General features: G+C 35.3%; 1 pseudogene; it reads left to right on the plus strand.

Annotated features, from left to right (window-relative positions):
• The first annotated feature begins 20538 nt into the window (after positions 1-20538).
• Positions 20539-35660, plus strand: LOC149167364 (kinesin-like protein KIN-14R; annotated as a pseudogene).
• The last annotated feature ends 36429 nt before the right edge of the window (positions 35661-72089 follow it).

The raw sequence follows: 72089 nt of genomic DNA on the forward strand, positions 1-72089 counted from the left end.
TCTGGTTGCCTTAATGATATATGTTGTTTAATTTACGTATTTGTGTATGAACTGATTCACATGTAATTATATGAATGTTGTTGCAAATGTGTTGTATATTCTGTAATGGTGTCCCGTTTGTGTTGACTGCTCTTCCGGACAATAGACAAACCTTTCACATGAACCTTGCTGTAACAACAGTTGCAATCGTTCGGACTGATCCGTGAGAGCTGTACGTGTTATATTACCTTGTATGTTGTGACTACCGCATCCAAGTGGACTGTTCCGCCAGAAGCTGCGTATGTCATTTTATGTTGTGTGTTTCTAGCCAAGTTGGTACTGATCCTTTTCAACTTGGAACTAACCTTCACCCTTTTCTCCCCCTTTTGTGTTAGAACCTCTCATACACCTTCCTTGACTCACTACAGGGGTCACACATTTGCTACTAATAGAGTTATCTTACATGCCTCTGTGGGACATCATGTCAAGGCATTACCTTATGACCCATTGCTGGGACTCCTACACCAAATGGTCTAAGGTCTAATTGGGACTTCTTACCGGGGATATCCACTTGACATGTTGGTGAGTCCTGCACCATCAACATGATATTATTCAAAGCTCCCCCAAAAGAAAATCTTGCTGAAATCATTAGAGTAGTTGTTCTTTTCCCCAGATATGTGGACCAAGATACAGGTGAAGAACTACTTACTCCAGTATCCATGGGTGAAATAGAGGCTACTATAAAGTGGTTTAAGAAGGATAAGAGCCCTGGACCAGATGGATGGACGATTTAATTTTACATTGCATTTTTTGACATGATTGGATATGAGTTTATTCAAATCATTCAAGAATGTCGAACTAGTGGGCATATTTATGATTCTTTCAACTCTACATTCATTGCTCTCATTCCCAAGTCAAATGACCCATAGAGCTTTGAATAATATAGACCCATATCCCTTTGCAACTGAATATACAAGATAATTACCAAGATCATTGAAAATCACCTCAAGCACATATTATCTAAGCATATATCTTCTGATCAATTTGCATTCCTTGGCCATCGACAAATTCACGAAGTAGTGGGCATAGCTCAAGAAGCCCTTCACTTTATCAAATCAGATAACCTCAAAGGTATGATAGTTAAGATTGATTTGGCAAAAGAATTTGATCACACTTGCTGGTTATACATTCGAATGCCATTAAACCGTCTTGAATTTCCTGTACCATTCATCCAATGGATAATTTGTTGCATATCCAATGTATCATATAGTTTTTTAATCAATGGATCAACATCCTCCTTCTTCCATGCAAAACAAGGATTGAGACAAGGATGCCCACTATCCCCTCTACTTCTTCTATTGGTCATGGAAGCTATGAGTAGACTCATCTTAGTGGATTGAATAGAGGGCAGACAAAGGGGTATCGAGATCACAAATAATTGCATCCTCACACATCTCCTATTTGTGGATGACATTCTCATATTTATGAATGGATCACTAGGGAATACCCCTCTATTTGTAGTCACATTCTGTTTATTCTGCCACACTACAGGTATGAAATGCAACAATCATAAATCCACCCTATCAACCTTTGGGTGCAACCAAAATGAGATCCATTCAGCACTTCATCATTTCCCATTCATCACTCTACAGATTGAGGAGGGACTCAAATACTTGGGCTTCAGGTTAAAACCATCAAATTATCAGATTTCTGATTGGGTATGGTTGGTTGCTGATTAAATATCTGCCATCATAGTTGGCTGTCTAGAGTGAGCACACTGGCTCTCATCAAATCTATCCTGGAGGCCACCCTGGTCTACTAGATGTCCTTAGCATGGATACCAAAGGGCATCATTAAAAGAATACAACAATTATGCTGTAGATTTCTCTGGAGGGGTAAAAGGGCAGGACTTAGCTTCTTATGGGTTTGGTGGGAGAAAATCACACTACCAAAGAGATGGGAGGATGGGGTCTAAAGAATTTAGATTACTTTTCTAGCGCTTTGGTAGCAAAAAAGGGTTGGAATGTCCTATCATCCAAGAACCTTTGGACAAAGGTTATCTATCAGAAGTACATCTCCCCATTACATCTGCATGATTGGATCAGGCTACCTACATGGGACAGGAACAACATATCTACAGTCTGGCGGGTGGTACTCAACACTTTGAATCATGTACGGGATGGATTGACTTGGAGAATTGGAAATGGTGTCTCTGTTAGGCTTGGTATGGACCCCTGGATTGGTTGTGGGAATGCTCATTTACTCCCACCTGGGTTGATACAACATCTATTGGACATAGGACACACCAATTTGGCACAAATTGCAGATCTAGAGCACACTAATATGTTCCGGTAGGCATGGAAAAACACCATCACACTGAATATCCCACCATGCTGGTTGGTTAATTGGAAAAACTATATAACAACATTGATGGAATCACATGTCCGGATTACAGAGTGGGAGGATGAACTAAATTGGTCTCACTCACCAAATGGGAAATACTCCCCCAAATATGGATACCTGCTTATTAATGTTGAACACAGACCCATTACATCAGAGTGGTGGTGGGTTGTTCTTTGGAAGCTGAAGGCGACCCCCAGGGAAAAATTGTTCATGTGGTGCATTCTTCGGAATAAGGTCCCTACAGTAGACATCCTACTTAAACGCACATTTCATGGCCCGAACTGGTGCGTACTATGCAAGAAGGAAATGGAAACATGTGATCATTTATTCCTAAGTTGCACAACCACTACATCCATCTGGTCCGAGGTTACTGCACAATTACAGATTCAAAACAATTGGACTGATTTGGACACTCGGGAGGCATGGCACCATTGGTGGACATCTTCTCATACACACAAGTGTCGAAACCTACCTGTGTTGGTATGTTGGTATATCTGGCTACAATGGAACAAGATAATATTCATTGATACTGAACCATGCTGGGCCAATATCATAGCTTCACTCACCACTGATTATCTAAGTTTACCAGAGGAAACCCGTGACCCTCCTGCATGCAACATCATAGCTGAAAACATTGATTATGATATGCCATGGGCTTATTTTGATGGATCGGCACAACAACATGGATGTGGGGGAGGCATACTCCTTCATATCAATCATACACACTCCTATAGGATTCAAATGGGATTGGGGGGGGGGGTACAATTTTTTTGAACTTATATCTCTCTGGCATTTACTATATTTTTCACTTGTCAAAGGATGTCAAAATTTGTAGATTTTTGGTGACTCACAGATCATTATTAAATGGTTTAATCAACAAACTGTTTGTCACACACACACACTTCGACACATATTGGATGATACTTTGAGACTGAGAACACATTTTGACATATCTTCTTGTCATCATATTTACAGGGAATGCAACAATATTTCCGATCTCCTATCCAAGGAAGCCACACACCTCCCAAGGGGCATCTATTTGATTCAAGAGAAACAGGACATGGAATCATATCAACCATTCATGGATGGGAAGTTTTGATGGAACCAAGGGCCCTTTGTTTTAATATTTTATGACACAATTTTGATGTATATATTTGAGTTATAGCATATTTGTGTCTATATTACTGAACTTTCATATGTAATTATTCATAACAATCTCCCATCAAGGGGATCGAAATATTTTTTGAGATAACAGTACTGATAGTGGCCAAACCACTGATAACTCATATTCTACCTAGCATCTTCAACATGCAATTTTCCTTATTTGATAATGAAAAATATGATTTTTCCATGGGAAAAAAAATTGACTAAAATAATCACTCCATTGATTGATGTATTATCTTTGGATTTCGTAGAGTCTTTGTCATTTGGATGGAAAGACGTTTACTATTTTGTAGCCTAAGGGGATTTTCTTGCATATATAGTGTGGTCAAGATGGTGAAGACATTAAGGAATGTTGCTCTCTAGTTTTATGCGTAATATTGTACTCCTCGTTCCACCTTTAACAACATTCAAGTACCTTAGGGTTCCCATCGAATGTTTCTTTTCGCTGTTAATAATGTTGGCTTGGACTTTGATGTTTCTCATTCATTTTTGAGCGTCCCCTATTTGTCTGGTTGGGAACTAGTGAGTCAAAAGTTTAAACATACTTGTAGCTTAATGATAGAGCGCCTAATTGAGAATGTATAATTATGAGTTGAATACAAATCAATAGGGCTATTCAGAGTAACACTCTGCTTTTGTCCTTCATCATTCTTGTAACACCACTGTAATCTATTCTTTCAAGTGTATATTATATATTTAGGTGGTTAAGAAAGAATAGATGTATAGTGTATAAACGAACTACTTCATTATCTTGATACCCTACATGTTATTAGAATTTGGAGTACCGTGCTTGGTAGTATATTTCAATTTTCTTGTAAGTTTTATGTTGGACATAATGATATGTAGCTAGGGGTTCATGGGGGTCAAAATATTGTAGTGTATTGAGAGCGTTCATAGCCAATATTTTAGGCGTGTAGATCCTCTGATACTAGCTAACCAAAGTTAGGTTAATTGTACTGCAAAATAAGATCCAAACTGAGTAACAAATATGGGTTAGGGATCTTTGTCCATGCCCTGTAAAAGTTGATTGTGTGTGAGAAATATGAATGAAAGGTTGTGGTTGAAGAAGTTTTTCTTCTCTTTAGTTTGTTTGGGAATAACTTTGTTCCATATATAAGAGGCACTCCTCAACTAGTCGGAGAAATTGTTGAAATTGATCATCCGCTAACTACATTTAAACCCTTAAAACATCACATAAGTTTCTAGTTTTATTAATAATAGATTTGTTAAATGAGGTGGCATGCTTTAGTTTTCTAATCACAAACTTGACATTCTATACAATCTTTTTTTCAAACCAAGAAGTATGACATGCCTTGCTAAATAATGAATTCATAGTGACATACTCTACTGTGGCATTTTGGATGTATACATTTCTAAGTAAAAGTATATGGGATTTAAAAGTGTCAAAATATTTTACAATCTTTCACACCAACATCGTTTCCTCATTTCATTGAAAACATTATTTTCCTCGACCATCTCATATTTACACCGAAGGTGTTTTTTCTATGAAGTTGGCTGGGAAAAAATAGTTCATCCCAACCAATCCCAAGCCATCGTTTTCGTCGTCGTCCTCCCTGTTAAAATTTGACATGTGGAAAATTTGTTACCATGCTCACATGTCATGTGGATTTTTCCATATTGGTACCAACGAGCGAGGGAAAATTTCCAGAACTTGTTGTTGCTTCTTCGACTAGTTTTCATCTTCCTCTTGCTATCGAATTGTTGTAAGGGACTATGTAGGGTTCCCAATGACTCTTGGAAAAGCCCGTTCCCACTGCCTCTTGGAAAAGTCGGCCAAGGTCAAGGGTTCAAACCATCTATTCACACTCTCCACCGTCGAATTCCAATGAGAGTGGTTAATGAAAGTGCTCATCCTTTGCTCATGCTCTTCACCATGGAATCCCAGTGGAAATGGCTCCACCATGGAATTCCAGCGGCAATGGCTGAAGAAAGAGACCGTGGAAGGACGAGACAAGATGAGCAGCTGCGGTGCCCATCCTCTCATCACCATACTTCAGTCGTAATTGTCGCATTCAAATCCTTCTAGGAGCATAAACTATGAGGAGCTCCTCTCATTGTCAGCCTCTGGCGGAGTATCCAAGACACAAATGAAGGATTTCCCGCTACCTTGGACCCCGAATGTGAGTTCTTGAATTTGGGCAGCGGACAAAAATTTCCTGCTCCCGAATGAAACACAAGGTACTCTGGAACATAAAATCAATAAGATATTTTCAACCTGCCAGGAATTTCGTTCGGCAACAAGAATTTTCAATAAGATATTTCTGCTCTGGTATCATTGTCAGGGTGTCATTTTATGCGTCGTGTTTGCTTTCTGTAACAGTTACCATTAGAAGGTTTCCACCAGGGTATTCATTTTCCAAGTGTTGCGGAATGGAAAAATGTACATCACATATTTATCAGCTGAATGATTTCAAGTCTAGCTGTTTCTGTGGAAAAACGCATTAAGTACTAATTACCTGTCAGAAATTGTAATAACCCCTTTTTTTCATGACTGTAAATGAAGAACTCAGTGCCAGAGCCCATGGGCCAGAACTTTGATGGAAATTTCATCAATATTTTGCACTAAATAAGTATATCAAATTTATATATCACCAGTAGCTTCCATAGCTGCAGGATTTTATGGAGTATAGTTATAATTTCACCAAATAAAGCAGAAAGTAGATCAAGTGACTCCATGTGAACAAGTAAAATATACAGAGGAATTTTCTAATCATCTTACTGTCCAAATGCCAAAATCGAAATATCTTCTTTGCCACTGTTGTGAAACAATTTAGGGAGACTTGAGCTGAAGTCCGATGATGTTGTTTCCAATCCATATGGTTGTGCTACCACTGAGTGTGGAAGAATACCTCCCTGTAAAACAAAAATATCTTACAGAAACAAAGTAAATGGCAGTTCTTGGCATAAGAAGATGTTGATTATCGTTAGACGCTTCTTACTCTTGATGATAGATATTGTAACCAAGTTTTCTCCAGTCATAATAGAAAGTCTGACATTTGTATTTTTGATTTATAGACCACATGGGGTTCGTGTGTTTCCCTCCAACGCCCTCTACCCATTTGGCTCCCACCTCTACTGCATAGCTTCCTAAGGTTTCCTTGTTCAATCGTTAAAAAAATTAAGATTCAAAGAAATGTCAATTTGTAAGTGATTATGACGTTGGGGATTGTTCACAGTTGAGGGATTATATGTAGTGTTTTCCCATGTCAATGAAAAACGGTTGAGATTCCATGCCATCTGTAATAGTTGAAGAGGACAGGGATGTCTTGTTACAAAAGTGTCGAGATCATAAGACTCGTCATTCACTTTTGGTGGTTCCAGAATGTCATGTGTCATATGGAACTGTTCACTTTTCTTTACAGATCTTATTTTAGACAACCATTTATATCATAAAATATCACTTTACAACTTGAGAGACTTTTTTCTAAAATGTAGATAATGTCCAGAATCATTCAAATATAAGCCTAACAGAAAACAAAAGAAATTACATCGATCACTAGATATATAAAATACAGTGATTATGAGCCTTATTAAAAATTCATATCTCATAGATAGATACGTAAGGATCAAATTGACGGCTTGAACATTGAACATTTAATCCTATAACTCTACCACTTCAGTAGAACTCTATCCAAGCAGACACTAAACATTGACAATCTGAAAACAAGCCAAGATATAGTCTAAATTTAGAAATATAATCTATATTTACATAGGTGTATAGAGTGCCTAACAACTACCAACAAATTGTATGGCATCAATGAACTCAAGAACCTGCATGGCACTACGAAGTTGAGGACCTGCATTGCACCTCAACAATTAACAATCCTAAATTTCTTTCCAAATGTCCAACTTTCCCGGTGACTAAAATCCTCTGTAAAAGAACCAAATAAAAACCAATTCATCGAGGGTGATGCCATGTAATCCAACACCTTCACCACAACATCTGCTTTATATTTTTAGTGGAATCTCTTGGGCAATGAACACCATTTCCCTTGGTGGTTTTTTTTAACTTGTGGTGATGACCTATAAGTATGTGGAGACCTAGTATGTTGATTCCCATTAGAAGTTGGAAAGATTTTCTTCTCCATCTTCTTTGGCTTTTTAGTGGAATCCCTTGGGGAATCAACACCATTCCCCTTGGTGATTCGTGATGACCTATGAGTATGAGGAGACCCAATATGTTGATTCCCATTACAAGTTGGAAAAGAGTTTCTTCTCCTTGCAGAACTGAACTCTTGGACATCTAGACTTGAATCTGGATAATTAATAGCACGAGATTTGTCTTTAGCTGACAGAGTGGAAGCCATGTAACTTGGAAGAGATGTGCTTCCTTATGAATAATTTTCTAAATGATCAGCTTTCCTAGAGCTATATGAACTTCGTCTTCTAAAAATGACTGGATTTTCAAGACTACTTTTCATTGTTGACTCAAGCCTATTATGCTTGGTATGAATAGCATCACCAAAAGAAATGACAACTTGTTGTGATGACACATTTTACGGCTTATTCCTTTCAAGTGAACTGCTTGTTGGCTCGTCTTATTGGTTTCAGGTGAACTACTTATTGACTAATGAATTGGGGATGTTCCCTGAATAGAAGGAATGGAATCAAATTTTGTATTTGATAGCTTATCCAAACTACAATCATGCTTCTTAGCTTCAACTCAAGCCTGAAGTTGAACTGAAGGGGAGCCCAAGTTTGATCTCGATACAATGACTGGCTAAATTTGAAAAAAATCCATAAATGAGCTCAATGTACCTTTATTACTCACAAGATTCAACTTTAGGCTGATTTCAGACATAATCCATATCCAAAGTTAAAGTCCTTCTAAAGCTATCAGTGGATTTCTCAGCTTCAATCTGAAGTGATGTAGAATCAAATGCCGCATTCGAAGCCTTTTCTAGCTTATGATTATGATCCTCCAAACTATAATTACCATTCTCAGCTACAACATGAGGCTGAAGTTGATCTGAAAAAGAATCCAAGTTTGTATTTGATGAATTTCTAGGCTGAACTAAAACGAAATCTACAACTAAGTTCAATGTACATTTTGAATTCTCAGCTTCAACTTTAGGGTGATTCAAGACACAATCCATATCTGAAGTTAACATCTCTCCGAAGCTATGTGTGGGTTTCTCAACTTCAATAGGAACTGATATAGAACCAACTACCACATTCAAAGGCTTCTTTAGCTGACAATTGGGACTTTCAACATTGACCTCATTCTGATCCAGTACATAAATTGTTTTGGATTTGAAACAATACTCGAGTTCTGAATCATGTGCATATGTGTTTAAATAATTTATTAGTTTAATTTTTTGTTTAAATAATTTATTAGTCAATTTTTTTATTAAAGGAATGGGTAAGTGGGTTGAGTTTATAATTCTTGTCACATAAGTTCAAATCGCAATAGGTTAATCGAGATTAAAAAGACATGCTACACCATAGGAAAAATAAAAATTAAGCCTCATCAAATCTGTGAATATATTGCAAATTTCTTTAAATGCACCTAAATCCTGCATTTAAATTTTCATACCTTGATACAAGTTTATAGTCTTCACCATATAGATTCATCTTTTTTATTTTAAAAACATATTGCATGTTCTTAACTTATTCTTTCTAACTTGTCGATGAGATTTTTGAGAAGTGACTCTTTTTTTCTTGCAACTTGTCACCTAGAAGAATATTTGAAGGCTTCAAGTCCCTGTCAATGAAAATTTAGTATGCTAGGTTGTGTAAGTACTACATCCAAAGTAATAAGCATCCGACTATACAAACTGAGAGGTTTTCTCCCATTCTGCTCCCAATGGAAAAGGTGTTGGCTTAGCATGTTCTGAAGCATGAATTCACATATGAGAAGCCTTTTACTTTTCTGAGTGTAATACCTAAAGAGTGCAATAATATTTCGATAGAAGAACTTGTGTGAACTTTCCCAACATGTTGATATATTCCTGGAGCTCTCACTGATGTTGATGCCCTAGTTCCATTAGTGTTCCTTTACACCTTTTAGGGACAATTGCTAATAATATATCACTACCATACACACAAGGTGGTTTGAAAATATCATTTCCTCTTAAAATTAAAATTTACTCTCTAACTTATTTATTTTTTAATTATAATAAATTAAAAATGTCTTTCCGCTACCAATTTTTCCTGTCTTCACATGAGGGTTATAGAATTTCTATTTTTTAGCATGGCTCGCTTCTTAGGATTTATCCTCTCTTTGTATGAGGTTATAGAATTTCTCCTTTCCCATTAGAGTTATCACAACCTGGATTGGTGTGACGGTTATATGATTTTTTTCGCATGAGGTTATAGAATTTCTTCTTTCCCATTAGAGTTATCGCAACCTGGATTGGTATGAGGGTTATATAGTTTCTTTCTTTCTCATGAGAGTTATTAGGGCATGGATTGGTAGGAGGAAAAGAACAAGTTTGCCCATGGGCAGGGTTAGAAAACGGTTGCTGGTGCGCTTCTTAGATAACTCAATTGGTAGGTAATAGAGAAATAAGTGAGGAAGGGTTGTGAGATGTATTGTCAAGAGGAACTGATGGCCCATATAAGAGGCACTGCTCTGCGGCCCACTCTATGGAAATCGGTAAGTGTATATATGGATTTGTTTGGATTGATTTTGATTTTGATTCTTATTAATTCAAGCCACCTCCTTTTTCATGCAGAAGGTACTTCCTTCCATTAACGATGCTCCTTTCAACCATGGCCCTCATGGGGGCCACCGCCAAGGAACAACCTTCAGGAAAAGGGATGTTAGGAGGAGGAAGCTTCGCCATTGCACAATCTCTATTGAGTTGACGTGTCCAGCGAGGACAGAGAGTTTATACTCATCGAAAAGTTTCTTAAGTTTGGGGATATCGACAATATTGCGTGTACCACAACAAAAATATGCATTTTTGTACCCTATTTTTCTTACCAGGATTATTTTGTTGCCAAATTCAAAAAATATGCTAGAAGATTTAATATTCAGCCATAGTTCTTCCAGCTCGTCGATTTTGCGAGCTTCAGTCAAGAGACAGGAAGATGACATGTCATTGCAAGGTGTTCTTTAGATAATTTTGAGAGGGAGTACCACGAAAGCTTTCTAGTTATGGCGACATGCGCATTTAATGAAAAGTTAATGCCAGATGTTACCGAGCTGGACAACTTTCGAGGATCTGTTATCCATTCATTCATTACAAAATTGAAAAAGATTTCAAAGGAAAGAGAGTTATTGTCGTGGGATGTGGAAATTATGGCATGAAAATAGCTCTGGAGCTTGTAAAGAACAATGTAGGGCCAAGACTGTATATCATAGTTTGTAGTTTGGTAATCATATGTCAAAACCCCTAAATCTTACTTCTCAACGGTCATTTTAATTTTTTCACTAGGTTTTAAATATTTTGCATCTTCACCAGAAATTTAAAGTCAAAATGCAATATTTCAACATTATATCGGTTGTAGAAGTGAATGATTACTCTTACATGTAGCTATTTATGGATATTTATGCATGAATCACTAAAAATTCTTTCGAAATAAAAATTAAGGTTGTGAATATCCACGAAAAAGCTATTTACTAATTTTTTTTTTTGTCTGAAATTTGGATTTTCCGCAAAGTCATGGTGAAATTTTTCGTTTTTCAAGTTTCCTACCAGTGATGGAAGCTGGAGGCTGAAAGATATTTTAAGTAGTGGTCTGTTCTCTCCCAATTTACTTTCTTAATGTCTTTTTTTCCTTTCCTAGAAAAAAAAACATACTTTTAATTATCAAAAAGTATAATCTCATGACATAAGCAGGGTCCAAAAAGCTTAAAATGTTATTCAAACCCTTGATTATCAAAATATATTTAATCTAAATACTCTATTTCTTGAGGTATTTTGTCAAATTTCCCTTAAACCTTTGTCTATTTAAAGTATATGGGTTAAGGTCTTTCAATTGCTTGTTTGGCTAAGAAATTTTTCTAGTTTTCGGGCTTCGTTGTCAGGTTTTAGGTGTTTGCTGTAGATATTGGGTTAGACGTGCATGATAGTCTAATAAATAACCTCCTTTCGTTTTCCTAACTAAGTGTTGATAATATATCGTTGCCCTTGATTGTTGTTCAGATTTGACCTCTTATTTTATCCCGAACTCAGAAGAGAAAAATTGTTTTGGGGAAGAAGATCGCGCTACCAGAATGTGAAATCATGGTTATAGGACTACCTGAATTGCCAAAAGAAGTGGTTTCCTGAGCTAGGATGATTTCTCAAACCAAAATCTTGAGCTATGCCACAATTAAGGAAAAACACTTATCAAAGTCAATTACGCTGAGATTGATTTAACCTATATTCAACATCATCACTAACAAAGACCATAAATATAGGTAGCCAACAATTCTTAGCACAAGGACAAGACCAAAAATAGTGATTAGCAAGATGATTAGAGAAGATAGGATAAATATTAGGGCCCAGTTGACTCCATCTATTTTCGGTTGAACTGAATGCTAGCTACTTTCCTATTAGCAAAGTGTAGCTTTAGCAAAGCATATTTTCTCTCAATACAACTCAAATTGATCCCTAGAATAACAGATGAATCTGTTGATTCCAATAAAGTAGTTTCGAGTCGACCCTGTGCAACATCCACACTACTTTTCATATCAATTATCCTCTTCTCAAGCAGTGAGCTACTATATGATACTATATCATTCATCTACCAATCTCTATGCATATCATAATGCATATATTCTAAAACTAGGCTTCAACTTTAACATGAAGAACCCTATCATGGCCATAATCTCTTACTTTTTGTTGGTCGTAGCTAGACTTAGGCCTAAAGTAAATTCCACAGTGACTAAACAATGCTTCTCCAAATTGAAACTTAGGCTACAGCCAGACCTAGAGTATAATAGGTTGCATAGTGACCAAATTACGCTTCACCAAATCCAAGCATAGTCCTAAGGTAGTCGCATGTAAATGAAGACAACATAGATGGTTGTTAGTGGATTTGCATATCCCTGGGAAACTCGATCATGGAAAATAGAGGAGATGGATGGCCCCAAGTTGAAATGAAAGATTGTACGTATAACAAAGGTTTTATTTTACTAAACATATGACATTGTTTCATTATCTTGGTAGACAAATATCATGAATTTCAATTTCGATACACATACGGTATTGTTTCATTATTTTTTTTAACGCATTTCATGTAGTTTGGGACATGAATATGGTGAAGTTACTATATTTTCATCAACAAATATGATTTTGCATAAATAGAAACTCATAGTATAATTATAGAATTCTTCTTGTGAATTAACATAGTTATAGATTTCTTCTCAGGAGTTGTTTTTCCTTAACATAAATTCCTATTGTAAGTATAGATTTCTTCAGCATTTGTGGCCTAGAAGCAATAAGAATTTTGCTTGTGAAGGACCTTTCATAACAGGTAGCATAATTATAGAATTCTTCTTGGGAAGTATTTTTCCATACCAGAAATGCCTAAGGTAATTATAGAATTCTTCAGCCCTTCATGCTCTACAAATGGACTCAATAAAGTAGAGATAAGGAGCATATTTGGACACAATAACACATAGAGAAAGGATAAAAAAAAATAAATTGCAATCTTATTTAATGATAAAACAAAATCAATTTATTTTTATGCTTCATATCTTGTCTTAGATCCCTCAAAATAATTCCAGTGTTATAGAAAAATAAATATCAAATAAGGTATAACGCTTCCCAACAATATCGGAAGTGGAGAACATCTAAAGGAACCCACACTAAAAAGATTTGAAAATTTGTTACAAATTTTTAAAATAATTTTCTTATACTAAGCTGGCAAAGTCCCATAAAAAATTTGTATAAACTATATCGTTAATAACCAAAGGTCTCCAGTGAGCCCCATCATCTAATGTACCTGCATGTATCATCAATTGAAGTCCAAGTACCATCCCAAGATACCCATAGAAATAAATAGAAACATATTTCATGATACAACTATCATAAAAACAAATAGGATGATCAACTTCAAAGGACTTCTCATCCATATCTTCCCAAATGTTGCATTGACCAGCATCCAAAATATTCTAGCCTTTGACAATCCATTGGCCTCTTCATTCCTTTCCTTGCAAACATGATGAAAAGAGATATGATTAGAATAGGAATAAAATATTTGTATCTCCTCAAAGATAGGCCTTAATAAAAAACTTTCTAAAGTTTCTAGCCCCCTCATGCAGTTATTACCAGAAGACAGTCACATAAAATTTGGCTTCTTTGTACACTTTTTTCAGTTGAAAGCATGTGAATTAACTCTACTAGAAATCTATTTGTTCCTCTTTCCAACCTTGTTTTACACTTTATCACATGTGGCTTCCTTAGGAATAAAACACAAACCCCACTAACTTGTGGGTGACCTTAAGAAGACCCATAAAATTAAGTCCAAGAACTTGATTTTCTTACCTCTTCTAGAGATATTTATCTTGCAGGCTTCTAGATTTTTTATTGTTTAAAGCTTTTGAGTATATTGAGGCCTAGAGAAGCACATAATATAGATGTATATTTGGCATATTCTTATCATCGAATAAACTCACATTCCTAGCAAGTCAAATACCCTCATGAAATGATCACTCGCAACACGTTGTAGAATTTTACATTTGTGTTCTTAGACTAGTTATTTAGACATTATTCAATTGTATTTGCTATTCAAATCTCTCTAAGGCCAGTAAAAAAATCCTCTTTCTGCACCTATACAGTGCATTATTTTAAAAACTGTTTTAGTTCGACTTGGAATTGGACAAACTAGCTAAGTTGATATGAAATTGAGTTGACTTATCCTTCAACTTGGCTTGGGGGGCCAGTTTGGTACTATACTAGCTTGAACCAGCTCAAACTTGTCTAAGTCGATGCAGATGATAATAACCCCAAGGGGTCTGATGAGTCTAAAGACTCTAAGCCAGAAGATGTTTTTATAACTCTTGTTGATGATCACATTTCTAGCAGTGGTGATGAGTCTGATGAGTTATCATTTCAATCAATGATTTGTAGTATGCCAATAGATTGTATCATGGATTTTGGACTCCAAAGGTCATTTAGAGCCTCACTGTTTATGAATTTTGTTGTTTATATGTATTTCACTTTGTGCCATTTTGATATATTCAACCTCACATAGTATATAGATGAGAAAGATTTTCATATTTTGTCTCTAATGGTTTGGAATCTCAAAAATATTTGTTTCATTAAAATTTAGTTATTTTATATATTTCTTCTAAAACTTGAGTCGAAACTCAAGTTTAGAGGTCGCAGAGTAAAAGTTTGAGTCTGAGCCTTAAAACTATTGTTCTACAAGGAAGGGACTTTATAAAAGAAAATTAAGGATCATGTCTGAAACTTCCTTGCAAACTAATCAGCTAATGGGACCATATCTACTCCCCTTTCTAATGTTTCCTATGTAAGAACCTTTGTTTGAGTGCCAACTAAGGTTCAAAATTATTAACGAAAGAGTCGCTTGAACTTCTAAATACTATTAAACTACCATTCCAAAGTCACCACATCATTCTCCGAAGAGTATGAAGATCACCAGGTAGATCCTTATAACCCAACTTAGTGGTATAAAGACCACTAGGTAGATCCTTCAGTCAATTTGTCCTTACGGTCCTTTACACAAACATGACTAGATCTTAATGAAGAAATATACCCATCCCAAGAAGTAGCATCCTCTTTAACCAAACCAGATAATTATGTAGGTTTCAACTCTTGTTTCCAAATCATAGTAACATCTATATTAGACACCTGGTCAAGTGTGGAAAATACTTTTTCAAGCAACGTGTTCACCAAATTTCCTGGAAGTCTGTAGTTTGCATTGCAATCAATCCAGTGATCTTCGCCCACTCTCCCTATTTGACATTTTTACTTTATATTATCCTTTCTTCAAAGCATGATCTTTAAATTTGTCGTTTTTGTGGCAATAAGATAATTCAAGTTCGTGCATACGGAATTCTTTGGAATTCAGACATATATTATCTTGAAATGGAACATGAATTTGATTCTTGATATGAATAATTCAACTTCAGTGAGGCTTGTTTCAACCAAATGATACATACTATTTAGTTTGTATTAGGTTTTGTCTCTAATACTGCATCTTATCTTTGGCTCTGGGCCCTTAGGTATTATTGTAATTCATTTACTTTGTATTTGGAGAAATGTATCATATATGCCTCAAAGAAGGTTTTTCTGAACACGAGACTTGATATGAGATGTTTTGTAGGTTGGAACACTCAAAATTATTGGCCGTTTACAGGTTACTTTATGTCATTTATTATATTAATCCTTAGTTTTTTTCCAAAGGAAAAAACGGTAACCTTTTATTAAAGAATTAATGAAAAGTTACACCAGCATATGCAATAGAGCATTCAGTGAGATGCCATATGGCCCGCAGCGTTAGTAAACTAATGTGCACAAAGAAAAAAGAAGAGAAAAGAGAAGAGAAAAAAGGGGTAATTTTGGCAGTGAGTAAAACTCACGCTTCAGGTTTTTCTCCCCTTTTTCTTTTCAACCTTGCACCACTCTCCCACAGTGGCCTCGGCTGAAGCAATGACTAACTGTGTTGATACATTCGGATGCCCTGTTTCTTTATCTGAATCTGAAGTGTCTGAGTGATGTTGCCGTTTGATACCTCCCATGCTTTGATCCACGCTTGTCATCTCTGCCTGATTTTGCTAGGTCTCTGCCTGATTTGAGAGTGGCTGTGAGTCCTTGTTGACTGCTATATTTTCCTTCTGGTTCTCTATTTCAACTTCCTCAATGGTGGTATCATCCTCCTCTGCTTCTGTTTCTTCCTCTTCTGATACTGAGGGAGCTTTCTTTCCCGCGGTTCTCTTCTTTATGACATAATCTATGTTCTGCCATCCTTTGTGCTTCCTTTGTTGTGGCTTGCTCTTGTTAAGGCTTTTGCATGCATTGAACAGATGGCCTGTTTGTTGACATCCCCTGCATCTGAAAGCTGTATTCTCATAGTCCAAAGGTTGTTTCCACTGAGTATTGTTGAATTGCAGAATGATGCTTTCCGGTAACCCTTGGCTGAGATCTACCTCAACACATATTCTAGCAAAGGTAAAGATTCCTTTTAAATGTCTCTCGGTATCAATCTTTAACATTTTCCCAAGGGTGTTTCCTATAGCTGATAAGGTCTTGAAGTGCCAAAAATGTATCGGAAGGTTATGCAACCTTACCCATACCGGCATCCTTGATACCACCATGGTATTTGGATCAAACTCCGGGAACCAAGGGGTAACAAATAATCCCGCACTGCCCCAGAACCATGGTCCTTCAGTGAGTGCTTTTTCCCTTTCTTCTTCAACGCGAAAGATTACTATGAAGAAACCCTTCGAGCATAGATGGATCTGGCAGTTTGTTGTCCAGACCGTGTGGATCCATTGGTACAAAGCATCCGTTTTAGGCCAGAAGCCGTTAAATCTACAAATAACTGCTTTTTTTTGTAGATCTGAGAAAATGCCCTGTACCTCTGGGATATCCAGTGGAATGGAGGGGCTCTCTGGTACTTCATCCACGATATACTGCCCTGGAGGTGTATTAACAGCTGAATGTTCTTTCCCCTTTTGAGGTTCTTTCCCTTTTGCTGCGTCGCGGTAGGATCCTGTAGGTTTTGATGTAGATCCCTTAGATCCACCTCGCAAGCGGTGGTTGAGGATTATTGTTGAATCCTTTGCAACCTTGTAATACTGGAGAGTGTGTTGTTCCTGCATGCATACCCCAGAAAATATTAGGATTTCGAGTGCCACTGGAATTCCCAATCTGTCCTGTATCTCTTTTTTTAGCTCCCCAATACTCATCCGGTCCCAGATCTGCACACAAATGTGTCTGCCTTCTGTAGATCTGATGAAGATTTGTTTCAAATCTGCTATATCTGCCTTGCTCAAATCCCGATTTTCGGATTTGTAATCTGGATCTGACGAAATATCATTTTGTTTCTGCCTATCTCTGTCCGGATCTGGTAGATCCATCCCGATCCTACCATGCGGAGCCCTGATCTGCTCTACCGAAAACGGATGAATCTCAATACTCTGGAAGGCCAGGTCCTTTTTCCCTGCCCATACTTGATCTGAGATCGGCCCTATGTCGGCAGATCGGATCCGTGTTAAAGTCATCAATAGTGCGGCATATCGGACCCGCAGTATACCAAAAATGGGCATTCGCAGGCGGATCTGTTTCTCCTTAACGCAGACAAAGCAGTCGCTCCAAGTTACCTCGCCCACGTGGGAGGTCGTTTCATCTTCAGACAGAGTGAGGGTCAAAAGATTTTTAACATAAAATCCTGAGCGATGAAGAGGAGTGCCCAACGACGCCCTCATGGAAACGCATCGGGCCAAGAAAGGGGTTAAGAGACCTGTTACCTGATTGTTTCGTTTCGTTCCCTGGTCCATCTTACCGTCATACTTCCCGTGCCAAAGCCTGTGGCCATCCTTGGGCGCTATGGATGCTGCGTCCCTTCTCCAAGCCGATCCTGCATCGAACGAAACCGTGGGGGCGGCGGCAGCAACGAACTTTCCTGCTGAAACCCTACGCTCACCAGCCATCGCCTCAGCCCTCTGAAGTGTCACATATTAATCCTTAGTTATATATCAAATGATTATATATTCTAACATATAGTAAATAAATGTTTGAAGAGGAGATTTATATTGAACATAAATTTTCTGATTGTTGATAGTCACGAGATATAAGATATTAACTTCAGTAGTTTAGGATTATGATCATTTTCCCATATAAATGCACCATATATTTACTGTAAAACCATAATTGGACTCTCTTATATAATCCTTCACTGAGTGTGATAGAGCCTTGCGTTCCTTGTGCAGTTAGAAGATTATTTCTTCTCATCTTTCTCTACTTACGAGATCATGTTTCTATCAAAGCTCATGTAATATGCTTCAAGTTTTGTTCATTATTATAATTCTCTATTTTCTAAAGAGGTCCATTTCTCTTGCAACTACATGTTTTCTAGCTTCTCATCTTGCTTCATCTTTTCTCATCTCATGTTAATTGTGATTTTAATGAAATTATAACATCTTCTTACGTATAGTAGGAGCATAAACAATGCTCTGGCACAAAATTAAAACCTTTATGTAGGAGCATAAACCTTCTGCTCCCCAAGCTTGCACATTGCCTAGTCAAGGCATAATGGCACTCCACCAACCATAATTTTATAGTTCTAGCACAATATATCTTTTTTTAGCTTATAAATACCAACAACATAAGTCTAGCCTCACACAAATGAGAATTTGGAACAAGATTATAGCTTATATGCAGCAGCATAAACCTTTTTCTCCCGAAGCTTGCATATTTGCTAACCAAGGTATAATGGGAAACAATGGAGTATGGCCAAATATCCCAAAAGCCAACAGTAGAGCCATATTAAGAATTAAGTTACCAACCACTAAACTCATTGAACAAGATGAAGAAAACAAAAAAGAAAGAACCTTTCATAATCTCAAAATGCAGTATAATATTAAATTATTAATGGAATTGGTTGGTGGTGCAATAGGTACACTAGAGAGTGAGGTGTCCAAAGTCCCACTTTCATCCTTTTTGTTATATCACATTTCACTAATAGTGTTCAATGAGTTAGGTATATGCCACATTTCCTAGCCTATCTCTTCCCTTTTCTCCATACTACTTTTCATATCATAGCCCCAACATTCCAATGGAATCCATTCTCTTGCTTTTATTAGATCGACTTTTGAGCTTAGATCATATGTACATAGTGTCTTCATAGATTGGGGAAAAAAAATTAGGCTAACTGAGCTAATTATGTCTCACTAGAAACTTTACTATATCCTACAATTTAATACATATGTACAAATATATAATATGTGGTGCCTTGCATAAAGTCCTCATGACTCAGAATCTAGGAAAATGTTTACTTGATATGTGTTATTGTAGTCCATGTTCCATACACAAAACTAGAAGGTATCAAATGGGTGTTACAATAGCATTCATCCCTATTTGTACATAATGGGGTATTTTAAGACGTGTAATTGAGCCAAAATTTTAAATTCCTCTTAAAAGCCTGAGCTAATTTTTTAGTCGCCGTCTTGAATCAAGACAGAAAGAAAAACAACTCTGCATGTAATTGTAATTGTGTTGAACTAAGACAATATGAAGAACAATAAGAAAACCAACTTTTAGCTACATCCGCTGGTCAAAATAATTGATTTGCAGCAAGTGAATCGATTGCTTTGAAAATTTGGTAGCCATGCCTCCCAAGCTCGATCTTTCCCAAGTGGTGGAGGTGTATGTGAGGGTTCAAGCGTAGAATTGGGATCTTCTTCATATTTGGCCGTAAGATGAGTCCTTTGGGTATATCGCCCAAGAATATTGAAGAAGATATTGCAAAGAAAACAACAAAATATTCGAAAGGTTTGAGGGTGAGGGTAAAGCTCACCGTTCAGAACAAGTAGGCCAAGTTTGTTGTGGTGTTGAATTTGTTTTCCCTGGTTAAGAGCTTAGGTTCCAAGATTTTGTTTCCCTATAAAAATATGCCAGTTTCCCTATGAAGATAACATGCCCCCCTCCTTATGAATTGTAAGGTTGTTTTCCTCTTGTTTAACTAGTGAATTCATGGGCCAGGTGTTAGTGGAAGCATAATGATAACAAGTCTCCATGGTCTTCCATCCTTTCGATCTTACTAACCCGGCTACCCAGCTAATGATATTATCTTATCCTTTTGATGTCTTGGTGTTGCTGGTTTTTGTTTGCTTATTGTTGTGTTTCCCTGTCCCATATTCATAGGATAGATCAAGCGGTACCTGCAGTATGGCTTTCATTTGTAATAAATCATGGGGTGGAATAGATAAATGTAGCACATAAGGGTGTATATAAGAGATTAAGGTCCATCGGCCAAAGCCATTAGAAGCATAGACAAGGAATGAAAATTCCTATGATTCGCGTTACGCCCCTAATCAAGAGAGGATGAAGGTGGCAAGACAAGATTTCAATGGCGAAGCTCATTGAAATTGCTAGGGTTATGAGGGCGAAGTCCATGGCCAAGGAATTTTTCAGGATGATGAAGGCGGTTTTGGGTGCATGCCTCTCCATCAGCTGTATGGCGTATGGAAAGGATGTCTAGGCCAAGATTGATGAAGAAGAGGCTGAGATCTCTGAAGAATGAAGGAATAATTCTCAATTGGTAATTGAAATGAAAGCCTTTCATTACTTTTATTTTTGGTTATTTGTTTGTTTGTTTAGGTTTTTTAAGGTTTAATGAAGTTAAGAACTAGAAGAAGGTGCTATGTGATTTTTCTTTCAGAACCATGGGGATTTTGAGACATTTAGGGGCCTGTGAATTTCATTTAGGGGCTAATGTTGTGATCATCCAACACCTGTCTTTAAGCCTCACTTTGGCTTAGATATCCTAGTCACTGCCAATCAATTTCTAGACCTTTCTCTTACACCATGTTGAAAATTGACCCCAGTATTTGCACTTGGTTAGCATGCTTATCTCATGATGGGAATCCTTCCAACAAAAACCACTTTCCAAGTCAATTATGCTGGGAGGAAGTTTGGAGAATGTTCCATGTCACTAGAACTAACAAAATCTCACTGTTAGGACTTTGCTAGCCAGCGTGTACCACGTCAGGAATCCAAACATATTTTTTTCAGTAGTAATGGAAGTAGAATCAATGTTTTATACAATATAACAAGTATAGTAGATAAAAATCACCCAGTAATTAAACCTATGAAACAAGGTTGTGTAAGTATATGTATGATATCTATATATATCTATATATATATCTAGAGAGAGAGAGAGAGAGAGAGCTAGCCCACAACAAACTCAATGCTTCAAAGTTTTTTCTTTTTCTTTTTTTGACTATGTTGCTCCCTATAAGGAATTTGAAACAGGGGATAAACACACTCTCACAATACAGATTATTGTTGTTTTCTTTCAACCTGCACAACTACAACCTTTATCAATACAAAAACAAATATTGTAGTAGAAATGCAGCAAAAAGTCTTTTATAATAAACAATGAAACCATGTGAAGACGTCCTTAACAAGGACTGCAGGAACAACATTTAGGGAACAACATCCACTTACTCCAAAATACATGTAGATATTTTTTAATAAAAACAGAGAAGTCAAATCAAGACTGTACATAGAACGAATCATATTATCTTTTCCTTTATTTATTTTCTTTGAAGGGGTATTTCTGCCATTCTCTCTCTTTGAATTATTAAAGTAGGGCATCATCATAGATTTAAGTTGTTATTTTTTGGGATTCTTAATTCCCTTCCAATTAGTTTCTTCAACTGAACAATGTTGAGATGATCAAACAGAGTTGGGGTCCATTTGTTTCATATCAGTTTTGTTACCTTGGATACGCCTCTTACGTGGATTAACATGGGAGTGTGATTCACTTTCCAGATCCAAGCCATCAACAACCTGTAATATTTCAGCTTACAACCCTATAACAAAATCTGATGTGTGGTTGCGACCTTCAAAAGTTTCAATCAGAGAACCTGAATCCCCCAATATATCACCCTAAACCTTAGTTTCTGGCATCTCATCCTTCTCTTGTAAGATTTTAGCTTCAATCGGTTCTTCAACAAATTCATACTTTTGCATAGTTAGGCTCACTTTAGTAGTCTTTGAAATCTCATTCTTCCTACTTATAGGTTCAGTCCCATTTGGTTCTTCTTCGACAACTTCAGAATTTAGATAAGTTTCATTGTCTTTATCATTGGCGGTATTTCCAATTCCAATCTTCCCATCTAAAGGTTTGGTTTCCTTTTGATATTCAATAACTTCAAATTTTTATAGAGTTAATCCATTCATATCACTTCTTCCAGAAGAATTTTTTGAATACGTGCTTGTGATTTAATTATCATCCTTGGTAGATTCATCAACAAGTCCATCTTTTGGATTGTTTGAAATTTCTTGTTTGAGGATGAAAGGTCTTTCACTAGACTTTTACGATAAATATTTTTTTGAAGATGGATTTTTCAATGATCTCCCAACAGTTCTCTTTCTAGCCATGTCCTTATCTACAATTGTCTTCATGTTTGCGCGTACCCATTTCTCTTTTTCTGGTCCAAATTAAAGTGAGATGTTCTAAAAACTTGGTTTGGATCACTTTCAGATTCTACACCAACATAGCTCTTTCTCTGCCCTAACTTGGGGATTTTTGGTGGGTAAGAGGTATCTTCTTCAGCTCAACCTTCAATGGAGATGCTTCATGATAGAGTGATGGCATGAGAGATGCTTTAAATGACAAACTTTTCTTAAGCATCTTTCTATCATCTTCTTGCAGCTTCTTTGGTTTAACTTGCAATTGTTTTTTCTCTGCTTCCTTTGCATTCCATTTTGCCACTAATTTTGTGAAAAACACTTCACACTTCTCAGCTCTCTCATTACATATAAAGCTAAAAAAAGATCCAGACGGAAAACTTCCAGACTTTCCCTTAGAATCTTTGATTGATTTTTCACTTGCAATTGAGGAAAATTTTCAATGAGCAACTTCCTCCTGGTTGGAATGAGCATCTTCCTCCTAGTTTGTATTCACTGGTTAGGGAGGATTCACATTTTGGTCATGTAGATGCATATTTTTAGAGAGAAAAGGATTGCAGCCTGCAGGCAACTTGTGTATCTAGTTCATTGACATCTTGTTTGTTTTAGGAACTGAAGAAGATAGGGTACATCAACCAAAACATCCTTATTGCATCTGTTCACGTTATATTCTAGATTTGCATTATTAAAATCAGAATCTACTTATAAGATATCTCCAATTGGCTAGAATTTTTTAAAAGAACTTGATTTCTCAGTTCTTGAAAAACTCAAACAACATTGCAATGATTTCCTTCGCTTGGGGAGATCCAACTGAACCTTACTACCATTATAGATTTTATCATTTGGGTAAATTGATTTGATATGCTCAGTTATTTTAATTTGATGATGTGGTCGAGAAATCAAATCACAGATGATAGGAAGTCCTGACTATCTCAAAAGTAGTCTTCATATGGCTATAGGAAATACAAATGGAGGACATTTGAATGCTCAATTCTAGATAGATAGGAATGACAAAAACTGGGAACACAACATATTGAGAGATGTTGGTAGAGCCATCCTTGTACTTCTTTTAAATAATCTTGATATGGATTAACATTAGTTATGTCGATTGGTTTATAGATTAGAAGGAAAACTCCCAAATGTATAGTGGAGTATGAAAGGAAGATTGAAGAGCTTACTAGGGAGTATGAATTGAAGAAAAATGAATACCACAAGGTCTAAATGTCGCTTAATGACTCTAATCATCAAAATGTGAACCTGGGGACTGAACTCGATAACATGTCATTTCATGTTGAATGCTTAGGTCGAAAAAATTGATATTTTTTTTCTTATTACTGATAAGCCAACGAATTGGAATTATCTAATGCAAAAATTTCCTTGTTACATGACAAGATATAGGAGGCCAAACTTCTAAATTAAGGGAGCTTCAATACACATACCAAAGGTATAAATTTTTTTTGGCATCATCAACTCAAGAATTGAGGGCTAAATTTTAGATAACTTTGGTATTGAATATATTAGCATACAAATTTAAGTTGAGTCTTCTTCCTATACTGCACCTCATCAGATATTCTATGAATAATCTTGTTGAATACTTGGTAGAAAATACTAAATAGATATTATCATAACCTTTCAGAAGAGGCACATAAGTGTGCTAGTGATATCCCTGACATTCCTATGATGACACCCATTGTGCAATCTCTCGGTAAGTGTGATAAATATTTTGTTTCTGAGAAAATCATTGCTAATATTTTATTAATTTTTATGAAGTTGTTAAGTTTTTCATTGTAAAGGCCTGAGGAAGAAGTTCAAAAAAGAGACAATGTAAACGAAAAAGCTTTACAATAAAGTGTTGGCGTCTACATGCAACTTGCTGATTGCATTCTTTTTATGCATTACACAAGGATTAGTAGGTTAGATAACGTGGTTTTTTGGTCTTTTTAAGGAAACATCAAAGCATTCTTTAGATGTTGTCCATTGAGTGATGGAGAAATATCAGCAAGAGCTTCTCCAATGGTAGAATTTTATACAAATAGAGACAATGAACTCAACATACTGTTAATTGTTCTTCAAGGGTGTTAAAATTTGATCTTGTTTTTAGTGTTTACTAATAAAGAAAATCAAGGTAAGATGTACCAAATAATATCTTTTGGATCTGAAAGTACACAAATTCATTTATTAGAGTTCTTTCCATGGGCAGTGGTTATTTTTGTCGATACTACACTAGTTGTCATGTCATTTTTGGATGGGTATAATGTGTGTATCTTTGCATATGGGAAAACTGGAACTGGGAAGACATTTACCATGGAGGGAACACATGACGATAGGGGAGTAAACTATTGAACATTGGAGGAGCTCTTTAATGTAGCTAATGAGAGGAATGGATTATTTAAATATGATATCTCAGTAACCATTTTGTAAGTTTACAATGAGCAGATTCATCATCTACTTGCATCCCCCACTCAGCCAAGGCATACTCTTAAAAGGTAGCTTCTGGCTTTCTTGGTGTTTAAGTTCATTTCTAGTTTTTTAAACGAAGATGAGATATATTTGATACATATATTGTTCTATTCTACAAAACAATTTTAGTATATTGAATTCAGAATGACTCAGTGGTATGTCATTAGGATCGAATTAAAGCAAGGTAGAAGAAGGTGTCCATCATGTTCCAGGACTTTTTGAATCACAAGTACACACTATGAATGAGTTTTTGGAAGTTTTACAAAATGGAACCGATGCAAGGGCCGTTGGCTCTACCAATTCTAATGAACATAGTAGTTGTTCTCACCGGTGTGCATTTTTCATCAAGGATCACTTCATACTGTTATATAAAATGATAAATAGGGATAAATTCATAGAAGAACATATAATAAACTTTCCCCTATGCTACATATTATTGGGCAGTTTTGCTGGATAAAAAATATTGACTAAATTGAGCCGAACAGTACCAATTTGTAAAATACATGATAACCCGCTTGAAGCAATTATCAAAATTTATCTTATAGTTTATGTTGGAGAAAGTAATAATTTGAATAGTTTAAGACCCACTCGAAGAAAATTACAATATTTTTTTTGCATGTGAGAATTACTTGATTTATATGACAATATCAACCAGTGAGGCAGTTCTGATTTGTTTGTATTGTTTTCTCTAGTAACGAGTTATTGAGAGTTTGTGATTTTAATGTTCACATGCACAGTGTACTTTGTGTGATGGTAAAGGGAGAAAACATAATCAACGGGGATTGTACCAGGAGAAAGTTGTGGCTTATTGATTTAGCAAAAAGTGAGAGAATAAAAACAAATGTTGAATGGGAGTGCCTTAAGGAAGCTCAATCTATCAACAAATCTATTTTTCCTCATGGGGATGTTATATCTACATTAGCAACCAAAAAAAACCACGTACCCTATAGGTTTGTTGAATTTCAACTATTTGAAGGGTTCAAAAGACTTTCTCTATTGTTCATTTGTCACTTCCTTTTGCATATGTTGTCTCTTTTTGAAATAAAATTTAATAATGTCATGACAATTGATTTTGGTGATTTTAGGAATTCTAAGCTTACAAATTTGCTCCAAGATTCATTAGGTGTCATTCCAAAACCTTTTCCCCTCATGTCCGTTTTCCTTTAAGTTCATTGAACTTTGCCACCAGAGTGAGGGGCATAGAACTAGGTCCAACATGGAAAAAATTTGAATCTTGTGAGCTTTTCAAGTATAAGTAAATGCTACGTTCAAATAAAATGATTTTACATTGCTAGTTAGCATACAATTAGAATTATTTTGCATTCATATTTTCAATGAGTATTGTTATTGAATTCATAACATTCCCTGTACATTAGGTTGGTTAGGTTATTCCTGAAAGTGTGAATGCCTTTGTGTAGTTTGAGAAGGTAAAACAAGAAGGAAAGGTAAAGGATGACATGATGTAGAAGATGGATGAGAACATGTATAAATTGGCTGTGAAACTTAAGGGAAGAGAACAACTTTGTAGAAATTTTCAAGAAAAGGTATTGATTGTGCATTCATTTTTTCTATTACATGTGATGGTTAGGAAATTCATTTCTAGAGTTTGTTAAAGAGATTGAAGTTCTGTAGGTCAAAGAACTAGAAGGACAACTTGAAACTAGGCTCAGAGAGCAGCAACAACATTGGGAGAAGGCGATCATGCAATATAAGGAAATAATCAGAGGAAACAAGTTGTGTAGGAAATCTTCAAGATAAGGTAATTCTTACTTCGATTTTTTATTTAACTTTCTTTTTAAGTGCTAAATCTTTCATTTGTTTGATTCAATGTACTAAAGTAATATTTTTCCTATTATTACTAGTCATGCAGGTAAAGGATCTTGAAGCACAACTTTAGGCCAAAGTGAAAGGGAAACGATTATAGACACAAAAAGAACTAGAAGAACAACTTGAAATCAGGCTCAAAGCACAAAGACAACAAACAGAGAAAGGGAGATTGCAGTATCTCGAAAAACTTGAAGGAAAATGATAGATGTCCACCACTAGTCCATAAGCTACGGGGCTTCATAACTTGTGACATATGATGTACTGTTTGAGGGGTTTGGAAATCAAGGGAGAGTTGAGGAGGATAAAATTATTTTTCTAGAGTTTTTGTGAAAGGTTGTTTGACCGAGGAGCCTCACGGTTAGTTTGAGCAAAGACAATCTTATATTTTTTTTTTGGATGTTTGCTTTCTGAAGGAACTAAAAACTGGTCTTATAGAATTAGTAATTATCTTTCCATCCTTATTTTTCAAGCCATTTGTAAACATTATCACAATAGTGGTAATCTTACATTGCAAAAATTCATCATTTCGTTTGGAGTGTTTGAATTCTTTTTGTCACAATTTCCAGACATCCATTCTTTGAGATGGGTGAATTCAATCTGGACATTTAACACTGCTGGGTTTGCTACCACAACTATTGGTTTCTGTTTATATGATGGTACTCATCTCTATCCCTGAGCAACTGATTATTGTAAGAACTTGTGCATATGTTTCTTTGAGTTGCCCACATATTTTTTGTGTTAATTTGAACTTTGGCTATATACTTTCTTTGGGGAAACATTCTATCATAACCAACATGCCATTGACAAATATTTGGGATGATCAGGCATTGGATGTCATGTTGAGAATTCAATAGGGAAATGAATATGGTAATTCTCTTTAACTTGATAATTGTTTGTGTTTCCCTTTTTCCTTATTATCTTTGTTCCTTATTATTATAATGTGAGATACATCAAAAAGTTACCAACAAAATAAGAACAATGACATAGTATATAGGTTGCAAGCTAGGGCCAAAACCCCTCCTCTTGAAGGGAAAACCCTTAGATCTCTTATCTTCTTATAGATACTTCAATTGATGAATACCGTGACATTGTGACTGAGACAAATACCCTCCAAGATCAAGATCGACCACTAACTTGACCTCATGCTGCAAGAACTTTGACGTCCTACTCTATATCTGAAATTTTGTCTACCTGACAATTGCTGCAACTATTGTTACCACCCTAGAAGGCTTCAATATTATTCTTTAGAGCCTCTTCTTCCATTCCATTTCCTTTTCTAGATACTTAGGACTAGAGAGATACCCTAAGTGACCTTTGTTTGACTTCTTTTCTCTCTTCCTGCCAAGATTAAACCAGATATAACCCTTGCACAAAAACCCTAGCTTTGACTTGCATGTGGGAGAGAGAACTAACCTAAACACTTCGAATTCCTTCAACCTCTTCTTCATCCTCTTCCTCAACCTCTTCTTCGTCCTCTTCTTCGCATAGAATGAGAGATGAGAGAGTTTTTCTTTGGAGGATGAGTTCCTCTCTTTATATAGGCCTCTTTAAGGGATAGGCGTGGCTATTCAATAGGCAGACTTGATAGCTTCTAGGCTGACTTGATCTTGGAGGGAGTTTAGACACTTTAAAGTCAAAATTAATGTTTCTTTACAAGATACAATGTGCCCATTGGGGTCTTTAATATATGGAAATGACTCTTAGACCTAGGACAAACCCTAGAAGCACTCAATGGGTGCTTGACCTATAATATTATTAATTTGAGCATGAAACCCTTCCTTTAGTAATAATAATTTCTTTTCATTTTATAATTTACAATTGTACATTTCAGACTTATGAAGGCCGAACCTAATTACACATATTTCAACATGGCATGCATCCAGAATCATTGTGTAGAAAATGAGCTTCTAGGCATGGAATTGATTGACAAATGGTAACATAAATAAGCCAATCTCAACAAACTAATTGACTGTAGGTTACATAGGCCCATTTTGTAAAAATTTTCATTTGATACCTCAAAGCCACACCTTTACCTGTTTTCTGCAATGGTCCAATCTTACCAGTATGGGAATTACAAGTCCAGGCACTTTCACCTTGTAATGGAACTTTATAATACATGAGCGTCAATGTTCACACTCTTTAGTCTGCATACGCTACCAACAATTTATTTCTACACATTGACCCCTACATATATTATGAAACCTGCTAACTTATTATAGAATCTACAGACACATAGCAGGGTTTCAAAAAGGACAAATCCTCTAAAACTGACTAATCCATAAACAATAACTTTATGGTTCGCTTGTTTCTTCAACATGGATCCTTTATATATATATATATATATATATATATATATATATATATATATATAGATAGCAATAAAAATATATACATATGTATAATTCACTTCTCTCCTCAGCCATTGATGGATGATGGATCACTATAGTGATTCCACAAGTAAGAAGACACTTCATTCCAAATCTCATTCTAACATGATTAGATAAAGCACCATTTTTCGAGTCTTTGCACCATATGGAAGCCATTCGATATGACACTCTAAGTCCATATGAAGTTTATTTTTTGAATATTAATTATGAAGAGTTGATAAGAAGAATACACCACTTAGTTTAAACATATTCCAAGCAACAAGAAAACATTTTTTACTCAAACCATTGATCTGAGAATAACAATCAAGTCACATAGCTTGGGTGGCAGATTTTTAGCCAAGCAGAGTGTATAGCTTGGGGGAAGGTGTATGGCCCACCCAAGGAAGAAATTAGCTCAGGCAGACGTGTGTGGCCTATGGGAAAGAGAAGATTCCCAACAAAGGAAAAAATTGGCACAACGAGGGTGTTTGAGTTATCGAGGGTTTTCCCAAACATGTTTTTATAAATATCTTTGACTGTTGTGTGCTTATCTTGTGTTTCGTTTACTTTAGATATCGATTTTCATTAAGAGATAAAAAATTCTCATAATCTAAGGACTTCCGCTTGAAACATGACATATAAAGCCTTACAGATAAGATAAATTAGTGAGATTATTGCTATAGGTAGTGGACATAATTATATTCTTTTTCATGATAAATTATAACATTAAGATATAGGAAACTAATTGATAATTAAACTAATTGTCTCTTGCATCCATGATTTGTATTATCGACGAATATGTAGAAAGGATTGACAATTCTGATGAATTGCTTGAAATATTTTTGGAGACTTTTCCTGAAGAGGAAACTCAATTGAAATTGCAGTCACTCACTATTACTATCAAATTATTGCCTAGGAAGCCTATTGAAGGGCCTCAACAAATGATTTAGGACTTTTGCGTTCATCCCCACTACCTTCTCTTAGAGATCCATGGCTAATTTCATATTTTCCTGGATATTTGATCTCCTATTTATTTTTTATTGTACTTAATGTCTGCATGAATAAAAATTTAGGAAAATATGAAAATTTCATTGGGGACATTTTTATCCTTGTTTTTGGGATGGGAAATATGCCCTAGTCCTATGAACACAATCCATAGGGCAAGGGATGCATCCCCATGTAACAAATTATTGGTTATTAGTCAATAATCTTCATGGTCCCATGGGGCACGAAGAAGTTGCAGGCCCCAGGGCTAAATTAATTGTTTATGCCTGACATTTGGAGAACCTACCTCCAAAGCATTCAGAGGATTTAAAATTTGATCTTAAAGTTGATGAGAGAGTTAGGTAAGGTTGATTGGTAGAATGAAGTAGTCCTCGAGAGACATCATTTTCTTAGGAACATGGTAAACAAATTGTGACCATAGGAAGGTGTATAGACAAAACAATGGTTGCGACATGGAGAAAGTTAATAAGCTTTATCACATCTAGACATATGATGAAATATTGTAGGAAAAGGTTTTAATGCTTAGGAATTATGCTATAGTACTCAATATAAGAATAACTAAGGGCCTAGTTGGAACGGATTTGTTCTCCCCTCCACTTGCTTAGGATAAGAACAAACCCTTGAAAGTACTTTTTTTCCAAAGCTTTGGATTCATTATTTTTAAAAGAAGCTCATGGGTGGGTTTCATCTATCAAATTGAACACAAGACGCGTTGTAGGTTGGAATTGATGAAATGTTTGTCTCTACTACAAACTTGTTTTCCAATTGCAAGTGAGTCCTAAAGTACTTCAGGTGCCCATGTTGGCCTACCTCAATTTCGTCCTTCAAAAGGTCATAGATACTTAAAATGATGGGTGACCAACACCTACTTTTGAATGAGCTATCAATGTCTTGCAATCATTTGGATAAGTGAAGGCACCCCTATTTGGATGCTTAAAAATTGTCGAAATTCATATTCCATGAAATCATATATGTTATTATTGAACCCACCATCAATTTCAACAAAACCATTTTCTATTTTGGGCATGAAATAATGACCAAGATCTTCTTATTTGCAGGCTTGTTGCTCATCCTTGCTTCTTGTGCATTCAAGGTGCTTTCCTGCCATAGAAACCACATAATGTTCTTTATAACTGTTGTTGAAATTGCCTAGGCCAATGTCTATTTTCATTGTAGTTGTACTTTTATGCCCAAATTTTAAATAGAAAATAGATGACTCTATTTCTTTCTAATTATGAAAAACATATTTTAGGTCACCAATATTTATAACCTCTTGGTCAATGAACTATTTATTTATGCTCCAATAAACTCCCTGTTCATATTGTCTCATCCAGGATAGGGGATCTCAGTGCATTTGGTTTTTACATGTTTGCCATAGAAATCATTAGCCATCATATTAATATTTTCACCATGAATGTCAACATCTACATCATAACAAGGGTCAACATCAATGTCTTTGGAACTTAATTTTTCTTCATTTCTTAATTCACATAATTTTCCCTCAGTGGTATTAATTTTGAGGCCCTTGGGAAAATCATTATTTTTGTCTTTGTTTGTTGGTTGTACCTCTTTATCCTCTCTACTTTTCTTGCCCATTTTCCAGAATGGAGATATGTTACTGGAATTCCTTTTACCAATAGGAAGGGGGAGGATAGGTTTATCCCTGCAGTGAACAATGTGGCTTAGTACAAATTATGGGCATACTTTTTCATTTAGAGTAGTAGATTCATTATCAAAACCTGAAGCATAAATTTGGGTAGCCTCATCTTTCTCTTCCTAACATGAGGTATCAATTTTATCATTTGTGTGGTGAGCAGAATTACCTTCTTTAAATTTTTTTATCATCTTTATAGTGGAACACATGAATACCCACAATTCCATCATGCCTAATTTCTGTCCATAAAGAATTGGTAGAATGTCAATTCCTTCTTTGTTAAGGATATTCTTGGGTTTGCAGCAGGGTGGTTCTAACTTCTACCTCTGTCAAGAATTTATTGTTGTCTATTGTCTATTCAGGTAAAATGATCATAGTGTGTAACATTAGCCTCCAAAAGTTCATCAGCTTCACTGAAAGCAATTCTATTTTCATTCACATGATGATCAACTTCGGTATTAGTCTGGACTCTGACCCAAAATTTGGTTGAAATTCTCATTAAGGCCTCCTTCTACATGCATGCATTATGATTTACCTTCTATCCTTGTTACTTCATTTTCCTTGAATGCTTATATTTCAGGTGCATCATTCTCCTTTCTAGAAATTGCGTCTGTAATTTTAGAATTCTCTATTATTGTTTCACCTTTGTTACCTTCAAGTAGACAAAAAATATTTCAGTTCTATAGGGATGCTAGTTAAATTGGTTAAACTATATAACTAACTTAGATTCAAATTAGTAAATCAGTGAGTGGTTAGGACAGAGTGTAGTAGGTTCAACGTTTCAAGTCAGGTTGGGTATAGAGCTACTGTATGTAGGTTTTAATTTTTGTTGAGTATAGAGTTATTGTATGTTAGGAAAGTTGTTGAGCTTCTTAGAGTTGGTTTTGTTACCTAAAAAATTAGCTTAATTAGATCGCAGATTTTGGAATATATAGGAAAATTTGTAGATTTAGTGAAGTTAATGGTTTTTCTTCCCTCATGTCTCTGGATTTCCAAAATATTTTGGAATATACAATTGTGATAAGGATGACATTTTCTAAAAAAAACTGGCACATTAATTGTTGAACTTAGAATTAGTTTTGTTTCGTAAAACTTGAGTGTAATTAGACTGCAAATTTTGGAATATTTAGGAGATTTTATAGACATGAGTGAATTTGGTGGTTTGACTTCACTCAAGTCCATGAAATTTCTAAAATATTTTAAAACCTACAAGTTTAAAATTCCTTTATACCAATATAACATACATTGTGTAGGCTACCTCATTCCCAATGGCTATGAAGGTCATGCCACTTTTCAAAAACATTTATCATAATCTAGAATTCTTTCTAGATCCTCATACATTTGATCCTTCCAATTTGAGGTTAGTCAATGTGATGTTTCAGGAATGTTTGGATTTTTAGGAGGATCATTGGTTATATATATATATATATACACACACACACACACACACACACACACACACACACACACACATATTTTTTCTAGGGTTCAAAATTGACATTAATGAAAATTTGTGATTTTCAGTGTCCAGGGTTTGTAGTGGAGTCCATTCATAACCTAGGAATGAATTAGAAAAGTTGTACATGTTTATACTGATCCATAATCTGACGACCATGTACAGGTACCATTTCTACCAGCATTTGATTCCCTAAATCTATTGACAAGCTTAAAATCTACAAAATTAGATTTTTAGATCATTTCAATCCTAAAGTTTTCAAGATGTGGACTAGATTTGAGCTTTGACTAATAGATATACATAGAAATTACAAATTTTTGTTGCACCCATTCCCATTAGTTCACCACACATACCTTGCTATGATGTGCATATAAAAGTGGCTAAAGTAGAATGGAATACGTTAACAATATTTTAGATTTTGTAATTATTTGGCTAGATTTGGAAGGCCTTTCACAAATATAATGAAATATTTCCAGAAGTACCAGGTTTTCAAGAAATGAATAATATACTCATGAAAAAACTTGATTGTAAGGACAAGCATATAGGAAAATATTGCAAGGCAGTGACATGGTGGCAACTTTCTTGTTTATTGTTAATGGCAATCTATCAAGACTTCTGATACTTGTTATTGGACTTCATGTATGTGGGATGTTGTGTGCACAGAGAGAAGAATTGAATATGGCCACTTCCCTGTTCCCAAACAAGGACTTCCAGTAAAATTCGGGCCCAAGATTGAAAAGTCTCTGTTGGACACCTAATCCTAATGGGTTAGTGTGGAAGTCGAATGGACAAAAGCAGTCCAAGAGACCTTGGGATCTGAAACCCAAGAGTCATATGTTGTACTATAAATGTATATCTGATGTTAATAAAAAATGTACTCACATGATTTATCTTTCCTATTTTGTGCTGTCCATGTGTGTTTAACATGGTATCAGAGCAGGCGATTGTTGGTCCTGCTTCAATTTGAGCCATTTGTTTTGTGGCCTCTATGTGCATATCAGTTATGACATTTCTGTTCACTGTCCATAACACTCCATTAATTCACTGACAGTCAGAAATTTGATGCTTTTACTCTGTCCATTCCTTGGATTATCTCTCTGTTGTGCCTAATCGAAATTCATGCACATATATGCGTTTTTCTGCCAAGACTGTGCATTTTGTCTAGACTGCGCACTCTGACATATGCGTTTTTAAGTAAATGCTGAACGTTTGCCATAATGCCTCTGTCCTGCGTGTCATTGGGTCTCTGCGTATCGGTTAAGAGTCACTGATTGTTCTGCGGCCTGTTCTCGCTCATACCTGCAATTTAGGGTAACAGTCTTCACTGCTATGGTCAGTCATCTGCGCATCTTTGCCATCATTTTCTGTGCATTTTATTCTACCGTTGAATCGTTTCCTGCACGCGATATCATCTGGTTATGAAGATTAAATTTACCCCGGGGCCCTCTGTATTAAACGCCCTTTAAAGCTCAGTATTCTCTTGAATAAAATTGCGATGGGAAGCTATTCGACATTATTACAGTTAATTTTTTATAATCCCTACCAGTGTCTTGTCTGGATTACTTGTGTGGTGCGCCCGTCCGCTATTTAGGCTGCGGACACTGGTGTTGTGTGCCGTCAGAATAGCATTGCGGGGTCTGCATTCATTTTCATGGCTGGCTGAGCATATACCTACTGAGCAAAGAAATATATTATTGTGTATAATATCAGTCCCTTAACTTCTCATTTTTTGAGCTGCATGGAGTTTTATAGAGCTGGTATACTGCTGTTATAAGGAAAAAAGACGCAAAACTTTCCTTGCTGGAGATATCTCAGTGGTTCGACTTCTTCAAGTGACTGTTTGGCCTTTCATTTCACTCGAGGTTCGATTGTTTCACTGAAATTTACCTTGCTGGAGAACTTACCAGGTTTTAATACAACATCTGCGTGAAAAGCTTAATTTTAGCGAGGCTAAGTTGAAGGATTCCCAGTATCATTTGACATCATGGCGAGCAGACCCGGTGTATCAATCTCCTTATCTTCCAACCGCATCAATTACTCCTCTGACAATCTTAGCAGTCTTAGCCTTTGGAATCAGAGAAAAGGGGCGTAGAACTGTAAGGAGACTCTTCAGCTCCTCCCCCCGCTTCTCGTGTGTGAGGAGTGACGGCTCAGAGCGTTTGTCACTCGAGCCTAGTATTACTCGAGGCCATACGTTCGAATCGCACCAAGCGAAAGCGAAAGAAGTTCAAGAAAAAGAAACGTCATACGTTCGAATCGCACTAAGCAAAAGAAGTTCCAAGTAAAAGTTCAGTGCTCTTGATGTCCAAGGCACGACTGAGAGACTCTGTGGTTGCAGGTATAGAAGACATCGCTACGATAATCAGAGGAGCAACTCTGCCACTCAAGTGGTCGATCACGCACCAGAACTGAAGGATCCAATAACCGCTACGGAAGCTTATTTTTCAGAGACGCGATGTGGGATTGTGTGTGGCCTTCTCATATATATATTGAGACTACCATACACAATATATATTAATGTTGCTGTAATGCGGTTTAACGTTGCTTTCATTCATGTATATTCAACATTTCCAGCAGGCTGCAATATATTCTTGGCCCAGTGAAGGACAGCCCCGTGTTTGAAGAAGACCATCATTTATTTAGCGCTCTGGTATCTACTCCATGGTGAACGCTGCTTTGATATGACTCCATTGTTGGTTGACACGCTGTTGGTAAGTTGAACGTTCTTGAACGCTGTCCATTGGTATCAAAGCACTGGATAGTTCCATCCAGCCACTGTCATTTAGCCTGCATGATAAGACTTCATGCCCCAGAAATTGTTCAAGCTCAAGTCACTTTTCCTGTTACACATTCTCTTGTTCACAACAGCGACAACATCATATAAATCAACATGGTTGTAGTACTCTTCGGCCGTTATAGCCTTCATGGAATAGTTCTTAAAAGCAATGTATCCTAGGCCTGAATCAAGGGAGATCAGGTCTGCTGAAGTATAAGGGAGATCAGGTCACCTGAACTACTCAGAGGTCTTTGCTGAAGTATAAAGAGTGTCACCAGCAGTGACCACTCTGATATTCGAGTCTTCTGAATCGACTGCGTGTACGGGCCCTTCGCTTTTGGAAACAGATTCAGCTCTGTCCAAGGCTCCCTCCTCGCTGATATTTGATGAACTTATATCCACTGCTTCGGAAACCTTGTCGTCCATCTTCTCATCATCAAATTCTACGTCTGCCATAGTCACCTTAGTTTTAGTCTCCGATATTGATGCATCTTTGGGCTGCTGCTACAGTCCAGTCCCTTCTTTCTGAGGAACTGCCATGGAAGATTTACAACTGAAGAAAAACCAGAGATTCGTTTGATACTGAGCGTTATTATTGTTGTTGCAAGAGAAAGCAGGAGCGCAGAACTAAAGAACCTGAACAACACTTTTGAGGTAGCATGGTTATACAATGATATGTGAAACGTTTTAAATATTGAATGTGCGTTGTTTTTAAATATTGAATGTGCGCTGTTTTTAAATATTGAAATGCGCGTTGTCCAGTGATATTTGAAACTATCATATGATCCTGCCATTAGTTTTTGCTTCTCGACTTTTGCACATTTGCCAAGCACTTGGGTGTGTATAAACTACATATCATTGTCAGCTTTAGTAGAGGAGGAAAAGTGATATTTACCCATGCCTTCCACAAGGATTCTGGAGAGACTACTTTACTTATAAATGAATAATATGCAGTGCGGCACACAGACAGGTTTTTGAGGACCCACAGAGTTTTTTGGATGCGTGGATCTATAATATCCTTGGAGGAGTATGCCAATTGTATTGTTTGATGCAAGGAGTGTTGTTGACTGTTTGCATTAAACAGAGATTAGATTTAGAGATTTGATATGACAGTATTGACACATTATTCTTTGATAAAGCATCTATTGAGTTGGTACTGCTGACATTGTTGATCTATAGACATGTATTGATGAAGTGAAGTATGATTTCACATTCTAGGGTTTCAGAGAGCTTGACATTCCTTGATTCCACTGCTGCATAAAGATTTTGGTGAGCTGATTGTAATCTTTTATACTGCACACTGATCATTTGCTGACATTTATAAAGGATATTGCTGTGTACTGTGAGTAGATATTATTTTTTTGCATTAAGACAGATGGCCAAAACCAGTGAAGTATTACAGTTCCTTAAAACTTTGATATTATCTACTGTTGATGACACATTACAAATCAGCAAAGGATCTCTCTCAGAAATTCAGACATGTTTACAAAATGCACAAGAAAAGATCGATTTTTTGCAGCTTGAATCACAGCTACAACAAGAAGAGCTACATCAAAATAGACACCATCCTGAACCTGTTTTTGTTCAGAACATTGAGACAACCACCCATTAGCAGCATGCTAATAATGGTACAGTTCATTCAAATAAAGCAACAGTTGTATATGCAGATGCAGAAACTCAGTCTGCACTTCCCAAGCCCATCATCAGACCTTGGGAACAACTTGTCCACAACAAGCACAGAACTGGTCTTGGATATGACAAGGACTTGTCCTTTCATATTCCAGACTACTCAAAGCCCATTTAGTTTCAGAGTGCTGGATTCATTGATGACAGTTCACCTGCTTCTCATGACAGTTCAGCTTCAGCTGTTCCAGATTCTGCCCCTCTTCCACAGCAACAACAACAGCAAAAACAACAGATTGTGAAATGCCAACACTGTGATCGAGTTGGCCATTTGAAAGATCACTGTTTTGATCTTCATCCATGTAAGCACTGTCATAAAACCAGTCATTCTTCACACAGATGCTTCAGAAACAAACGTCCTGCAAGAACAAAGATTCATCTTGGATGGATCGCTTCTTGGCAATGGGCATCAACAGCCAAGAAGATATTCCAAACACATGTCAGAACCTGTTCCAGAGTATTGAACAGTCTTGCAGTTGAGTTTTCTCCATCTTCTCACCTTGTATCTGACAGGGGGGAAAATGATGGTCATCTACAAGCTTCAAAGTCACATCAAGCGAGCCTGAGCCACAACCTGCCACACCAGTTTCAGAGTTGTAGCCAGAGACAAAGATGCCTGAACATGCCTTCAGTTGGCAATCTGGGACACTTCCTCTAGCAGAAGACTCCAGCTTCTTGCCAGTTTTGGAAGAGTTCCAGGAATCGCAGAGTTGTTGGTCATCCTTAAACCATCACAGATTAAGAACACTTCCTCTAGCAGAAGACTCCAGCTTCTTGCCAGTTTTGGAAGAGTTCCAGGAATTGCATTAAGCATTCCAGAGTTGTTGGTCATCCTTAAACCATCATAGATTAAGAACACTTCCTCTAGCAGAAGACTCCAGCTTCTTGCCAGTTTTCGAAGAGTTCCGGGAACTGCACTAAGCGTTCCAGTGTTGGTGGTCATCCTTAAACCACCGCCTTTTATACCAACATTTCATAGAGCACATTCAGCCTAGTGCTGCCATGCATTTTTTGCACATTTTGTATTACATCTCTCTTCTTGGACTCATACATAACCCTTCGGATTAAGGGGGGGAATGTTGGACACCTAATCCTAATGGGTTAGTGTGGAAGTCAAATGGACAAAAGCGGTCCAAGAGACCTTGGGATCTGAAACCCAAGAGTCATATGTTGTACTATAAATGTATATCTGATGTTAATAAAAAATGTACTCACATGATTTATCTTTCCTATTTTGTGTTGTCCATGTGTGTTTAACAGTCTCCAGGCACATGACCCTACTCATCACATACTTCTCAGTGGTTGTAATGATAGAAATAATGGTTGCAGGAGACAGGGATATGAAATATTCACACACTACTACACAAGGGGTTGTTTAAGAAAAAATTAATTAAGATGAAATTAATATTTCGTCTGAAGAATTTAATTAAATTAATTTGGATCTAAGATAATGTATGAAACTTTTCACTGTTTTTATTTTTATATTAAAATATGTTGACAGATATGCAAAATCGAGGTTTTCATACAGACATGGTAGGGAGGAGCGTAGGTAATACCAACATGAGTGTTCAAATGTGTTAAAAGAACTATTCATTTTTCTCCAATCAATTAAACCAAGTGTTAATGGTGTCAATGAAGCGATTTGAAGCATTTTTGGGACCCTTTTTTGTATTTCTTTATTGACAAAATCTACTGTAGAAAGAAATATGAAAGTTAATTGTTGTGTCAAGATATTAACAACTTGTGCTAATTCTAGTTACTTTTCTTTGTAGGACTAGATTAAATTGTTTGTAGATTATTTTTTATTATTAGCGTGTTGTGTGGGTCATGCTACAAAGGTGTAAAGTTTAGCTAAATCGATTGAGTTATTTTTTATTAAGTTAAAAATAGGTGTTGCATGATTATAGATTTTATAAAGATTGTGCCATTATGTGTTAACATTTTTTATTTTTTAAATCAATATCTGCCTATGCAATTTCAAGGATTGCTATAACTCACATAATTTTTTAAAGGGTCCTAGATTAATGTTAAAGCACCAACCTTATAAGCAAGAGGTTGGTGGTTCAATCCCACTGTTCCCTAACATGAATTAATGAATGATATTGTATTTTATTTTTAAATTAGATATTTTTTATATTGATTTATTTCAATGGTGAGATATTTTTCTAGATTCATTGTTTTATATTGTCTCTAAAGAGACAAAAGTGATATTGTATTGCTTTTAAATATAATTTTTTATTGTCTCTAGAGAGACAATAGCTAGGATTAAAGACTTATTGTCTCTATAAAGACAGTATGTCTTTAATCCCAACTATTTTTTTTTGTAGGGAGAAATATGAAATTGTCTCCTAAGAGACAATAATGTTTGTGTTATATATTGTCCTTATAGAGACAATTTTTTAAGATAATTAATTTGACACATCCACTTAAAAAAAATACACAAGTTTTGTATTGTATCAAGTTGCGACAATTTACCCAAAAATTGTCTCAAATATTGTCTTAAACACCGCTTATGTGTAGTATTGTTTGCACTCACACATAAGCCTTTGTGTAACAACTTTTTTATGTAATTTTTTATATTAGATATTTTATTACATATGAATTCCGTGCCACTCGATTCAGAGGACATGAGATAGTTGTATCAATTTGATTTTTTAGACATAGAAATTCTACCATAGATTATTTATTTTCTGCTCAATTAAAACGCGTATAAATTTAAAGTTAAATAAATAATTTGTTACAATAATTACTTTTTGAGAAAATATTTATTTTATTTATATTATATATATACATTATTGAGTTGAGAGGCTCATGATACATCCCACTGTAAGTATTTTTGTCCCTCCTAAAAAAAATAAATAAAAAATATATATTTTCTAAATAGAAAAGAAAAATAAAAGCTATACATATTTAATTAGTTGTTCATATGACCTAATATAAATTCATGTAAATTAATTGAAAGTAAAAGAAAAAATATATAAGTAAGGTGTTTAAACCTCATATTGTCCAAAAATATATTAACGTGTAATATCAACCTCATATATATATTAATATATATGGAAAAATGTTAAAATAAAATATTTTAATGTTGTATAGAATAAAATATTCAATGTGGGTTATGAATAAAATATTTTAATATGAATTAATATTGACTTATACATAAAAATATGTATTAAGAAAAAAATAGTTTAATGTAAATGATTCAATGCAGATGTTATGTAATCTCTATGACATTCAAAAATACAATTTAAACAATAAAAAATTATACATTATCTTTTGCACTCTAAAACAAGTTTGCACTTGAAAAGAATTTGATCCCTCTCCACTCATGTTAGATCCGTGGTTAAGATGAATCTATGTTGGTTTAATGTAAAAATACTAGATATTTTATATGCATTATTTAATGTAAAGTTACTAGATAGGGTATTTTCTCCTTCTTATTTGGTCCTATTAGATAAAGATGGAATAAAATGTGCACAAACATATTTCAATAAATGCTTAACTTTTGTAGCAAACAATAATGTTGGGGTTAATGTTTCATCCAAAATTATCTATGTACCTATCTCTATTTTTCTCCAAAGTTATTTAGTTCATCAATTACTTTTGTTACTTCCCTTCGTCCTATTCAAATGTGTTTGAATACTAGATTTATGAATTTGCATAAGAGGCATGTACAAAAACAACATTGCATATTACACATTGCAATAATATTTAAATTAAATATAGCTTAATTAAATTAAAAAATAACAACAACATAAATATTTCGTCAAGAATATAAAGAAAATAATAAAATTTTATATCATCACCAAAAATTAAAAAATATGATTTATTAATATTGTTATATGAACATATATACAATTATTTTTTTATTAGTATATATGATTTTTAATAATTAAATATTTCAAAATATGTTATTTTTGTAAAATTGGTAGAATTACATTTCATCATGTCCAATATATCACAGTGTGGCGGGAATTGAAATGGTGACTTCACATCAAGGAGTGCCTTAACAAAGCACCTGATCACCATCTATCAAAACTCCTTGCCCCAAAATATATTTTTAATATAATAATAAGTCATCTTAAATTGAAAATATGGAGAAAAAACTAAAAGTCATGAAAATGGAGTTAACTGAAAAAGCAAACAAAAGTAAAATAAAAAAATTAAATAAAAACCAACCCATAATAAGACATCAAACAATAACCTTACATTTAAATAATAATAAAAAACCTAATACCATATCTGCACCAATATACATATTTTGAAAATTAAAATACATTTCTACATTATCTCAAATCCTTATAAAATGTTTAATTCCTAAAAGAACAATAATTAATACATGCTGAACCTGACATGTTTTTGATCATTAGAATGAATCTCTAAATTATCTCAAATGCTTGTAAGCAATTTAACATCTATCTCCGTAATCAATCCAACAATTTCACTCTTTGAAAGCTAAAGAAACACAACATATTTCCAATGTAACCACTCTTAAAGATTCAACTCCATGACGTAACTCATAATTACATTATTATGAACCATGCTCATTGGCCTTACATATTGACTTAAACAATAAGCTCTATGTTATTCCCCGATCATCACACAAATTAGAATTAGATCATATGTTTTGTATTATGGACTCTGTTCTTTTGGGCTGTCATGTCTTCGTTTAGAAGAAGCATTAATTTCCAACGGCCATTGAGAAAGACGTTTCTGCAGGTAGACCCCGTTAGACAACCACTTGCAATGTGAAGGGGCCGATAGACAACAACTTGCAATGTGAATTTAAGTATTTGTGTAACCTTTTGCAAGATATGACTATTTAGTAGCTACTTTAGATACGGTAAACCGTACTCACTTCTTTCCTTTTCACATGTCAGCCCTCTTCACGTTTTGTTTGATCGGATCATTCTTCGCTGTTTAATTCCTACTTGATATCCCTTACTATGAATCTGGAGCCTGTGTTTAATCATTCTCACTTGTGCAGCCTGGATTGAACATACGCCATTCCAATTTGTGAATGAAGTAGATTCTGCCTAATGTGATTAAAAGGAAGAAGTAATAATTACTGAATATAAATGAAAACGAGATTTTTATTTGAAGATGGTGTTTCCTCAGAGAAATACAGTCGGCTGCACTGTTTACAGGACTGACATTTTCTGATCTATCAACCTATGTCCAAGCAAGCTTGAATAAATTCCATATTAAAAGCAGAGAGGTCAATATACCCGGGGCTATATTTTTTCATGGCAACGAACTTACTATGCACACAAATTGCTTTTGGCATTAAAATTTATTTCGTGAATACATGAAAACATCAGCTTACATATGAGAGCACCCAAGCTCGAAGTCATCTAAGATACAAGAATTGGTATGTGGCATATATCCAAAGAGGGGGCTATTCAATAATGCTAGAGAGATTTGCCCTCCTTCCGCGCAGGGCCAAAGAAATGGAAAATGTGTCTCCGACCAGTATATCTGGTCTTGAAACCAATCATAGTCGGTTCCAAAATCCATACTCCACAATATTCCTTGGCCTGCATCGAACTGATCATTCAACAAATGGTCTGGATCAATAGCTGGCAAGCTGTTACATATTTCTGAACAAGGTTTGTGTAACTGGTCCTGCTCTCTGTCAGATACAGGCAGGATATGGGTCTTCTGGATCATGTCTCGCCTGTTCTCCCCTTCCCAAGAGCCAACGGACAGTTCATCGTCTGAAAGAACTTGCTCCGCGTGACTTTCATGGGTCGATGGCGAACATAAGTTATTTTCATTGACAAATCCAAAGTCGACTGCATCTGATATTTCCTCGGTACAGTACGACAGTAAACAGTTCTCCATGGGGGGATCAAACAAGGGATCTGAGCTAGACATCGGCAATATCTGCTCGGGGCTGCAAATGTCGGATAAGTCAATTCTCATAGGGATGGTGGAAACGCTCCACTCATCGGACGCCATCGGAACTTTCTCCTCTTCGAAATTTTTGCATTCATGTAGGTTTGCGGGGATTTGGCCTATCGCTAGGGTTTCCGGCATGCCCTTCTCTTGATTGATGTCGCAAGGAGCGGACGTGTCTACGATGAGCGCAAGATTCTGATTTTGCAAACCATGAGCGCAAGATTCTGGCTCCATGAATGTAGGGAACGAAGATAGCATATTTGAATCTGAAATCAGAGGCTCTGATTGCATTGTTCGAGGAATGGTGTCCCGAATCATGTGAGAAGTGGGGAGCAAACCCCAGTTTTTCTCGGCATTATTAATATGAGAAATGACCGCAGAGCCTCCGCAGGGATAGATGAAGTTGGTACGCGCCCGACAGCCGCTCATGGATAAGGAGGCTTGGTCGTAAGCCATGGCTGCCTCCTCGGCTGTGTCGAAGGTGCCCAGCCAGTGCCTTTGCTTCGTAAACGGATTTCGAATCTCCGCAGCGTATCGACCCCAGGGCCTTCTGCGCACACCCAGATAATTTCCTGGTTGACGCTTCCTTTTCATTGCCTTGGATAGCGACTTCTGAGGCTTTGCTGCCTGATACGGCGGACCATATTGATAAGAGAAAGGCGAAGAGTTGCCTGAAACAATCTCAACTTGGGTAGAGTCCATCTCGTTGATTGCAAAATCTGTGTGAGCGTGCTATCAGGATCCTGTACCCGTTAGTCTTGCATGAAACACACTTCTTGCTGGGAATGTTTAACATTCTTAAATAACCCACGGAGGGAATTGCCGGTGGAGCCTACTGTGAGGTGGCTATCCAGGGTTTCCTTGGAGCCAACATCAGGTTTGAGATTACAGAGAACTTGCAACACGTTTGAGATTACGATAGAGACTAACAGCCGTTGTCTTCGTATATAAAAAATACTGTATACTCCCATAAAAGAAATAAAAATGATTTTTTAAAGCTGTAAGTAGGGCCGTGTTTGCAACTGATGACCTGGGATTGAACAAACTTGCAGGAGCTTCTGCACTTGGCTCATGCCCTTTCAATCTATTTTATGCAAATGGGTCATGCCCTTTCAATATATTTTATAGAAATCACTCCAATACGGGTTAACAACACGTGAAACTAAGACATTTGATATGTTTTCTGCTTATCATATCGTATCGAATAAAAATCTCATCATGTTTTGTCCGACTTTCATATACCTTCCATTAAGAGATGATCACGACCCTAGCGATATTAAAAATTCAAATTCACCTAGTCATGATTAAATTTGACGACTCGGCATCTAACCAAATTTATGTTTCTTATTCCTTATCACGTTAACCTAGAATTAATTTTGTTAGGTTATTATTACCTTTAAATAAAAACAAATTTTAAAGAAAATGTGATGAAGAATACCAGACAATTGCAGTTCGATAAACTTCTTTGTGAACTCTCCTAAATTTTAATTTAGAAGCATATGGTATAAATATTAAATGGAAACATTGAGTAGCCTATAGATAAGCCATTAAGTATACCGTAAGGATATTGAGAGAATGATTATTAATGATTTAAAGGTCTTATTCAGTTTTCAATTATCTTCTTTATGTTATAGTAGTTTGATTAATTTATATTTACTATGATTATAATTATATCTTTATGTTATAGTAGTTTAATTAATTTATATTTACTCAGTGTTACTTGGGAGCGGGAGGAGGAGTGAAAACCGGTGCGGGAGTGACATTTTTAGAAGCTACTGGTTTGGGAGCGAATCTCGGAGCGTTTATATATATATATATATATATATTATATTTTGATACACACATGTCAACAAAAATATGTAGAATGATGAATTAGATATAAAAAACATAAAAAAACCTAGATTGAACCATATAACAACAATCATCTAGAAGTTATAATCTTTATCAACCATGTCAACAAGTTAGTAACATAGTAACATACAACATATTGAGTCTCATGATTCATCAATCTTTAAGTTTCAAGCTTTAAAAATTCAATATATAACATTTACCATCATTGATTACCAAAGTTGTACTTGTAAGCTAAGTGTAATCATTACAACAAATAATATCTAACATGAAATTAAATGTTATAAAATTAAATGAAATGAAACAAATTTCAACTTTCATGAAGCATCATATTCATAATTCATTACTAATGAGTTATAATTGCCAACTTCAAACTTAAATTGTCATGTATTGTTTAAAAAAATATCATAATAAATATGAAATATTCAATAGTTAAAAACTACTAGAAACTAGAAAAGACAAGTAAATCTATTATCTATTGCTTATGCTTGGGCCTCTTGCCACCAAGAGAAATGTCTACTTTTTTAGTCTTGTTGGAAAATCATGATCTTTGTCATTAATATCACCCTCTAAGCATTAATATCCATAGGTATCGTTTTCATTGCCTCTGTATCTGTATAGGGATCTTTGTCATTAATATCACCCTCTAAGCATTAACATAAGATAGAAAAAGCATAGCATGTCAAGTCAAGATTTTGTTTGAGTGATGCATACATTTTTAGGAAGGTCATGATAGAGGAGTTCGACAACCAATGTCACTAACATCAACGTACATAGAGGGATTGGTGTTCTTGATTAAATACGAGTTCCATACCCTAATACATGACAAAATCAATGGAAACATTGCAATCCCCCAATCTTGGAATCCTGAAAAATTGATAAGTCTACTAGATTTTGAATGAAATCTAAAATTCTACTTTCTCCATATGAAATCCAATGAGGTTGGAACCACTCTCAAACATCCTAAGTCATTTCATGGTAATGTTAAAAATTTAAGTAAAATGATGAAAACGAAGATTAAGGAAAATGTCACTTTTACTTTAAGAATTTAACATGACCTTCAATCGCATATGAATACTAGGATAAGCTTTTCAGGATTCTAGGATTCCTTAATAAAATATTCCTATTTATTTTGATTTTGATTTTTCTCCCCTTTATAATTGAAACCTTTACCCTTTTTTGTCCTATAATTATACCATTTATTTATTATTCTACACACACTAAGGTGTTTCCCAAATGTTAAATCCTTAATATTTACAATTACTACCTTCTCTCACTACATTTTCTCCTTGACTATATTATCCAATTATTATAATGTTATAACTTATGGTAATAGCCGTTAAATAAATTTTTTGTGATGATTATTAAAACACTAACTGGTGATTATGGAAATAGCTATGTCATTTGGTAATGGTCTCTTTGGAAGTAATTTTGGCTCCATTGATGGCTATAACATTGTTGACAAAAATGGCAGTGACATTACCTATCTTGCGAAGAAGGTACGCGAAAGGGTGACTCGAGAAAAAAGGATAGTGGATTGGAAGCAGTTGAGCAGGGAAAATGTGGTGTCATTGGGACTAAACGCGATGGAAGAGAGGCCAAAATGGATGGCGATAGAGATTTATGGACGGTGGACAATTGTCCCCGTGCAGCGACAATATAAGACTCAGGGCAGAAGCAATGACGGCTTGACAGAAGGGTTGCACGAGTTGGAGGAGGAAGTGGCACTCTGACATTACGATTGTGGACAACGTTGGTGGGTTCTGGTTGCCTCATATTCCGTCGGGTGAATTAGTGGGCGGTTGCGCCATCGGTCGTGTCACATCCGTACACCTGCGGTAGTATTTCAACCGCTTATAGTGAGGTGCGGCACCACCAAACACTTTATTCTCACCAATACTTATGTTCGTGGACTATGCCTTAATTCACTTTCTCCTACTTAGTTTGTGTTTCGTAACCAAGTATTATTATGTTTATCCTTTACACCAATGAACACCCATACTCATTCATTATCAACAGCAATTATAAACAAGATGACAATTGCACAGTATAAAGGGGAGGGGCAACTGCCTGCAATATGAGTCTGCCCGAATCAATATATTATATAATCTTCACTTTTACAATGTACAAGCTAAACCTTGGGAAACACCAAATTTACACTTAGTCAATTTTCACAACTTCGGCAAACTCGGTTGCCCAGCTCGTCGGCACCTCCGCATTGTCGCCGCATGACTCTCCAACTCGTCGTTCACCTCATCGCACATCTTTGCCGGTTCGCTCTTCGTTTGGTCGCAAACGCCCAAACCGTGTATCCTTGCCCACACGCAGTCCTGCTTGCCAACTCTTGACAAACGCCCAAATTGTATGAACAGCACGTAGTACCACTTGCCCAACTCTATGACCTCCGATTCCAACCTTTGTTCACCTTCGTGCACACTTGCACGGTGGGCGGCGCTCACACGAGTCACCAAGACACCCACGCCAAGTCGTTGCACAACGCGGGCGCCACACACCCGTGCATGCCCTTCTCCAACCGCTGGGCGCACCCTTGCCCGCACATTCTCCCGAAACCAAGTATGACTTTCCTTCACCGTGCGTTCACCCAAGACCAGTGCATTAGATGTGTGCCTCCCCTCTTGAACTGCGCACTTCTTCCTTAGAGCGAAGATGTGTGTGATCAAATGATGCCCCAAATGAGTTGCACGCATTTTCAACTTATACCAAGTGCAGGGCGTAGACAGCTGCCCAGCCAACTCACCCAACGCCCCTTTCTCCATCGCAAATGCTCCACTATACACCGTCGGCTTTGCCTTCCACCGTAGGTCGGCCTCCATAACATATCGCTCCATGCTTCATGCGTATACATACACCAAGTCTCTCCATATCGTCGCATTATGTCGCATAATACTCCAAGAGAACTTCGCATACACTCCAACCGCACTTCGCACATCGCTCGTTCGTTGTTTCACTGCGCGCGCACCTTGCCTACCCGCGGTCGCACTTCGGGTGGATGCGCCAAGGACCGCAGGTCCTTACAGGCCGAATCGGTGGGTGGTTGTTGTGGCGGAAGAGAATGGCAGTGGGCCTCAGTGTTTATTTTTGACGCAGCATCGGCTACTCTTGGGTGTCGATGACTGCGCCCTTGTTATTTTATTGTTTTGTTTTAATTTTTTTTTCCTTATAAATAAATTGTAATTTTTTGTCTTATGTTTTTTTTTAAACCTTTTTTAAAATATTTATTTTTTATAAATTTTATTTATTTTTTATATTCTTTACTATTTTTTTCTTTCTTTTATATATATGTATATATGTTTCATATATATATATATATATATATATATATATATATATATATATATATATATATATATATATATATATTGTTTTCTTGTTTGTAAATGGCTAAAGGTTGGATGGAAAATCCCGTAGAATGGAGAACTTCCAACTACGAGGGGAACACTTTATCAGAACAACAACAAGGTTGACAGATGGGTTAATGGCCAAAGCAGGATCAGACATGGCTCCGATCCCAATGTTACGAACAAAGTTCGTATACTCAAAAATTAAATATTCCAAAAGACTTGGAATATGAAGATACACATTGAAGATACAAGAATATATATTAAAATATATGAATGGTAACAATGATATATTACAACTGAGGTTGAAGGTCTGCTTATATACCTATGCAAGTGCCTCTTCAAAAATGATTATGTCCTTAGAGACATACCTTTTCATTAACTAGCTATTAATTAATCATTATCTATTACCATTATTGTTTTACATTATTTATATTATTTTATATATATCTTTATTCATAATAGAACCATCATGATGAAGTGTGAGATTGGATCTTTTATCCTCAAAATCCCCATGGATGTCCAAATAAAAAAGGGGTAGAGAGACATCGTAATCTTAGTGGAAAATAAAGTGACCATCAGTGAAATTATCAAGTAACATACTCATTATAATACAAACATCAAAGTTGTGTACAAGCTTTATCAAAGATAGATTTCCTAATAAAATATTACAAGCAAATCATTATTAAAAATTGATAAAATCAATTAGTATAGCTAGAATCGTCAATGACTAAAACCATAATAATTGAGCTGAAAAGTTGCATTTGGGTTTGAAAGAATTAGTTGCTTATTAGCACATCATTATAGGTATAATTTAGGCTGAGATTTTTCTTTCGAGTGTTGAATTGGATTGTATATGCTATGTGAATTGTTGGAGTTGTAAATTTGTACAATAGGATACTAAAAACCTAGCACCTTATATTTTGCTAACCCAAATTATATAACTATGTATTGTAATTGTTTAAATAAATTTTAGGTTCTTGGTTTCTCAAACATGTCTCACTAGGTTGGGTAAAACTAGGTAGTTAGTAATATCCCCCACTAGGTTCAATTCCTACAAAGTGAAATGCTCACACTTTTACTCGTGGGAAAATTTGGTGGAATAGATATCCCACTCTTGGCCTCAAAGCTAAAGGTTACTAAATTAGATGGTGCTAATGGTTTTCCATAATGCCATAGTAATTAGGGCCCAGTGTAAGTTTTCATCACCTTTGTTGTAATCCATACTTAATACATAGCTTCAAAGTCGAAGGAAAAAAAGTTAAATGGTGTTAATGACTCTCCCTTAGTGTTAAATATTGGATTCAATCTTGTTAATGGTTATCATCAATATGAGTACTTCATAACCTTCAAGGAATTTTTAATGCGTGTCATCAAATCTATAATTTCTTAAGATACAGTTCAAAACTCCACTGAGACAACCAAATTGAATAATGCTTATGAATCTCCTATAATGCTACACAATAGATTGAATTAATAAAACTAACCCAATCTCTAATTTCAATGCATTATTTCTCATAAGCATCACTACCGATTTGATCCTTACAGGTTTATAAGAGCTTTCCAAGAGTTACAAAGTAAACTGAAATTGGCTTGTAATTGATGTTATAACGTACAAAACCAAAGGCCATAAATTGTAAATGTGTCAAGGCAACCTAAATTTTTTAGTGCCTCCATTTCTTATGAAAAGGGTTTTCTCATCCCACATGGAAATCAAAGATATTTGAATGGAATTTGAAATTTGGAAGAACACTATTAGGTCCCCCATTAACAACGAAAACATATTTTCTATCTAGAGTCATATTGGTCTAGAAATACAAATTCCAAACATGGCATTGTAAATTTTCACCTCAAATAGTGGGCCATTGAGTTATTCATTGTTTTCAATGTTAAAGAGCATCTAGCCTTTTATCTAAATATGTTCATATTCAACACCATATCCTCCCTCCATTTCAATCTCATGTGCATTCATTGTGCAACTTCATAGAGTTTAAAATCTTGTACATTGAAGTTATTTCTACTTTGCTTCTACCATATCTTGGATCATGAATGGAGTTCATCATATATAATAGATCAATGTTTTATGAGGTGCAAATAAATATTGATTTCATCTAACATCGAAAGAGATCTTCCAAACCTCATTTCTCTAGCAAACAAAAAATGAACTCTTTCAACTCAATAACCTGTGAAATTTGAATTGTAAGACAACTACACAAAAAGATTCAAAAATTTCCATTTGATAACCTAGTAATAACAAATTTATTCAATTTCAATTCCTATGTTGGGGAAAAATCAAGTGTTTGAGATTTCACATATAAGCAACTAACGTGAAGAAAATTTGAGGATTTCAATAAATTCAAAGAAAATAGATAGGTTTTATGCATCTCATGACTAGGAATAGGTGAAGTAGAGATCCATAAATCAATACAATATTTTAAAAGAAATGTAGCAATCTAACTGAATCCGATACTAGGAAAATGCACATTACTTGTAAGAAAATCCTAAGTTGTTGTATGATACATGTAACAGATAATCCCGATTACCCACATGTATAACCATGATTTAATGTATTAGCACACATAAAATGCCTAATTGCATGTTTCTTGTAAAATGCGATTTCATTAAATATTCGAAGGAAAAAATTATATAAGAAAACATGACTAAAATTATGCAACGTGCTTTAATGTAAGAAATTCAATATCAAAGAATGTATTAGAATTTTTGTTCCTCAGAAACAGGAGGTGTATTATAGATATAATATCAATTTATTCTTCTCACCTTGAATTTTAGACTTCAAAGTATTGTATCATAGAAATTCATGCACTGACCCAAAACACAAATTGTATTAGTTGTACAAACAGTAATCATAACTCCTACAACATTAAGAATTGATGTGGTTCTCATGGATATAGTATTTAGAATAGCCTTACATGTAGTTTTAGTACAAATATCCTACTTGGCATATGATTATGACCTTGTACATGCTTGGTTTGACCTAATTGAGAATAAAAAAACTACAAGAAAGTCAAATATTTAAGGCTAATTGTATGAAGCAAGTCAGAAATGTTATATAAAATGTCAGAAATGTTATATAAAATGTTTTTATAGTTACCACATTGACTAAATTTTTTATCATATTTTCAATTCCTTCCTCTCTAAAAGGGATACACATAAAAAGTGGCCTTGAGTCTCAATTTGAACTCATATACAATTGAAATAAAATCTGGTCACTTCAATTTATTATAAATGTTATATTTACTGAATTACCTAAGTGACAAGCCTACAATGCAACCTATGGAGTAGAAGCATAATATTTCTATCATGTGAGAGCCTAATATAGAAGCTATGTAGTGGAAAACGTCCCATCCCTATTGCATCTAGAATCATAATATTTGAAGAGTAACAAGACAAATGGATGGACAATTGGCAATTACAAGATACTCCCAAGAGGCATAGATATATTATGAAACATGCTACCAGAATATTTCACTTAAAAACATGGAGAGGAGATCACATGGAATGTAGAGGGAAATCAAATAGGAGCAAATGACTCGTCAATCTAAACTTTGGTGAATGGCTCTTTTACTAAAAATATTAGGAAAAATAGTTAACAGGTCAAGAAATCCTAGAATAAAAAAGTCTCCCATATACTTAGAAGCATGATAATAGGGTCTAGCGATATCAACCCAAAATCGATTGGTTGAACTGAAACTTCCTAAGAAAAGGTCAAGTCATAATAGAGCCAGTCACTTAGCCAAACTTGACCAAACCCAATTTGAGAAGATTTCGTAGAATCGTCGAATCTAGTAAGACTTGGTTAGGTCTAACATGAAACCTTTTCTTAGGAGTGGATAAAAGGGTCATTTTCATCCCACATTTAGACTTTTTTTTGTGTTACTTTGGAGCAGGCTTCCCACCATGGTTCTTTAAAATTTCACAATGAAACCTAAATCATATTGTAACAAAATATAGGACACAAGATCATTAACCTACCTCTGTTATGGAAAGACTAAATCATATTTGAAGTTTTTATTTGAGCATTAAGGGTGGTATGGCAATCATTTGAACCATTATTCACCAATTAGGGACCTATTTTCTTGATGTATTAATCTATAAACTAACTCTTCAATTCTAGGGTAGTTTGTTTATAAGGAAAAATATTAAAATCCACATGTGATTTCTAGACCTAAGGATTTCATAATAGAAAGATAAAAAATTTAGTGCTCATTATAAGAATTGTATTTTCACCAGCAATTGCACCTAGGGAACACATTCTAAGCTTTTATTTTCAATGTTATGGAATATGTCAGGCCAGGGTAACTCCAGAATAAGCAGAAGAATAACTGATATATTATTTCATTAGAGAACTATTGTTTATATACAAAAAGGAGACGGAACAGATCATCTTCTTGATGACTGTTCACGTTCCAGTTCACCCATCCGTTGAGGATTAGGTGTCAACATTCCCCCCCTTAATCTGAAGGGATGTTGGTGAGTCCAAGCATCGTTCTGAATCTTTCAAGCTTTTCTCTTCCAAGCGCTTTGGTGAAGATGTCTGCAATTTGCTCGTTTGTGGAACAATGACGGAGATGGATTGTTTTGGCCTCAACATGATGTCGGATCAGATGATATTTATTATTGTTGTGCTTAGTACGATCATGGAACTTTGGGTTCTTGGCCAACTTTATTGCAGAGGTGCTATCAATCATGAGTGGAGTTGATTGTATTTGTTTTACCTACAAATCTTCAAGAATTTTCCTGAGCCACACAATTTCTTTCGTTGCTTCAGCTGCTGCCACGTATTCTGCTTCTGTTGTGGAATCTGCTAGTACTGATTGTTTGCGTGATCTCCAGGAGACAGCTCCTGATCCAAGACTCATAGCATATCTTGAAGTAGATACCCCAGTTTCTTTGTCTCCATCGAAGTCTGAATCAGAGTATCCAATCAAGTTGGAGTCGTCCACCTGTGTATACTTGATTCCAAGGTCTTGAGTTCCCTTCAAGTACCTTAGAACTCTTTTTGCAGTAGAACAATGTCCCTCACAAGGCTTTTGCATAAACCTGGAGAGGATTCCAACAGCAAATGAAATGTCTGGTCTGGTAGTAGTGTGGTAGATGAGACTTCCTACAAGCTGTCTATACTTTGTTGCATCCTCAAATTCCTTTCCTTCAATAGATGTGAGCTAAAATTTTTGTTCCATTAGAGTAGAAAGAGGATTGCACTCTGTCATGCCAAATCTGTTTAACAAATCTCCAATGTATTTCTTTTGAGAAATAAATATGGATTTTGGATGTTGGGTTACTTCAATGCCAAGATAGTAATGAACATAGCCCAAATCAGTCATTTCAAAACTTTTTCCTAATTCTTTCTTTATGGATGCAATATAGCTTTCATTGTTCCCTGTCATTAAAAGATCATCTACATATACCACAAGATATACAACTGTTTTGCCAACTTTCTTGACAAATAAAGTTGCATCATCAAGATCAAAATGTTTGAAGTTGAGTTTCAGAAGATGCTCAGTTAGTTTTTCATACTAGGCTCGTGGTGCTTGTTTGAGGCCATACAAGGACTTCACAAGTTTGCATACTTTGTGTTCATGTCCTTTCACAGCAAATCCTTCAGGCTGGGACATAAAAACATTCTCTTTTAGATCTCCATTCAAGAATGCAGTTTTTACATCCATTTGATGGACTTTCCAACCGTTCTGAGCAGCTAGTGCAAAGAGTGTCCAGATGGTGGCCCATTTTGCTGTGGGGGAAAAAGTTTCCTCATAATCGACCCCTTCCTTCTATGCAAAACCTTTTTCCACAAGCCTAGCTTTGTGCTTGTCAAGTGAGCCATCAGCTTTGTACTTGTTCTTGTAGACCCACTTGCAGCCAATTGGTTTGGTTCCAAATGGAGGATCAACCAGCTTCCAAGTGCCATTCTTTATGAGGGCATCATACTCCTTCTGCATCGCTTCTTTCCATTCATCATGAGAAGAAGCTTCTTTGAAGGAAGTTGGTTCAAAATCTGTAGACAAGTTCAATTCACAATCATAAGTAACATCCATATCAACAGGTGAATTAGAGTTATCTACATCACCTCCATCTTGTCGGTTTGTATTTCTGGTTCTTGTTTTTCCAATTTCATAAGGATGAACATTCTCAAGTGTCTTTGTCAGCCACTTTGGGGGACCTTTCTGAGATGGTCCAGGCTGCTCTGTTGATTGAGTTGGGACTGAATGAATATTGAGTCTCCCAATTCTATCAATTACATCACTTAAAGGATCATCCGTTGTTGGAGTTTCATGCAGGGGAGATTGTTCTTCAGAAGAAGATTCCACATGTTGTTCTAGTATAGGAATCCCCCCTTCAAGATGTGGAATCTGATTATCAAATTCTTGAAATGATTTCATTTTTGCGAATCTATCCAAGCGATCAAGTTGCCGCTCAACAACACTGTCAGATTTGGATGATTCAAGAAAAATGACATCTTTAGATACAACAAACTTTTTATTTACTTCATCATAGAGATGGTATGCTTTAGAGGTGTTTGAATACCCCAGGAAGATACACTTACGACTTCTAGCACCAAGTTTGTTTCTATGTACCTTTGGTATTAAAGCGTAACAGGTGGAACCAAAAATCCTGAGATGTTTTACCGAAGGAACATGTCCATACCACAATTCATAAGGAGTCTTGTTTCTTATAGCACTAGATGGACATCTATTCTTTATATATGCAGCACATAGAACAACATCAGCCAAAACATTATCTTTACATTTTTGAAGAAAAGCATGGATCGTACGATATTCAAGATTGTTCTATTCATTCTTTCTGCTACACCATTCTGTTGGGTATTATAAGGTACAGTTGTTTGATGTTTGATCCCATGTTGGCGAAGATAGTTTTCAAATTCATTTGATGTATATTCTTTTCCATTATCAGTGCGAATAGACCCAATATGAGATTGTGCATCATTTTCAATCCACTTATGAAAATTCTTGAATGTTTGAAGAGCATCAGATTTGTTTTTCAATAAATAAACCCAATACATTCTGGTGTAATCATCAATAAATGTCATGATATATTTATTTCCATTTGTAGAAGGAACAAGCATTGGACCACATAAATCTGAATGAATGAGTTCAAGATTCCTATGTGCTCTTGAATGTGAATCATGAAAAGACTGTTTGCTATGCTTTCCTAGAATGCAAGGATCACATTGCTTATGTTTTCTAGGAATTGTAGGAAAACCAGCAACACCATTTTTCTTTAATAAGCGGAGACTGTCATAGTTTAAATGTCCAAATCTAGCATGCCATAATAAACTTGATGGAAGTGTACCTTCTTCATGATGAGAAATATATGAGAAATGTTGTGCATGAGCAGAACTTCCTTGCAGTTTAAGAAGTATTTCTTCTTATATACCCCTCATGACAAGTGAGTGGTCAGATGCCTTTCTTACCTCAAGCTTGCCATCAAACATATGAATGGAGTGACCTTGCTGGCGGATGTGGACCAGGGACAGCAAGTTTCTCTTGAGCTGTGGGAGATATAGAACATGATCCAGAAGAAAATCTGGAAGACCAGGCAGTTTAAGCCTGATTGTGCCAAGCCCTGATGGCTTGATTTTTGACTGATCTGCAAAGTATACTGCTCCATCAACATTGTCAGTGAAATCTTCAAAAAAATCTTTCATATGAGTCATATGACAGGTTGCTCCTGAATCAAGCAGCCAATCATTTTTCGAAGAAGCAAGTGAAGCATTAAACAAATCTTCATTTACTCCAATGTTACATTGTGCCTCAATATAGTGAGCGGATTCAGGTGCTTTACCTTTATCTGTGTCATCAGTTTTACCTTTCTGCTGGTTTCTTCTCTGCTCAATTTTGTCCCATGGTAGCTTGCATGTAGAAGCATCATGTGATCCATTTCATTTGCAGCGAATGCAATGCAGATCTGCCTTTTCTCCTTGAGAATGTCTGCCCCCCCTGCCTCTGAAGTATCTTCCTCTTCCTCTTCGTCCACCTCTTCCTCTTGTAGAATCTTGAGCAGGATGCTTTTCTTTATGAGTAAGGCAAACAGTCTCTTTAGAAGATTCAGGGACTGTTTTCTTTCCAAAGGCTTTCTCTCTTTCAACAAACTTTTTCACAAGAGACATAAAGGTTATGTCTTTAAGATTTCCATTTGCTTGTAAAGACTCAAGATAATTGGAGTAGGTAGGATAGAGTGCTTTGAGAAAGGCAATAAGAGAGATATCTAGCTCAACCTTAGTGGATTTAATATCATGCATTATAGACTTTATTTCAGATGCAAGAGCAAGGGGATCATTATTTTTCAGTTCAAGAGTGAAGAGTTTAATCATGAGCTGAACAACTTCAAGTGCAGAATGTGAATCATAGAGTTCTTTCAGCTTTTGTAAAGCTTCAAAGGTAGTGGAATAGGATGAAATATGATGACTTACTTCTTCATTTACAGATGCTGCGATCAATGCATAGGCTTTGATGTTCTTGTTTTCCCAAATGACAAGTTCTTTATCTTATGTAGGCTGCACAGGGTCTTTGTCTTCTTCTCCGACACACACTCCTTTCCACAACTCATTGTAGATTAGGGTGTGTTTTACCATCCGAGACTATTCAGAATAGTTATCCTTGCCAGTGAGAACTATTCCAACCATAGAGATGATTGAATGCATTCTGTAAAAAATTACTTCTGCTAAAAAAAATTCTTACGTTACAACCTTCAAATTCCTCTAATATTTTGCTAAAAGCATCAGCAATACTACTATGTTTTGAAAAATGCGCAATGGATCACTTCAATATATCAATACTAAAAATGCTTTGGTATATAAGACATTCTGGAAACACCACAATGTTTTGAATGAAAATGCTTTGAATTATTTTAAACTTTGTAATATCAAAACTGCTCAACGCTATTCCAAAATTGCTATCATAAATATACACTGAAGAACTGCTCAGCACTATATCAGAACCGCAATACTGAAGTAAAAATCATCTCTCTTGTCATATATCGGCATTCTGGAAACACCACAGTTCAGCAACGCACCACAGTTTCAGCAACGCACCACAGTTCAGCAATGCACCATAGTTTCAGCAACGCACCACAGTTCACATCTCAGTCGCCAGCATTCTCTGACTCCATTACATTGCAAAATCAACACTGAACTGTCCCGCAAATACCCTTTTCACCACAACAATTTCCACTATCTTTCCATTTCCAACTATATCTTCGATCTCGGTGAACTACAAGGCCAAAATAAAAGATAAATTCTGAAATCTTATATTTTCGGAGCAATAAACACGTACATGTTTCAAAATACACTCAAATGTTACTGATTCCCCCAGGAAAGATCCTCATCGGTAGGGTTTCTTCGCTCTTTACAGTGATAACTTGTCGGAATTATTCGTGGGCTCAGATCCAACAGAAAGAAGGATGAATCCCGCTCGGCTTCTAAGGCAATGCTTTTGAGTTTTCCAACATCGAAGCCGAGAAAGTTATGCAGAAGGACGATTATGGAAGAGTAAATTTCAAAATTTGGTGGATCAACACTCAATTTCTTCATACAACCACGGTAGAGCTAGCTGAGGTTTTGCATTTGCAGGATTGTTCTATATGGAGACTGAACATGATAACGAATGGAATAGGAGGTCAATAGACAGTGAAACAAAAAAAGGAAATTTTGGAATTGGCAATGGAATGATTCAACAGATATGGCGTTTAGCAGTTAGCACATTAACTGTGTCCACCGTATGAAGCAGGTGGCAGCGGAGAACACAATGGTGATGTCGCAGGACAGCGAGGAGCGACAACGGAAATGGCTGCAAGGATTTCTTGAAGGAATGAAACGCGGATCCAGACAGGGATATCACCAGTCTCACGATAATACCCCTTTTTCGCTTCGCATGGAATCCCTGAGAACGGCGATGAGCTCGAGATCAGTTACCAATACTGTCCAAGCATCATTTTACCAATGCATCTCTTGGCAGGCAGATGTTTTGGCAGAGGTGCCAGGCAAACGTTCAGGCAGAGGCTCAGGACAGAGGAGCGCTCAGGACAGAGGCAGGAGTTACAACTATTTTTTGAACCTGGGACCTGTGCTCTGATACCATGTCAGGCCAGGGTAACTCCAGAATAAGCAGAAGAATAACTGGTATATTATTTCATTAGAGAAATATTGTTTATATACAAAAAGGAGACGGAACAGTTCATCTTCTTGATGACTGTTCACGTTCCAGTTCACCCATCCATTGAGGATTAGGTGTCAATAGAATATTACCAATCTAATCAATCACTTTCAGACTTCAATTTCTTTTAGCTTAAAAGCCATATTGCCATAACTATTACCACCTGAAAATGCATAAATCATTTTACATTTTTTGGAGGCATTCATTTTGTAGTATAGAAACATTAGAGGATGTGAACATTGGGTTTTTCATGGTTGATAGAGTTAGTTAGCATGGCCTTAATTCCATTCACCTCATTGATTTTTTCCTAAGAACTACCCTATCATGCTTAGCTAGATCGAAATCAATAACGAATAGGAGTGGTACGGATACAGGTATAGAGTGATAGAATATTTCATAAAAAAATATAAGATCTATTAATAAATAAGTTGATAGAATATTTCAGGGGTTCTCATCTCCTCAATGATGAAAATAATATGTAGGTTGCTCAACTCATGAAAAAGTGACCAGATTGAAGAACAAATTCAAGATTTATATGTTTATCATAAGTGTATGAGCAGATAAAACATCATCCACATAATGATACTTCCATTTATTACATCATCAAGGTCATTTATGAGCAATGAGCATCAAAGACAGCTCTTTTAATGAACAGAGGTAATGAGATAGGTATGATATTTACCACATGCATGGGGTATCCCATCATTTTCTCATATGTCTGAGAAGTTTGATATGATTTGAAAGGTACCTTGAGTGTTAGAAATTAATTAACGAAGTATGAAATACAAAAAATATCGTGGAAACACAAATAAAGAAATGCATAAAACAAGAGAGACACAGATATATGTGGTTCACCCAATTTGGGCTATGTTCAAATAGAAACAACCAATCCTTCCTTTTATAGTATCCAACAAAATGAAGAGATACAACTTACATTAGATCTATTGTAATTACGCAGCCGTAATAAAATGCCCTCATATAAACCAAGGGTTTCCTTCTAGGGAAAAAAACCCCTAAATTAGCATAACTTGTACTATTAGATCATATGATTAATGAATGACCTAGATTGACTATGAAAATTAAAATATTTTGCAAGGTAATTTTTCATCTATTTGTAACTTCGGGGACACTGCCCCTAAAGCCCTACCAGGGGGGCCTCATAAAATTCATTGTCACCACTCCCCCCCAGAATCCACTAATGATGATTAAACCAATGACGCTCCCAGATTGTGAGGAACAAGGATCCAATGTGGCTGAAACAAAAATCCTCTAAACAATGAGGAAGATAATCAGGGTCCACACCGAAGAATCTCCCACTTGGACATCGATTATATAAATTCCATTATTTCTTCGCTTGTTTGAAAATGAATCCACTTGGACATGATTGTTTCTCATCATCACCATCATACTTGAAGACCAATTTAAACTGAGAAGAATCCTAGTTTCTCCCTAGTTATAACTTTTGTTAACATATTTGCAGCATTCTCAATAGTGTTTATCTTTCCAAAATTGAACTCTCCAACTTCCAACACCGATCGTATGAAATGGTACTTGAGATGTATATGTTTAGTCTTGGAATTAAAGGTTTAGTTGTTTGTAAGATGAATGGCACTCTAGTTTTCACTATATAACCTGATCATCTCCATCTTCTTGCCCAACTCATCCAGAAAACTTTGTAACCAAATTATTTCTTTACTAGCCTCTATAATAACAACATACTCGGCTTTCGATGTTTAAAGTGCAACAACGTTTTGCAATTTTGAAACCCAACTGATAGTTGTTCTGCCTACAGTAAACACATACCCTTTGGTTCTCCTCTTTTTATCTCCGTCACCTACCATATCTGCATCACATATTCTTTTAGAGCAATGTTTGAACCTCTGAAACATAATTCTTGATTTTTGGTACCTCTTAAATACATAAGAATGCACTTCACCACCATTCAATGCTCTTTTCCTGGATTGTTCATATACATGCTTACAACTCCCATACATGTGAAATATCAGGTCTTGGGTAGACCATTGGGTATGTTAAGCTTCGAACAACTGATGCGTATAGATATTTAGACATATAATCCATCTCTTCCTAGTTCTTGGGACACATTTCCTTACTTAGTTTGAAATGGATAGCCAAAGGTTTACTTAGTTTGAAATGGATAGCCAAAGGTGTACTGACTGGTTTTTCTTTCTGCTTATTACATATTTCCAACACCTTTTCTATGCACTCACTCTAAGAAAATGTTAACATGTGATTTTTCCTATCTCTAGTTATTCTCATACCAAGGATTTATTTTGCAGCACTTGAATCCTTCATTGCAAATGGATTTTCCAATTTTCAATTGAGGACATTTATTTCCTACATGTTAGACTTTGCAACAAGCATGTCATCTACATACAATAGAAATATAATCTAGTTGCCATCATTTTTCCTTTTAAAATAAACACAATGGTTAGAGTGACATCTAGTATCATATTGTTTAGACATAAACCTATCAAATTAGATTCCCCTTCCTTGGAGGCTATTTTAGGTCGTACAAGCTCTTCTCCAACTTGCACACTAATTTTTCCTTCCCTCTGGCCTCATACTCTTCTAGCTGTTGCATATATATTTACTCCTCCAAATCCCCATGGAGAAAGCTTATATTTACATCTAACTCCTCAAGATGCAAATCTTCTACTTCGACAGTACTTAAAATAGTTCTGATTGAAGGCATTTTAACAACAGGAGAAAAAATTTCATCAAAATATATACCTTTTTTTTGTGAAAACCCCTTCAACAAAAGCCTCGCCTTATACCTTTTTTTACCTCCATCTTCTTCCTTCAACCTCCAAAATAATTTGTTATATAATGTTGTTTTACCTGTATGAAACTTGAATAAGTCCCAAGTCTGATTAAGAATCAAGGAGTCCATCTCTTATTCCATGCCTTGCTCCAACTTCCTCCTGGTTTCTAAATGTATTTCTTCTTCATAATTTTATGGTTCACTAGAATCAGTCAACATTACATAATATAATGAAGGATAATATAGTTTAGGGGATCTACTTATTCTGGTATATCTTCTAACACCACTTTCAAGAGTTTGAGGTACTTGTTGTTGTTGTCGTTGTTATTGTTGTTGTGTCTGCTGATCATTTTGATTTTCAGTCACCTTTACTTTTTCTGTTATCTCATCAAGCATTGTGTATTCTTTGTTTTCGTTTTCCTATTTCTTTCCTTTCATCTGATCCTTATGCAAGACATTTTAATTGATTATAACATCTATTCTCCTAATGATTTTTTTGTTTTTTTAATCATATAAATGATAAAAAAATCATTAACCCCATATCCAAAAAAGGTACACTTCTTTGATTTTTCTACAAGCTTTTTTCTATTTTATTTATTGATGTGGACAAAATTTTAACAACCAAAAGTCTTTAAAAATGAGTAGTTTACCTTTTCACCCGTCTATGCATCCTCTGGAATAACACCATAGAAGGGGATTGAAGTCCCTTTGTTTATCATATAAACAAAAATACCTACAACATCTACCCAAAATTATAAGGGAAATCTCGCATGCAATCTTATGCACCTTGCACACTCCATGATTTTCATGTTCATCCTTTCTAACACAACATTTTCTTGTTGTGTTCCTAGAACTCTCTCATCTCTTCGAATTCCAAGCTCTAAAGAATAGCTATCAAAATCTTTGTCATAGTATTCACCTCCATTATCTAATCCGAGACACTTTAACTTGTTTCTTATCTCATTCTCAACCAAATTTTTTAATTTCTTGAAAGTATCAAATACATCATATTTATTTTGAATATAATAAATCTAGGTTTTCCTAGTCACATCATCAATAAAAGTAACATAATAACAAGAGACACCAAGAGATAATACCTAAGAATGTCCCCATACATCTGTATTCACAAGAACTAATTTTTATTTCTTGTTTTCCTTCCCAACTCTGATAAATCTAATGCTCTTTCATTTTACATAAAGACAATTTTCACAGAAATCCAATTCAACATGCTTCAGTCCTAACGGAAAATTTCTTAAGTGAAGAATCTACATTGGCTTCACACAATTGTGCCTAAGCCTATCATTCTAGAGTGTTGTATGTGATCTTTTGGAGGTTAAATCATTCACAAAATTAGAAATACTATTTCATAAATACAATGTACCAACCTTTTCTCCTTTTCCTATTACCAGGGATGCTTTAGTGAGATTCTAGGTTTTGTCTGTAAAAGTAGTTAGACAACCTTCACCTCCCGAATTCCCTATTGAAATTAGACTTTTCTTAATATCTATAACATTCCTTACCTCCTCCAATAGCCATTGGTTTCCATTTTGTTTCTTTATAAAAATCATACCCATTCCAACGATTTTATAGGACTTATCATCACCAAGACGAACCTGCCCAAAATCTCGTTGAACATAGTCACGAAAATGTGTCCTATAAGGTGTGGCACAAATTGAGGCCCCTGAATCTACCACCCAGGAACCAATAATATTATGTAATGAAAGAATCAAAGCATATTGCAACACTTCAACTGTCACATTCGTTTCATGGTTGTTCTCTTATTTTCGATCTCCTTCTTCTCCCTTTCGAAATTCCCAGTCTTGCCTCAAGTCTCCTTTCTTCCCACATTTCCAGCACACTATTCCTAATATGGATTTGGATATTCCTTTTCTCGACTTACTCTGATTTCCTGGGCTCCTTCCTCTTTCCACTTTTCTTCCCCTAGTCTCTACAGTCAAAGCATTACCTGATGTCTCAACAAAGCTTTTCTATCACATTTCCTCACCAAGGATGGTACCAACAACATCGTCAAACTTTAAATTACTAGATCCAAATAAAAAGTTACTAATAACTATAACTAGGCCATTCCAACATTTTGTTAATGAGCAAAGAAATAACAGAGCCCTCACTTCATCATCAAAATTTACCCCTACAGAACTTAACTGACTAGTAAGTGTTTTAAATTCATTTAAATCATCAGAAATAGATCCACCTTCTGAAATATTCATGTTGAATAGGCACTTCATAAGAAATACCTTTTTCGAGGTTGAGGGTTTTTCATATAGTTTGGCCAGTGACATCATTAAACTTTCTATTATCGTTTCCTTTAAAATGTCAAATGCTACCGACCCTAGAAGACATAGTTATATTGTTCTTAATGCATTTTTTGTCAAGAATATCCCATTATGTGTTTATCATACTTTTCATCTTCTTTGTCTTTTGCTCAATGGTAGGTATAAATATTTTTTATATAGATAATCTTCCATCTGCATCTTCCACAACTGGTAGTTTTGGCTGTTAAAATTATTGACCCTAAACCTACCATATTTTGCCAATGACCACACTTATACTAATAACCCCTCTCTCCTGTGATTTTATCAATGAAATAAACCTTTGAATCTATTACCAATTGTTATAAACTAACTAATAGAGAAATGAAATACAAAAAATATTGTGGAAACACAAATACATAAACAAATGAAACACGAGAGACATAAATATACATGGTTCATCTAATTTGGGCTATGTCGACTGAGAAACATCCAATCCTTCCATTTATATTATCTTGGAAAATGAAGAGAGATAACCTACAACAGAGCTGTCATAATTTCCTCTTTCCTCTCACACAACCTCCTCTCTCTCTCGCTCGGAGAAAATAATACACAACTGCAGTATAATTCCCTCATATAAACTGAGGGTTTTCTTCTAGGGAAAAAACCATAAATTAATGTAGCTTCTACCGCCAAATCATCCACCTAATGATCGACCCAGATTGACTAAGAAATAACAATATTTTACAATGAAAAATTTCATCTATTTTTATCTTCGCGGGTGCTACCCCTGAACCCCTTGTAGGGTTGGGGGCTCATAAAAGTCATCGTCGTCCTGCCCATGAACCCACCTGACAATGATTAAACTAGTGTTGTTTCTACCTCGTTAGGAAAATGGATCCAACGTGGATAAAACAAAAAGTCAATAAACAATCAGGAAGATAATCAAGCTACACACCCAACATGGAGAAAGAAAATCAGTAGCTTTTTGAAGGTACACATTGAACAACCCTTAAAAAACTTTCTAAGAGGAGGATCAATAGTGTGATGGAAATATTCCTTTTCGAAGGCTTGGAACTTGGAAGTGATGGTGAAACTCTCTTATCTCAATGCTCATGAGAGGCAACTACAGTATAAAATATCAAATGACAAGTCTTAAATATTTTGGTGAGTTTGTATGTAATTTTTTGTTTTGGAGTTAAACCAAAGTGTGATTGAGTGCCACATATTTTATCTTGATGCCATAATTTTTAATTTGATGTAGGTATAACATTCCTTGTTGTTTTGAAGATTAGCATCTTATTTCTATGGGTTTATTTAGGAGTGTATTTTTTCCTATCATGCATTCAAAACATAACACTCCCAGCCTACCTTCTCAATGCAACAAGTTTAAGGACATATGTTCATGAACAAGGTAGGGACATAGTTGATAAATTTTGTTATTATTTGATCTTCTTTCAATATCACAATGATAAATCTTATTTATATTTCTAGCATAAGTTTCAATATCGATATCTATAAGGTAAATTTGAATCATTGATGTTCTAATTGAATTAGTTCAAATAACGAAAACTATCATGAAAATAATTCACAATCCCTGGAGAAAAATTTAATGCATTATCAGTTAGAGGGGTACACAAACAAGAACCAAATTTGACCTCACCTGGTTTTCTAGTATCTTACCTGAAAAGTGCCATGTTCACAAAATATGTAAATGCCTCGATTTGAATAATGTTGAATTTCTTTGCCATCTGATTCATTAAATAATAATATAGGTGGGGGTAAAACATGTCATTCAATCTGTCAATAGTCAATGAAGAATGCAACCAACTATGCCACTCATATGTTGTTGTTGATGGAGAGACACCCCCCATATTATAAACACCATATGCCACCCATTGTACAAAAGCCAAGTTAGAAGATTGGAAAAAAAATTAGGTCCATGAAAAAATATAGAAGGCTAAGTCTATAAATGAATATATCTATACTCATAACATGGTCCCTAGCATAAGGAAGGCTCATATTAAAGGTGATGAGTTAGTTTACACTCTTGTCATTGGATTGCACAAACTTCATTTCCCTTAAATGTATTGTTTCAAAAGTACTAGGTTTAAAGAAAATGTTAGTTTTGTGTCACCAAACAAGTTCCATATATTAAAATATAATTAATGTCATTCATATGGTCGTGCTTGTATTTTCTTAATGGTTAAATGGATTCATTGAATTGTCTATGTGAAAAAAATTTAGTCGTAACCAAGGCCCTACATTGCTCTACGAACATTTTTTGAAGATGCAAAGTGCTTGTTGAAAAAATAATGATAAAAACTTAATTTCCTCTACAATAGCCTTTCCAATGGTTATAATTTAGCTCGAATCCGCAATTCAGGAACTATCTCTTATGACTTTCAAAATTTGGAAAGGTGATATCTTCCTACAATAATTTGTTGTAAATTGACATTTGTGACTAGCTTTTGTCACCTATGGAGGAAAGACATGGGAGAATTAGACAAAAATCTTTAAAAAACACTATAGTTTTAGATTATGAAAACTCAATATATTTCAGTCCAACCATGCATTATTGCAATAAACTTTGATGAACTCTACATAATCATATTTTATTGTATTTTATGGCCTAAAATAATATCTATATTTCTCAATATTAGCCTCAAAATGGTGATTAATTTATTGACTCCATAGTATTCAAATTTTAAAATTCAAATTCAAATTTGTAAAGTAATCCTCAAGATATTATGGGCTTGCTATCTCCTCTATAATCCCCTTCTTCTCTATATTGAACTAAAATTTCTCCAGAAGTTCATTAAATTGATTCAAAGAAAAATATATTTTTCCTCGAAGGCCAGAATAGTCAGGTCTATCTTGAACATGGGGCCAATGTATTCATGAGGGTATTTTTGGAGTCAAGTTGAAATGGTTTTTGGCTATTGCGGTGTATTTATATGTTTTTTTTAGGCTACATGCATATAAATATGTGTGATGGAATAACAATGGTCTAAATTGCTCAATACCCTAAGCTAATTTCCAATGGTTTGTTTCATCAACCTTGGCATTTTTGGTTGACATATTCACTTATTTCAGTCTTGTGTGAAAAAATTTCTATTGATATGGAATAACATATTGGTTCTATTGGAAATTTATATTGGTTTGTTATACCAACACTGCAAATATTTTAATTAAATGTTGAACATATTGAGTTCCACATATTTTTTGTCGATGTCATAATTTTTAATTTTATGTAGATATAACATTCCTTGTTGTTTTGAATATTATCAACTTATTTTTGAGGGTTTATTTAAGAGTGCATTTTTTCTTATCATGCATTGAAAATATAATACTCCCAACCTACCTTCTCAATGCAACAATTTGAAAGACATATGTTCTTGAACATGATAGGAACATAGTTGAGACAATGATAAATGTTATTTCCATTTCTAGCAAAAGATTCAATATCCATACCTCTAAGTTAAATGATAATCATTGATATTCCAATTGAATTAGTTCAAATAACAAAAAATACCATGCAAATAATTCACAATCCTTGAAGAAAAATTGAATGCACTACTAATTAGACGGGTGCACAAACAAAAACCAAATTTGACCTTGGTTTTCTAGTATCTTGCCTAAAAAGTTCCATATTCACAAATATGTAAATTCCTATGTCGATGTCAAGAATGTTGAATTTATTTTTGATCTGATTGATTCAATAATCATATAGGTGGGGGTAAAACATGTTATTCAACTTGTCAGTGGTCATTGAAAAATTCAACAAACTATGTCACTCATCAGTTGTTGTTGATGGAGAGATGCCCCCTATATTATCGACACCATATGCTACCCATTGTACAAAAGTCAAGTTAGAGGATTGGAAATTTTTTTTTCCATGAAAAAATATGGAAGGCTAAGCCCATAAATAAATATATCTATAATCATATCATGGTTTCTAGCATAAGGAAGGCTCAAAGTAAAGGAGATGAGTTAGTTCACACTCTTGTCATTGAATTGCACAAACCCCATTTCCCTTAAATGTATTGTTTCACAAGTACTAGGTTTAAATAGAAGGTTATTTGCACGACACCAAACAAATTCCATATATGAAAATAAAATGTATGTCACTCATATTGTCATGCTTGTATTTTCTTAATGATTAAATGGATTCATGGAATTGTCTATGTCAAAACAATTCAGTCATAACCAAGCCCCTACACTGCTCTATGAATTTTTTATGAAGATGCAAAGTGTTTCTCGAAAAAATGATGATACAAACTTACTTTGCTCTACAACACCCTTTCCAATGGTTATAATTTATCTTGAATCCCCAATTGAGGAACTATCTTTTATGACTTTCAAAATTTGCAAATTTGGTAGCTTCCTACAATATTTTGTTATAAATTTACATTTGTGACTAGCTTCTATCGTATAGGGAGGAAAAACATGGCAAAATTAGAAGAAACTCTTTAAAAAACCTTGTAGTTTTAGATTATGAAAAATCAATAGATTTAACTCCAACCATGCAATGTTCCAATCAACTTTGATGAACTATGTAGAATCACATTTTATCACAATTTATGGCCTAGAATATTATCTCTATATTTATCAATGTTAGCCTCAAAAGGGTGGTTAAATTATCGGCTCCACAATATTCAAATTTGAAAATTCAAATTCAAACTTGTCAAGTCAACCTCAAGATATTATGGGCTTGTCGTCTCATCTAGAATCCCCCTTCTTCTCCATATTGAACTCAGGTTTCTCAAGAAGATCATTTAATTGATTCAAGGAAATATATATTTTTCCTCTGAGGCCAGAATAGTCATGTCTATCTTGAACAAGGGGCCAAAGTTTTCCTGAGGGTATTTTTTATGTTAAATTGAAAGGGTTTTTGGCTATTGCGGTGTATTTATATGGTTATTTATTCTGAGGCAACATGCATACAAATACGTGTGATGGCATAATAATGGTCTAAATTGCTCAATACCCTGAGCTGATTTCTGATGGTTTGTTTCATCGATCTTGGAATTTTTGGTTGACGTATTCATTTAGTTTAATATTGTGTCCAAAATGTTATATTGATATGGAATAATGTATTGGTTCTATTAGCAATTTATATTAATTTTTTATACCAACACTATAAATATTTTAATTAAATCTTGAACATATTACTTATGTACCTGTCATGGCACAACACTTTTGTGAAAGCAATTTGGCATAACGCTCCAATGTGTTTGTTCATATTTTATTGTGCACAAAGGTGTTAGGTAAGCGAGAAGGATTTTTTTCTGTCTTGGAGAGATAATTTTTTGATCAAAATGATGTTAGTTGTTTTCTTTTGGAGTGATGCAAGCAAATTCAATATCCCAGTTTAAGAACAAGGAAGTTGATCGTATTAGTTGAGGTAGAGTAAAGCAATATGAAGTAATTATGGATCAATTTTCTTGTTGGAATTGTTGGAATGGATGTACTGACATTGGTGCATATGGAGGGAAATCAGTGTGTGTGGACAATGAGTTATGTAAGGTTATATATATATATATATATATATATATATATATATATATATATATATATATATATATATATATATATATATATATATATATATATATATATAAACCATTATTGGATCATGATTGGTTGCACATGAAGAAGGCGTATATGAAGTGTTATTAATAATGTCTGGATGGTTATTATGAGCAACAGAGTGTTAAAACATTGCCCTATGCAAGTCATCATGATTTGTTGGATTGTATATAATGGTTTGGATCCTTACCCATATCGACCGAATCCATACATTTTCAATGGTGTATTGAAGTGATAACTTCTTGCAGAGTTATGATCACATGCTAAGAGTTTTTGGATACAGTTAGGTAATCAAAAGTGGCATTATATATTTAAAATAAGATGAGTTGTGTGGCTTGATTGGTATAAACAAACATGTGTGACGTGGTACTAAAAATGTAGAACCATTGGAGAGGTTTGATAGAGTGAGTGGTCACATTTGATTGGTTGTGTTACGACTAAAATGTCTGCAATGTAAGAAGCAAAACTATGTGTATGCTGTTGTTAATTTTGCTACTATATATATCACACAAATATGCTAAATTAGATGTTATGTTACTAGAGAAAGAGACAAAGTAGGTGCCATGAATTATATTGTAGAGGCTATGAGGAACATGGTATTGCTAAAAATATTGTTAAGTGTTTTTCAATAGTTTCTCATATCATTTTTTAGTACAATGTAGTGAGGATATTGTTCATCATATTAGATGTATTTCTTTTTTACCCTATGGTTAGGGTTTGGCTTGATATGCTACTGTGAGAAAAAGGTTATAGTTGTTAGTAGTTGTTAGAATTGTTAGTAATTGTTGAACAACCAAGTTATGACTATATGATATCTTATGAGGACAGAGTCTACAGAGGTCTAAATTGATTGGTATACTGCAACATGTGTTGAGGAAGAAATGTCAGTGAAAACGCTATTGTGACATTATTATGATATTTGAATAGAAGTAGAGACAATACAATGGAAATACTTGTTATTATCATCATTCAAACTAGGGATTAACATCTTGATTATGTAGAGAGAATTGTGGATTAGGTGAAGAGAATGAGTAGTGTAACCATTGTGATCCACCTTACTTCTTTAAACATATTTCATTAGGATCATAGGGTGGTGCAAGGTGGAGATTAGAATATCCTTTAAGTTGGATCCTGAGAAAACTTTAAGTCAACAAGGTGGCACTAGAGTAGGTTGGAGCCTATGCACAATGTTGGAGGATCCTTTAAGTCATAGTTGATAAAACTAAGGTGTTCGAACATCCTTCCTGTTAGAGTTGGTAAATAAAGGCATTATAACATCATTCAAGATCAATTTGGTGAATCGTGGCATTTGAGTTTCCATCGTATTTGAGCTAGTAAATTAGGGCATTGGAGGGTCCTTCCAGTTGCACCAAGTAAATCAGGTTGTTGGAGCAACCTTCCAGTTAGAGCTAATAAGACAGGAGGTGGAGCATTCCTCAAGTTTTTTCTACAGATCCTTGGAAATTGGAGCTTCATGTTGATATTATATTTAATGAAATATCTTAAAAGCCTTCTGTGGTTTTTCTCCTATAAGGTTTTCACCTAAAAATATCTTGTGTACTCTCTTTGATGTTGTGCATTATTGAATAGTGTTGTTGATTTATGTTTTTATTTGATGCTAATGTTATTTTATTCTCTCAAGGTAAAAAATTAACTAATTGAAGTGAAATATTGATCAAGCCCCAACGAATTTACCCACTTAATGAGAAATATAACCTCAAAATGAGAATTCTAACCCAAAGAACCCGTATTTTTGCACAAAAAACACGACAAAATACCTCAAAAATGAAAAGTGTTGACGTTGAACCAATATTTCTTTTTCCAGGTTACAATTCCAATTGATTTTAAGGGAAGGCCTTAAACCAAAAGAATTGTGCAATAATCATGAAAAACATCACAAAAATGAAAAGTATTGATACTAAATCGAAACCTATATTTTATTTAGGTCATTATTTCGTTTTTTAACAATGGTGTTAAAATCTAATTTTTTTTTGCAAAAAATGTCTAAAAGGGCCATTGGCATTTTAAGTTTTTTCAGATTTTGTGCAAAAATGTCTAAAATGTCAAAAAAGAACTTCTAATATTATAATATTTCAGTATAAATTTTATAAAAAATTCATAAAATTTGTTACTTTTGAACTTTTTATGTTTAATTTTTTACATAAATGTTCTTTGTTTGACATATCATTTTTAGCGAAATGGTCTCGAAATGTGTATTTTCTTAATTATGTTTATATGAAGAATGTGTATTTTTTGTCAAGTGTTTAAAATTATTATTATTTTTGTGACAATTTTAAAATTATTAATTTT

Source organism: Pinus tabuliformis, chromosome 5_1, assembly GCF_031772625.1.
Source record: "Pinus tabuliformis cultivar Carrire ecotype Pingquan chromosome 5_1, CPIR1, whole genome shotgun sequence".
Taxonomy (NCBI): domain Eukaryota; kingdom Viridiplantae; phylum Streptophyta; class Pinopsida; order Pinales; family Pinaceae; genus Pinus; species Pinus tabuliformis.